At 36.6% G+C, this 72,089-nt stretch overlaps 1 protein-coding gene across 16 annotated transcripts; it reads left to right on the top strand.

The window, feature by feature from the left end:
• Positions 1-29,550: 29,550 nt before the first annotated feature.
• Positions 29,551-59,495, top strand: PWWP3B (PWWP domain containing 3B). 16 transcript variants are annotated; one of them, XM_082717376.1, is made up of 7 exons: positions 29,551-29,666; positions 32,348-32,528; positions 36,498-36,673; positions 37,421-37,519; positions 38,886-39,066; positions 53,068-53,202; positions 55,722-59,495. In XM_082717376.1, the coding sequence occupies exon 7, from the start codon at positions 55,938-55,940 to the stop codon at positions 58,026-58,028; it is 2,091 nt and encodes a 696-aa protein (XP_082573502.1). In that variant the 5' UTR covers positions 29,551-29,666; positions 32,348-32,528; positions 36,498-36,673; positions 37,421-37,519; positions 38,886-39,066; positions 53,068-53,202; positions 55,722-55,937; the 3' UTR covers positions 58,029-59,495. The 16 variants fall into 16 exon arrangements, with proteins under 16 accessions (XP_082573502.1, XP_082573499.1, XP_082573498.1 ...); XM_082717373.1 differs by having other exon boundaries at positions 38,881-39,066; XM_082717372.1 differs by having other exon boundaries at positions 32,343-32,528; positions 36,569-36,673; positions 38,881-39,066.
• The last annotated feature ends 12,594 nt before the right edge of the window (positions 59,496-72,089 follow it).

Genomic DNA, 72,089 nt, shown 5'->3' with positions numbered 1-72,089 from the left:
AATATTTATAGCAACAATGTCCACAATAGCCAAACTATGGATATCATCTGTTGATATCCATCAACAGATGAATGGATAAAGAAGATGTGAGATACATATATAGATATATATATTCTGTTATATAATGCATATTTTATATATATATACATATATATGTATATATATATACACGAAATACTATGCAGCCATCAAAAAAATTAAATCCTGTCATTGCAATGACATGCCTGGAACTATAGGGTATTAGGCTAAGCAAAATAAGTCAATCAGAGAAAGAAAATTATCATATTATCTCCCTGATGTGAGGAATTTGAGAGGCAGAGCAGGTGTTGATTGTAGGGATCATGGGGGAAGAGAGGGAATAATGAAACAAGATGAAACCAGAGAAAGACAAAGACAAACCATAAGAGATTCTTAATCTCAGAAAACAAACTGAGGGTTGCTGGAGGGGAGTGGGGTAAGAGGAATGGGGTGGCTGGGTGATGGACATTAGGGAAGGTATGTGCCATGGTGTGTGGCATGGTGAGTGCTATGAATTGTGTATGACTGATTAATCACAGACTTGTACCCCTAAAACAAATAATACATTATGTGTTAATTTAAAAAATCAATTGATTTTTTAATGTATGCATTTAATTCTGGACTCTTAATTTTATTTCATCGATCTATGTATCTATCTTTATGCTAGTACAACACAATCTTTATTACTGTAGATGTCACCTTTGTGAGGGGGGGATCCTGGTGATCGGAGCAGAAGTAATGGGACTACTGACTGATGATCAGTAGATGTCTTTATTTCTTACAATCACTTCTTTTATACCTTCCACAAGATCCGATTACAAACAGAATATAGATTTATGTGCAAGGCGTAGGCTACGTGTGAGATGTGATTTATGCAGGCAATCAAGTGAGACAAGTGAACAACAACAATTATCTCTTAGCTTTAAATGACAATATCTCTTAGCTTTAAATGACAAGAGCAAGTTAAGGACTCTCCACACTTATCAGATCTATCTAAAGGAGGGCATGAAAACACTGTAGGGATCTTCCTATGTTTATTCCAGACATGGGGCCAGAAACACTCTTGCCCTCCATCTCCTGGAGTTTTCTCACAGGATTCTACACGACCCCAGTCACATTGGTGAGGAACTGGGTTGTGTTCCAACAGTGGCTTTGTAGTAAGTTCTGAAGTTGGAAAGCTGAGTTTCCCAACTTTGTCCCTTTCAAGATTTATTTGGCTAGGCAGGGCCTCTTGAAATTCCCCTTTAACATTAAGATCAGCTTGTATATTTCTGAAAAATAAAAAAAAAAGATAGTTGAAAATTTTATAAGGATTGCATTGACTTTGTGCATCAATTTGAGGAGTAATGTCATCTTAGCAATATCAAATTTTCTAATCTGTGGACTCAGAATATATTTCTATTTATTTAGGTCTTCTTTAATTTGTTTCAGCAATGTTTTATATTTTCAGTGTACAAGTCTCACACCCCTTGATAATATTTATTCCTAAGTGCTTATTTTTCTGCTAATTTAAGTGGAATTTTTTCCTTAATTTCTTTTTTTTTTGGAATGTTATTGCTAGTATAAAAAAATACAGCTAATACTTGAGTATTCATCATGTATCCTGCAGTTCTGCTGAATTTGTTTATTAGCTCTACTAATGGTTTTTGTGAACTTTTAAGTTTTTATACCATATCATCTGTAAATAGAGATAGTTTTAATTCTTTTCCAACTTGAATGTCATTATTCTTTTTTTTTTCTTTTCTAACTATTTCAGTCAGAGCTTCCAGGAAAATGTTGGATAAAGTGGTGAAAGTGGGTATCTTTGTCTTGTTCCTAATCATAAGAACCGTTTTGTGATGTTAGCTGTGAATTTTTCCACATTAAGAAAGATCCCTTTTATTCCTCATTTGTTAAATGTTTTTTTATCATGAAGGGTGATAGATTTTGTCAAACACTTTTCCTGCACCAATTACAGTGATCATTGGGATTTCTCTTCATTCTATCACTGAAGGTCATCCTATTGTTGATTTTTATGTGATGAACTACCCTTGCATTCCTGGGATAAATCCCAGGATTTGGTCATGGTTTATAATCCATAACGTGCAGCTGGATTCAGTTTACTAATATTTTGTTTAGAATTTTTGCATCCATATTCATAAGACATATTGGCCTATAGTTTCCTTTTTCCCTTTTTTTGTAATGTTCTCATATGACTTTGTTATCAAGTTTAAGCTCACAGAATAAATTAGGAACTATCCTTCTGTTCAAATTTGTGGAAGAATTTGTAAAGAATTTGTGTTATTTTTTCTTAAAATGTTTGGTAGAACTCCCCCATTGAAGCCATCTATTACTGGGAGTTTCTTCTTCCTTGGAGATATTTGACTAATATTTAATCTCTTAACTTGTTACAGACCTTGTAAGATTTTCACTTCTTGAATCATTTGTGCTAGTCTGTGTGATTCTAAAAATTTTTCCATTCCATTTAAGTTATATAATTAAATAGTATATGATTATTCATAACCTCATATCCTTATTTTCTGTAGTTTAGTAATAATGTCATGAATTTCACTTCTGATTTTATTAAGTTGAATATTTTCTTTTTTTTCCTAGTCAGTCTAGCTAAAGATTTCTTAATTTTGTTGATTTTATTGAAAAACACAGTTTTGGTTTTATTTTTCTCTCTATTGTTTTCTATTCTTTATTTCAATTATACCCAGTATAAATTTTATTACTTCTGTCCTTCTACTATTTTGAGAGTATGGTTTGTTCTTATTTTTCTGTTTCCTTAAGGCATAAGGTTGGGTAAGTATCAAAAATCTATAAAGAACTTATAAAACTCAACACCCCCCAAAATGAATAATCTAATCAAAGATTGGCAGAAGACACGATTAAACATTTTTTTCAAAGATATCCAGATGGCCAACAGACACATGAAAAGGTGCTCAACATCACTCATCATCAGGGAAATGCAAGTCAAAACTACAATGAGATACCACCTCACACCTTTCAGAATAGTTAAAATAAACAATATAAGAAATAATAGGTGTTGGTGAGGATGTAGAGAAAGGGAGAAACTTCTGCACTGTTGGTGCAGTGGCAAACTGGCGCAGCCACTGTGGAAAACAGTATGGAGTTCCCTCAAAAAGTTAAAAATTGAACTACCCTACAATCCAGCAACTGCAATACTACAGGTTTACCCAAAGAGCACAAAAATACTAATTCAAAGGGACACATACACCCCGATTTTTATTGCAGCATTATCTACAATAGCCAAATTGTGGAGGAATCCCAAGTGTCCACTGACTGAGGAATGGATAAAAAAAGATGTGATAAAATGGAATCTTATTCAGCACCCCCCCAAAAAAAGAATGAACTCTTGCCATTTGCAATGACATGGATGGAGCTAGAGAGTATTATGCTAAATGAAGTAAGTTGGTCAGAGAAAGACTAATACCATATGATTTCACTCATATGTGGAATTTAAGAAACAAAACAAACAAGCATAGGGGGAGAAAGAGAGAGGCAAACTACGAAACAGACTCTTAGCTATAGAAAACAAGCTGATGGTTACCAAAAGGGAGGTGGGTGAGGGCAAAGATTAAATATGTTATGGGGATTAATGAATGCACCTGTTGTGATAAGCACTGGGTGCTGTATGTAAATGTTGAATCACTATATTGTACACCTGAAACTAATGTTACACTGTATGTTAAAAAACTAGAACTTAAATAAAAACTTGAGGAAAAAACAATTTAGGTTATTTAATCAATTTTTTAAAGTTAAACAGCTATGATTTCCTATAATTTGGCTATTAACCATCATTTTTGCTGCATCATATAAGTATTGGTACATTGAATTTTCATTTTCATTAATCTCAAAATCTTTTTCTAATATATCTTGATATTTCTTCTTGATTCATTGGTTAAGTGTTTATTCTATAATTTCCACGCATTTAAAAATTTTGTACTTTCCCTATTGTTAATGACTTTTTTTGTAATTTGTTTTTTATTTATTTTTGGCATAACAGTATTCATTATTTTTTCATCACACCCAGTGCTCCATGCAATCCGTGCCCTCTATTATACCCACCACCTGGTACCCCAACCTCCCACCCACCCATCAATTCAAACCCCTCAGATTGTTTTTTAGAGTCCATAGTCTCTCATGGTTCACCTCCCCTTCCAACTTCCCCCAACTCCCTTTCCTCTCTAACTCCCCATGTCCTCCATGCTATTTGTTATTCTCCACAAATAAGTGAAACCATATGATAATTGACTCTCTCTGCTTGACTTATTTCACTCAGCATAATCTCTTCCAGTCCCGTCCATGTTGCTACAAAAGTTGGGTATTCATCCTTTCTGATGGAGGCACAATACTCCATAGTGTATATGGACCACATCTTCCTTATCCATGCGTCCGTTGAAGGGCATCTTGGTTCTTTCCATAGTTTGGCGACCGTGGCCATTGCTGCTATAAACATTGGGATATAGATGGCCCTTCTTTTCACGACATCTGTATCTTTGGGGTAAATACCCAGGAGTGCAATTGCAGGGTCATAGAGAAGTTCTATTTTTAATTTCGTGAAAAATCTCCACACTGTTCTCCAAAGAGGCTGCACCAACTTGCATTCCCACCAACAGTGGAAGAGGGTTCCCCTTTCTCCACATCCCCTCCAACACATGTTGTTTCCTGTCTTGTTAATTTTGGCCATTCAAACTGGTGTAAGGTGTTATCTCAATGTGGTTTTAATTTGAATCTCCCTGATGGCTAGTGACGATGAACATTTTTTCATGTGTCTGATAGCCATTTGTATGTCTTCATTGGAGAAGACTCTGTTCATATCTTCTGCTCATTTTTTTTATATACTTGTCTGTTTTGTGTGTGTTGAGTGTTAATGACTTTTAAAAATATTTTACTTGTTTGTTTTAGAGAGAGAGGGAGAATGAGGAACAAGCAGACTCTTCACTGAGCATGGAGCCCCACATGGGGCTCAATCCCATGACCCTGAGATCATGACCTGAGCTGAAACCAAGATGCAGCTGAACCATGATGCAGAGGCTCTGCCACTGAGCCACCCAGGCACCCCTACTGTTAATAATTTTTAATTTTATTCAGATAATGAAATTGAGAGAAGATACTTTGTACGATCAGAGAAGATAATTTGTATGATTTAAATCTTTTTAAATTAATTGTTTTTATTATAGACATCCTAGTAGATGTGAAATGGTACATCATGGTCATTCTAATTTGCTTTCCCTTAATGTCTAATGGTTTTCAAATTCTTTTCACATACTTGTTGGATAGTTGCATATTTTCTTTGAGTAATGTCTTTTCAAGATTTTTGTTGATTTTAAATTAAGTTCTCTTCATTGTTGAGTTGTAAGTATTTGCTTTTAAATGTTTAGGTAAACCCCCTAGATAGATATTTCTCTTGATATAACTCTGAGCAAACAAAATAAAGGCATATTTTAACCTGGTTGCCCAGGGAACCATAAGACAATTCTTTGAAAATATGCAATTCTTTGAAAATATGGCTCATTCTACCCTTTCCAGTATTAGGAATCTATAACGGGAATATGGCCTGTTATCTTCAATGCTACCACTGATCTGGAAATATAAGACTAGAGCCAGGGTAAGTTAAAATGCCCCATAGCTCTATTACCAAGATACAGGGATTTTTGTCAATGTTGTGGTTCTTGATTAACCATTCATCTGGTTGCTGTAAACATTAGATTAGTTTCCAAAGTTCCAATAAAGATCATTCTGACACTTCTTACCAATTTCTGTATTGCTTTTGTGGAGAAACAGAATTTTGGAGTTCCCTAAATTTTCATTTTTATTGACATCACTCTTACTTGGAAATTTTATTTATTGTTGATTCTAATTGGAGTGTGAAATACTGTGTGAAAAGTTTCCAGTTATAATATTTCTCAAGGTTAACCATATTATCTATTTTAGCATTTAGGATAATCTTTTAAATATTCAAATTAGTGATAAATTTAGGTATTATATATATATATATATATATATATATATGCATACACACACACACACACACACAAAATGGCCTTCAAGAGTACAGTATTACCCTTTTACAATGCTGGTGGGATTGCAAACTGGTACAGACACTGTGGAAAACAGTATGGAGGTTCCTAAAACAGTTAAAAATAAAGATGCCTTATGACCAAGTGATTACAATACTAGGTATCTACCCAAAGGATACAAACATAGTGATCTGAAGGGGCACCTGCACCACAATGTTTATAGCAGCAATATCTACAATAGCCCATCGACAGGCAAATGTATAAAGAAGTCACTAAAAATAATAAAATCTTGGAGAGGAGTCAAGATGGCGGAGAAGTAGCAGGCTGAGACTACTTCAGCTAGCCGGAGATCAGCTAGATAGCTTATCTAAAGATTGCAAACACCTGAAAATCCATTGGCAGATCGAAGAGAAGAAGAACAGCAATTCTGGAAACAGAAAAACAACCACTATCTGAAAGGTAGGACCAGCGGAGAAGTGAATCCAAAGCGACGGGAAAATAGGCCGGGGCTGGCTCCCGACAAGCGGCGGAGCAACGGCGCACAAAATCAGGACTTTTAAAAGTCTGTTCCGCTGAGGGACATCGCTCCAGAGGCTAAACCAGGGCGAAGCCCACGCGGGGTCAGCATGGCCTCAGGTCCCGCAGGGTCACAGAAGGATCGAGGGTGTCTGAGTGTCGCAGAGCTTGCGAGTATTGGAACGGGAAAGCCGGCTACAGAGACAGAGCTGACAGTAAGCTCACAGCTCGGGGTTACCTTGAACCGGTCGCAGGCTCGGTGAGCTCGGAGCATGGCCGGAGGTCAGGCAGACGGGAGTAACTGGCGCTGTTCTCTGAGGGTGCACTGAGGAGTGGGGCCCTGGGCTCTCGGCCCCTCCGGGCCGGAGACTAGGAGGCCACCATTTGTATTCCCGTCCTCCGGAACTCTACGGAAAGCGCTCAGGGAACAAAAGCTCCTGAAAGCAAACGCGAGCTGATTACTCAGTCCGGCCCCTGGTAAGGGCGGTGCAATTCCGCCTGGGGCAAAGACACTTGAGAATCACTACAACAGGCCCCTCCCCCAGATGATCAACAAGAAATCCAGCCGAGACCAAGTTCACTTACCAAGGAGTGCGGTTTCAATACCAAGGAGAGCAGCAGAATTCCAGAGGAGGAGAAAGCAAAGCGCGGAACTCATGGCTTTTTCCCTGTGATTTTTTTTAGTCTTGCAGTTAATTTAATTTTTTTCTTTTTCATTTTTTTTTTCTCGCCTTCTGGTAAATTTTTTTTTAACTTTTACCTTTTTCTTTTTTAACGTTTTTTAACCAGTTTATCTAATATATATATTTTTTCTTTTTTATTTTTTTTGTTTTCTTTTTTTCTTTAATTCTTTTCTTTTTTTTCCCGTTATTCTTTTTTTTTTCTTTCTTCCTTTTTGAACCTCTTTTTATCCCCTTTCTCCCCACTCAGGATTTGGGATCTCTTCTAATTTGGTTAAAGCATATTTTCCTGGGGTTGTTGCCACCCTTTTAGTATTTTACTTGCTCCTTCATATACTCTTATCTGGACAAAATGACAAGACGGAAAAATTCAACCCAAAAAAAAGAACAAGAGGCTAGGGACCTAATCAATACAGACATTGGTAATATGTCAGATCTAGAGTTCAGAAGGACAATTCTCAAGATTCTAGCTGCGCTCGAAAAAGCATGGAAGATATTAGAGAAACCCTCTCGAGAGATATAAAAGCCCTTTCTGGAGAAATAAAAGAACTAAAATCTAACCAAGTTGAAATCAAAAAAGCTATTAATGAGGTGCAATCAAAAATGGAGGCTCTCACGGCTAGGATAAATGAGGCAGAAGAAAGAATTAGTGATATAGAAGACCAAATGACAGAGAATAAAGAAGCTGAGCAAAAGAGGGACAAACAGCTACTGGACCACGAGGGGAGAATTCGAGAGATAAGTGACACCATAAGATGAAACAACATTAGAATAATTGGGATTCCAGAAGAAGAAGAAAGAGAGAGGGGAGCAGAAGGTATACTGGAGAGAATTATTGGGGAGAATTTCCCCAATATGGCAAAGGGAAGGAGCATCAAAATTCAGGTGGTTCAGAAAACACCCCTCAAAATCAATAAGAATAGGCCCACACCCCATCACCTAATAGTAAAATTTACAAGTCTCAGTGACAAAGAGAAAATCCTGAAAGCAGCCCGGGAAAAGAAGTCTGTAACATACAATGGTAAAAATATTAGATTGGCAGCTGACTTATCCACAGAGACCTGGCAGGCCAGAAAGAGCTGGCATGATATTTTCAGAGCACTAAACGAGAAAAACATGCAGCCAAGAATACTATATCCAGCTAGGCTATCATTGAAAATAGAAGGAGAGATTAAAAGCTTCCAGAACAAACAAAAACGGAAAGAATTTGCAAACACCAAACCAGCTCTACAGGAAATATTGAAAGGGGTCCTCTAAGCAAAGAAAGAGCCTACAAGTGGTAGATCAGAAAGGAACAGAGACCATATACAATAACAGTCACCTTACAGGCAATACAATGGCACTAAATTCATATCTCTCAATAGTTACCCTGAATGTTAATGGGCTAAATGCCCCTGTCAAAAGACACAGGGTATCAGAATGGATAAAAAAAAAAACCCATCTATATGTTGCCTCCAAGAAACTCATTTTAAGCCCGAAGACACCTCCATATTTAAAGTGAGGGGGTGGAAAAGAATTTACCATGCTAATGGACATCAGAAGAAAGCAGGAGTGGCAATCCTTATATCAGATCAATTAGATTTTAACCCAAAGACTAAAATAAGAGATGAGGAAGGACACTATATCATACTCAAAGGGTCTGTCCAACAAGAAGATCTAACAATTTTAAATATCTATGCCCCCAACGTGGGAGCAGCCAACTATATAAACCAATTAATAACAAAATCAAAGAAACACATAAACAGTAATACAATAATAGTAGGAAACTTTAACACTCCCCTCACTGAAATGGACAAATCATCCAAGCCGAAGATCAGCAAGGAAATAAAGGCCTTAAACGACACACTGGATGAGATGGACATCATAGATATATTCAGAACATTTCATCCCAAAGCAACAGAATACACATTCTTCTCTAGTGCACATGGAACATTCTCCAGAATAGATCACATCCTTGGTCCTAAATCAGGACTCAACCGGTAGCAAAAGATTGGGATCATTCCCTGCATATTTTCAGACCACAATGCTCTAAAGCTAGAACTCAACCACAAAAGGAAGTTTGAAAAGAACCAAAATGCATGGAGACTAAACAGCATCCTTCTAAAGAATGAATGGGTCAACCAGGAAATTAAAGAAGAATTGAAAATAATCATGGAAACAAATGATAATGAAAATACAACGGTTCAAAATCTGTGGGACACAACAAAGGCAGTCCCGAGAGGAAAATATATAGCGGTTGAAGTCTTTCTCAAGAAACAAGAAAGGTCTCAGGTACACAAACTAACCCTACACCTAAAGGAGCTGGAGAAAGAACAAGAAAGAAACCCTAAGCCAAGCAGGAGAAGAGAAATCATAAAGATCAGAGCAGAAATCAATGAAATAGAAACCAAAAAGACAATAGAGCAAATCAACGAAACTAGGAGCTGGTTCTTTGAAAGAATTAATAAAATTGATAAACCCCTGCCCAGACTTATCAAAAAGAAAAGAGAAAGGACCAAAATAAATAAAATCATGTATGAAAGAGGAGAGATCACAACTAACACCAAAGAAATACAAACTATTATAAGAACATACTATGAGCAACTCTACACCAACAAATTTGACAATCTGAAAGAAATGGATGCATTCCTAGAAACATATAAACTACCACAACTGAACCAGGAAGAAGTAGAAAACCTGAACAACCCATAACCAGTAAGGAGATTGAAACAGTCATTAAAAATCTCCAAACAAACAAACGCCCAGGGCCAGACGGCTTCCCGGGGGAATTCTACCAAACATTTAAAGAAGAACTAATTCCTATTCTCCTGAAACTGTTCCAAAAAATACAAATGGAAGGAAAACTTCCAAAATCATTTTATAAGGCCATCATCACCTTGATCCCAAAACCAGACAAGGATCCCATCAAAAAAGAGAGCTATACACCAATATCCTTGATGAACACAGATGCGAAAATACTCAACAAAATACTAGCCAATAGGATTCAACAGTACATTAAAAGGATTATTCACCATGACCAAGTGGGATTTATTCCAGGGCTGCAAGGTTGGCTCAACATCCGCAAATCAGTCAATGTGATACAACACATCAATAAAAGAAAGAACAAGAACCATATGACACTCTCAATAGATGCTGAGAAAGCATTTGACAAAGTACAGCATCCCTTCCTGATCAAAACTCTTCAAAGTGTAGGGATAGAGGGCACATACCTCAATATCATCAAAGCCATCTATGAAAAACCCACCGCAAATATCATTCTCAATGGAGAAAAACTGAAAGGTTTTCCGCTAAGGTCAGGAACACGGCAGGGATGTCCATTATCACCACTGCTATTCAACATAGTACTAGAGGTCGTAGCCTCAGCAATCAGACAACAAAAGGAAATTAAAGGCATCCAAATCGGCAAAGAAGAAGTCAAATTATCACTCTTTGCAGATGATATGATACTATATGTGGAAAACCCAAAAGACTCCACTCCAAAACTGCTAGAACTTATACAGGAATTCAGTAAAGTGTCAGGATATAAAATCAATGCACAGAAATCAGTTGCATTTCTCTACACCAACAGCAAGACAGAAGAAAGAGAAATTAAGGAGTCAATCCCATTTACAATTGCATCCAAAACCATAAGATACCTAGGAAAAAACCTAACCAAAGAGGCACAGAATCTATACTCAGAAAACTATAACGTACTCATGAAAGAAATTGAGGAAGACACAAAGAAATGGAAAAATGTTCCATGCTCCTGGATTGGAAGAATAAATATTGTGAAAATGTCTATACTACCTAACGCAATCTACAAATTTAATGAAATTCCTATCAAAGTACCATCCATCTTTTTCAAAGAAATGGAACAAATAATTCTAAAATTTATATGGAACCAGAAAAGACCTTGAATAGCCAAAGGGATATTGAAAAAGAAAGCCAACGTTGGTGGCATCACAATTCCGGACTTCAAGCTCTATTACAAAGTTGTCATCATCAAGACAGCATGGTACTGGCACAAAAACAGACACATAGATCAATGGAACAGAATAGAGAGCCCAGAAATAGACCCTCAACTCTATGGTCAACTAATCTTCGACAAAGCAGGAAAGAATGTCCAATGGAATAAAGACAGCCTCTTCAATAAATGATGCTGGGAAAATTGGACAGCCACATGCAGAAAAATGAAATTGGACCATTTCCTTACACCACACACAAAAATAGACTCAAAATGGATGCAGGACCTCAATGTGCGAAAGTAATCCATCAAAATCCTTGAGGAGAACACAGGCAGCAACCTCTTCGACCTCAGCCGCAGCAACATCTTCCTAGGAACAACGCCAAAGGCAAGGGAAGCAAGGGCAAAAATGAACTATTGGGATTTCCTCAAGATCAAAAGCTTTTGCACAGCAACGGAAACAGTTAACAAAATCAAAAGACAACTGACAGAATGGGAGAAGATATTTGCAAACGAACTATCAGATAAAGGACTAGTGTCCAGAATCTATAAAGAACTTAGCAAACGCAACACCCAAAGAACAAATAATCCAATCAAGAAATGGGCAGAGGACATGAACAGACATTTCTGCAAAGAAGACATCCGGATGGCCAACAGACACATGAAAAAGTGCTCCATATCACTCGGCATCAGGGAAATACAAATCAAAACCACAATGAGATATCATCTCACACCAGTCAGAATGGCTAAAATCAACAAGTCAGGAAATGACAGATGCTGGCGAGGATGCGGAGAAAGGGGAACCCTCCTACACTGTTGGTGAGAATGCAAGCTGGTGTAGCCACTCTGGAAAACAGCATGGAGGTTCCTCAAAATGTTGAAAATAGAACTGCCCTATGACCCAGCAATTGCACTATTGGGTATTTACCCTAAAGATACAAACGTAGTGATCCAAATGGCACGTGCACCCGAATGTTTATAGCAGCAATGTCCACAATAGCCAAACTATGGAAAGAACCTAGATGTCCATCAACAGATGAATGGATAAAGAAGTGGTATATATACACAATGGAATACTATGCAGCCATCAAAAGAAATGAAATCTTGCCATTTGCGACAACATGGATGGAACTAGAGCGTATCATGTTTAGCGAAATAAGTCATGCGGAGAAAGACAACTATCATATGATCTCCCTGATATGAGGAAGTGGTGATGCAACATGGGGGCTTAAGTGGGTAGGAGAAGAATCAATGAAACAAGATGGGATTGGGAGGGAGACAAACCATAAGTGACTCTTAATCTCACAAAACAAACTGAGGGTTGCTGGGGGGAGGGGGTTTGGGAGAAGGGGGTGGGATTATGGAAATTGGGGAGGCTATGTGCTTTGGTGAGTGCTGTGAAGTGTGTAAACCTTGTGATTCACAGACCTGTACCCCTGGGGATAAAAATATATGTTTATAAAAAATAAAAAATTTAAAAAAAAATGAAATCTTAACCATTTGCAATGACATGGATGGAACTAGAGGGTATTATGCTAACTGAAGTAAGTTAATCATAGAAAGACAATTATCATATGATTTCACTCACATGTAGAGTTTAAGAAACAAAACAGAGGATCATAGAGGAAGAGGCAGAAAAATATAATAAGATGAAATCAGACAAGAAGACTATCCATAAGAGATTCCTAATTATAGGAAACAAACTGAGGTTTGCTGGATGGTGGGGGGGGGGGATGGGGTAACTGCGTGATGGGCCTTAAAGAAGGCACTAGATGTAATAAGCACCAGGTGTTATATGTAACTGATGAATCACTTAACTCTACCTCTGAAACTAATACACTGTATTTTAATTAATTGAATATAAAATTTTTAAGGATTTTATTTATTTGACAGAAATCACAAGTAGGCAGAGAGGCAGGCAGAGAGAGAGGGGGAAGCAGGCTCTCCACTGAGCAGAGAGCCTGACACGGGGCTCGATCCCAGGACCCCGGATCACAACCTGAGCCGAAGGCAGAGGCTTTAACCCACTGAGGTACCCAGGCACCCCTGAATATAAATTTTTTTTAAAAAATTTGAAGGGGCACCTGGGTGGCTTAGTCAGTTAAACGTCAACCTTTGGCTTAGGTCATGATTTTGGGGTCCTGGGATTGAGCCCTGCACCAGACTTCCTACTCAGTGGGGTGTCTGCTTCTCCCTCTCCTTTAACCCCTCTCCCCTGTTTATGCTTGTGTGCTCTATTTCTCTCTCTCTCTCTCTCTCTCTCAAATAAATAAATAAAATCTTTAAAAACATTTTTTTAAAGAGTACAGAGTTAGTTTAATTGGAGCTCCTAGTTCCACCAAAATGGAGTAACTCTTTTATTCCCAGATCCTATTGGTTACAACTAAAAGCCCTAGACCTACATAACATAACAAAGAAGTATAGAAAGGCTCTGAAATGTCTAAAATTTATAGGTTGTTTGGAACCTCAGAACTTGAGGAAGACAATGAGGTAAGTTCCCTAAGTGTCTTTTTTGCCTCCCATATTTACATTAAAAAAAAAAAACACTACAGAAGGACCCAACACAGAAGCACCCAAAAAAACACAGATAAATAAGCTTCAAGAAAATTCCATTCCCTCTAAGGAAAGGGCCAGGAAAGAGTGATCACCAACAGAAAGATTTTATCAATACCTATCTTACTACAACCAAACACCAGTGGAAAAATCTATTCCTCACAGTTTACTAGGGATGGAGAAAGTGTTCCTTCAGCACATTCCTCTACCCCATAGAAGCAAGTGTTGGTGTTAGTGAGACTGAACATGGTGCTACTATTTCAGATACTGCCAGGAAGAAGCAGATGACACTCATTCCTTTGCCAGCTGCTGTTGGACAGAGTGAGGAGCTAATCTTCCATGTGTCTCCTAGAAGAAGCAAATGCTGTGTAGATTCTCTTGCCTGGGTAGTGTCAGCGGGGTTTAGTGGTGAACCAAATTCTCTTGCTTGGATAGTGTCAGCAGGGTTTAATGGTGAACCAAGCTTCCAAGTCTCCCTGTGAGCAACAAGGTTTAATGAAGTGATGAGAGGCTGGAGCAAATCACCAGTCTGCCTCAATCACCCTGTTAAATAACCCAGTGTTCATGGAGTACAATGGAGAGATGAACCTCTATATCTGCATGGCAACAATGAGACTGAAGGAGGTGAAGAGAAACAGAGATGTTAGATAATGTACTTGTTTTGTGCCCAGTTGTCAGTGGGGCCTCGTGGGATACTGATACTCCAAACCTACCTGGAACCAATGGTACTGAAAGGGGCAATCTGAGGTAAAGTTACTCAACTGTTTCCCCCACTCCCGCTGTCAACAGTCCTCTGTAAAAGCTGAATTTCCTCCCTAATTCTGAAGATATTTTTAGTTTTTTTAAATTTTGGTAAAAGTCACTAGTGAAACCATCTGGCCCTGGTTTTCAGTGTGCTGGGACATTTTTGATTGCTGATTCAGCCTCCTTACTTGTTATTGGTCTGCATATTTTCTATTTCTTCATGATTGAATCTTGGGAAGTTGTATGTTTCTGGAAATGTATAGACTTTTCTAGGCTATCCAATTTGTTGGCAGAATTATTCATAATAGCTTTTGTAATTTTGTGTATTTCCATGGTATCTGTTGTAATTTCTTCTCTTTTGTTTATGATTTTATTTGAGTCTTCTCTCTCTTTTCCCTTTTTTCCTAGCTAAAAGCTTGTCAATTTTATCTTTTTCAAAGAGCCAATTCTTAGTTTTGTTAATCTTTATTATTTTCCTAGTGTCAATTTCATTTAATTCTATTCTAATATTTATTATTTCCTTCTCTCGTCTAACTTCGGTTTAGTTTGCCCTTTTTCTAGTACCTTGAGTTGTGTTAAGTTATTTTTTTATATCTTTCCTTTCTACTGCTGTGTGTGTTTATAAACTAAACTTATAATCTAAACTTTTCTCTGAGAACTGCTTTTGCTGTATCCCATAAGTTTTGGTATGTTGTGCCTCCACTTTTGTTTGTCTTGACATATTTTTTAATTCCCTTTTTCATTTCTCCTTTTATCCATTGTTCAGGAGTGTTGCTCAGATTCCACATAGTTGTAAATATTCCAGCATTCCTCTTATTATTAATTTCTAGTTTCATACAATCCTGGTGAGGAAACACATTTGATATTTCTATCTTCTTGAATTTGTTGAGACTTGCTTTGTGCTTGGGAGGAATGTATATTCTGCTGATGTTGGATGGAATGTTCTGTATCTGTCTTTTCAGTCTATGTGTTCTACACTGTTATTCAAATTCATTGTTTCCTTATTGATTCTCTAGATGATCTATCTATTGTCAAGAGTGGAGTATTGAAGTCTCCAATTATTATTGTATTGCTGTTTATTTCTCCTTTTACTTCTGTTAATATCTGCATTATATATTTAAGTGCCCTGAAGTTGGGTGCATAATTATTTACAATCATTTCATGTTCTTGATTAATTGACCCTTTTATCATTCTTTAATGATTTTCTTTGTATCTTGTGACCATTTTTAGCTTAAATACTATTTTGTTTGATATAAGTACAGCTGTCTTTACTTTCTTTTGTTTACTATTTGCTCGGAATAGCTTGTCCTATTTTTTCACTCTCAGACCAAGCTTGTCTTAACACTAAAGTGAGCATTTTGTAGGCAGCCTATCATTGGATATTTTTTAATACAGTTAGTCATTCTATGTCTTTAGATTGTATAATTTAATCCATTTACTTTTCATGTAATTGATAGACAATGACTTACTATTGTCATTTTGTTGATTTTCTGTTTCCTACGTCCTTTGTTTTTGTTCCCTTGCTTTCTATGTGTTCTTGTAGTTTGCTGAACATTTTAAAGAGGATTATTTTGAATTATTTGTCAGTTCATAGATCTCCATTTCTTTAGGGTCAATTTATGGAGCTTTATTAGCATCATTTAAATGTGTCATTTTTATCTTATTCTTCACAATCCTTTTATCTTTCTTTGGTATCTGCACATTTGAATAAGCAGTCTTCTCTTCCAGACTTTATTGGTTTGCTTTGGAATGAAAGGGGCTTCACAAGTCAGTTTAGCTCAAGGTACTATTTGGGTCAGCTGGTAGCATTCAAGGGTAGACAGAACTTGTCATTGGTATCTTTGTTTGGGTGATATTACTGCCTGTGCTCTTGGGGAGTGGAGGGCTACTCCTGCCTGGGCTCCATGGTTGGGTGTACCTATTGGCTGGGTTCAAGCAGGGTTTCATGTTGAGCTCTCTGGTTGGAAGAGGATGTTGGCTGTATTCCAAAGTCAGCTGGGTCCATTAGTTAGTCTATACAACCACATCTGATTTGGTGGAGCTTCCATCTGTGCTCCCCAAACAAGCAGATGGTGCCATTGGCTGGACTCTACATTCAAGTGGGGCCACAGGCCAGTCTTCACAGTTGGAAGGGCTTCAGACTATGCTTTGAGATCAAATGGAGGAATGCAGGCTGTACCCGTAGTTAAACAGAGCAACAAACTGGGCTTTACAATCAGGTAGACTGTTGGCTGTGCTTGGCTGTTGTTCAACGTCACTAGCAAAGGTCGCTGGACACAGATGGGTGGAGCTAGAGACTGTGTCCCACATAGGGGCTAGGTTGCTTTCTTGGTTGTCTGGTCAGCTGGGGCCACAGGCTGTGCTTTCCTATTGCCCAGACTCACTGGCTGAGGTTTCTGCCTGTGTGAGGTCACAAGGTGTGTTCAGTAATAAAGCAAGGCTTTAGGCTTTGCTCTGCCATTGAGTGGGGTTACAAGCTGGGCTTAGTGGTACTATAGGATGGGCTCCAAGGCTTCTCAGGGTCACTTTTCAGTGACCTGGTGATGCAGAACCAGATGCTATCTTCAACATTTGGGCAGGGCTACTGGTTTGGCTCTTTGCCCTAGTAGGTCATTGGTTGGGCTCTGCACTTTCCACATGCCTTTGGCTGCACTTCCTGGAGGGTTAGGACTTGGAGACTATGCTTAGCAACTGGGCAAAACTGTAAATTTCCTCCCTTGCCAGGTTGGCCACAGGATGTGTTCCACAGCTTCTGGACATCAGTGGCCATGATTCTCAGAGGGTCAGGACTGGTAGTTGCTTTCAGTAGTTGAGCTAAGGCAAAAGAGTTCCCCTGCCTGGACAAAGACTTACAATGGGCTCCACTGGTATGGCTTTTTGGTTAGGGATCCAAATCAGGAAGAACTACCAACCAAGCTACTTGGCTAGAGGGAGCTATAGCTTCAATTCTGAAATGGGCAGATCCACTGCCTGAGCTCTCTGCTCAGGAACCACTGTAAGCAGAAACATAGCCAGCCCAGCAAGATCTGAATGCTGGTTGCTTTAAGTCCCTGCCCGCTTCTCCATCTCTATCTAATACCCAATGATCAAACTCAACAGAGCCCACCATGGGTCCCCATGAGATGAAACCCACCTCACAGGAAGTGTCCCACAATCCTGGGAGGCTGGATGTCCATCTTGGATTCTGATTTTCTTACTGGAAAAACCGTAAGTTCAGTGGGGCCCTGTCAATGTGCTGGCCTCAGATAGAGGCAATGTGGTTAAGGTGAAACCACTCTTCTTCTTTTTTTTTTTTTTTCCTGGCAGAAGTTTTTTATTTGTTTGTTACAAATTCAATTTCTTTAACAGATACAGAGTTATTCAGATATTCTGTTTCATCTTCTTTTTTAATTTTTTATTTCTTTTCAGCATAACAGTATTCATTGTTTTTGCACCACACCCAGTGCTCCATGCAACCCATGCCCTCTCTAATACCCACCACCTGGTTCCCCCAACCTCCCACCTCCCGCCCCTTCAAAACCCTCAGATTGTTTTTTAGAGTCCATAGCCTCTCATGGTTAACCTCCCTTTCCAATTTCCCTCAACTCCCTTCTCCTCTCCATCTCCCCTTGTCCTCCATGCTATTTGGTATGCTCCACAAATAAGTGAAACCATATGATAATTGTCTCTCTCTGCTTGACTTATTTGACTCAGTATAATCTCTTCAAGTCCCGTCCATGTTGCTACAAAAGTTGGGTATTCATCCTTTCTGATGGAGGCACAATACTCCATAGTGTATATGGACCACATCTTCCTTATCCATTCGTCCATTGAAGGGCATCTTGGTTCTTTCCATAGTTTGGCGACCGTGGCCATTGCTGCTATAAACATTGGGGTACAGATGGCCCTTCTTTACGACATCTGTATCTTTGGGGTAAATACCCAGTAGTGCAATTGCAGGGTCATAGGGGAGCTCTATTTTTAATTTCTTGAGGAATCTCCACACTTTTATCCAAAGTGGCTGCACCAACTTGCATTCCCACCAACAGTGGAAGAGGGTTCCCCTTTCTCCACATCCTCTCCAACACATGTTGTTTCCTGTCTTGCTAATTTTGGACATTCTAACTGGTGTAAGGTGGTATCTCAATGTGGTTTTAATTTGAATCTCCCTGAGGGCTAGTGATGATGAACATTTTTTCATGTGTCTGATGGCCATTTGTATGTCTTAATAGAAGTGTCTGTTTATATTTTCTGCCCATTTTTTTTTTTTACATGATCATCTGTTTTGTGTGTGTTGAGTTTCAGGAGTTCTTTATAGATCCTGGATATCAGCCTTTTGTCTGTACTGTCATTTGCAAATATCTTCTCCCATTCCGTGGGTTGCCTCTTTGTTTTGTTGACTGTTTCCTTTGCTGTGCAGAAGCTTTTGATCTTGATGAAGTCCCAAAAGTTTATTTTCGCTTTTGTTTCCTTTGCCTTTGGAGACATATCTTGAAAGAAGTTACTGTGGCTGATATCAAATAGATTACTGCCTATGTTCTCCTCTAGGATTCTGATGGATTCCTGTCTCACATTGAGGTCTTTTATCCATTTTGAGTTTATCTTTGTGTACGGTGTAAGAGAATGGTCGAGTTTCACTCTTCTACATATAGCTGCCCAGTTTTCCCAGCACCATTTATTGAAGAGACTGTCTTTTTTCCACTGTATATTTTTTCCTGTTTTGTCGAAGATTATTTGACCATAGAGTTGAGGGTCCATATCTGGGCTCTCTACTCTGTTCCACTGGTCTATGTGTCTGTTTTTATGCCAGTACCATGCTGTCTTGGTGATCACAGCTTTGTAGTAAAGCTTGAAATCAGGTAACGTGATGCCCCCAGTTTTATTTTTGTTTTTCAACATTTCCTTAGCGATTTGGAGTCTCTTCTGATTCCATACAAATTTTAGGATTATTTGCTCCAGCTCTTTGAGAAATACTGGTGAAAATTTGATTGGAATGGCATTAAAGTATAGATTGCTCTAAGCAGTATAATCATTTTAACAATGTTTATTCTTCCGATCCAAGAGCATGGAATGGTTGTCCATCATTTTGTGTCTTCTTCAATTTCTTTCATGAGTGTTCTGTAGTTCCTCAAGTACAGTTCCTTTACCTCTTTGGTTAGGTTTATTCCCAGGTATCTTATTGTTCTTGGTGCTATAGTAAATGGAATTGATTCTCTAATTTCCCTTTCTGTATTTTCATTGTTAGTGTATAAGAAAGCCTCGGATTTCTGTACATTGACTTTGTATCCTGCCACGTTGCTGAATTGCTCTATGAGTTCTAGTAATTTGGGGATGGAGTCTTTTGGATTTTCCGTATAAAGAATCATGTCATCTGCGAAGAGAGAGAGTTTGACTTCTTCATTGCCAATTTGGATACCTTTTATTTCTCTTTGTTGTCTGATTGCTGTTGCTAGGACTTCTAATACTATGTTGAAGGGTGGTGAGAGTGGGCATCCTTGTCGTGTTCCTGATCTCAACGGGAAGGCTGCAAGCTTTTTCCTTTTGAGGATGATATTTGCTGTGGGTCTTTCATAGATAGATTTGATGAAGTTCAGGAATTTTCCCTCTATCCCTATACTTTGAAGCATTTTAATCAGGAATGGATGCTGGATTTTGTCAAATGATTTTTCTGCATCAATTGAGAGGACCATGTGGTTCTTCTATCACATTGATTGATTTGTGAATGTTGAACCATCCTTGTAGCCCAGGGATGAATCCCACCTGGTCATGGTGGACAATCTTTTTAATGTGCTGTTGGATCCTGTTTGCTAGGATCTTGTTGAGAATCTTAGCATCCATATTCATCAGTGATATTGGTCTGAAATTCTCCTTTTGGAGAATTTTGGAAGCCAGGAGTCCTTAAAATTTGGAGTTTTGAAACTCTATCTCATGCCTGATTAAAAAAAAAAGTACTTCAGACATTAGCAAGGAGCAAGGTGAATGCCAGATTCAGATGGAAACCAGGGACACAAGAGGGGTGACTGGTTGCTCTTCTCTGAGGACTCACTGAAGAGGGGGGAGGAGGGACTTCCACCTCCAGGTCTAGAGAGTGCAGTGCCACAGTATTCATCCATCAGCACTGAAAGCCTTCAAAGAGTAAAAGAGCACCATTTAGTGGAAGCCAGAGTGGCTTACATCAAGCCCTATCCCCCCTGTAGCCTGGAGGAGCATTTCCACTGAAATAAGTCAGCCAGAAAATCAGCACAGAGGGCCCCTCTCCCAGAAGACCAGCACAAACCACTCATTTGCACCCAGACTACTGATCAGAGTACTGCAAAGCTGCAGCTCTAGGAGAAATAAAATCTGGCTTCCTTTTTAATTTTATTCTTTCTTTCTTTATTAGTTTTTCATTTATTTTCTTATTTTTTCAATTCCTTTTTAATTTTTTAATTATTTTTAAATTTTATTTTATATATGCTCTTCATATTTTTAATTTTGTTTTGTTTTGTTTTTTTTGTTTTTGTTTTTATGTATTTTATTTTATTTTATTTTGGGATCCAGATTCTTTTATCAAGCAGACCAAACACACTCAGGATCTGGGGGAGGGGTTGTGTGTGTGTGTTTTTTTGTTTGTATTTTTTAAAATTTGTGTGTATGTATTTCTTTTCCTTTCTGAAGAAAATGACAAGACAGAGATATTCACCCCAAAAGAAGGAAAAGGAAGTAGAACTCATGGCCAAGGATTTAATCAATACAAATATAAGATGCCTAAACTAGAATTTAAAACAATGATTATAAGAATACTAGCTGGGTTTGAAAAAAGCATGGAAGACACTAGAGAATCCCTTAATGCAGAGATGAAAGAATTAAAATCTAGTCAGTCAGAAATTAAAAATACTGAAACTGAGATAATATATACCTAGGTAGGTTAGTACTAAACACTTAATCATTGTCTCTTTGTTTATATGGCTTCATATATGATGGCATTAGTCTTCTCCACTTATACTTCTTTTTCAAAAGTTTCCTGGAAATTCTCCGAGGTTTTCATTTCAAGTGAACCATAAAATTGTTTTGATTACTTGTATCAACCTTAGAGGTAGATATTAAGATTACTCACATTTTATATTTGTGAACTCAGGAAACGAAGGTAACATACACGTTAAGGAACTAACTTACAATCACATGACTAATAAGTGGCAGAGCTCAGAAATAAATTCTTATTTATCAGATTGCCTATTATACTGAGAATATCAAATATGTAAACATCCTGGAATAAACCTCCCTGACAATTTATAAAAGCCATACAGTGGGCCTTGTGAATATTCTCACACATATATTTTTATGAAAAAATGATGATAACCTCTATTCAATGCACATATAAGAATAATTCTGATACAGCCTTGTCCTTCTTTTGTGGGTGCCCTAGAGAGTCAGATGGCTCCTTCTCGCTTTAGAGTCCTCAAGAAAGACCACAGAGGGTCCTGCTCTTGGCTTGTTCATCCCAAGAAGAGCTGTGTCTATACTGCAACTCTAACCTGCTATCTCAGAGTGGGACAAGAGTTGGTTGGTTGGTTGTTGTTGTTAATTCCTGTGCACTGTGATAATGCAGTTGTCAGGTCTTCAGCAATTTTACTTTAAAAAAAAATCTTACTATTAGGGACGCCTGGGTGGCTCAGTTGGTTAAGCAGCTGCCTTCGGCTCAGGTCATGATCCCAGTGTCCTGGGATCGAGTCCCACATCTCCCTCTAACTCTGCCTGCCACTCTGTCTGCCTGTGCTCGCTCTCACTCTCTCTCTCTGACAAATAAATAAAATCTTAAAAAAAAAATCTTACTATTAAATCACTCTAAGAGATCTACCTTACAGTTTCACTAGCCATTTACTGTATGTAGGATTTTAGTAACAACTCAGGAACACAAAATCCCCAAAATGAAGCAAACTCAAAATTGTATGCCTGTGAGCAGTGTGTCAGAGGAAGTTCATTTCTCTCCACTGGAAGCACTTTGTCCTTCACCACCATATTCCCACACATTTGACAAGCAATTTCTCAGCCCCCTTGACTCACTGACTATTTTGTCTTTTTCTGTATCTGAGCGCTCAACTTCAGGAAGTTCTTTTCTCCTGTTCTTGCAATGAAGGTGGGCAGCCAGCATACATTCTTATGGCCATACTATTTGCTTATTATAGGCAGTGTTGGTTATTGGTCCAGGCCTATGACTTAATAATTGTTACATGCTTTGTATATTATCTAATGAAAATTTGCTTTAAATACATTTACCTTTAAGGTATCAAATTTTATTAACTCACCAACAAGGGAACCAAGAAGATGACAAAGTCATTTGAGAGAGAGTGTGCCAGGTCAGAGAGGATTTTGAAATAGAATGATTACAAGTGTGGGAACTAGGGATGCTTACGTAAACAAGTGGGTTTTTATACTAATTAACATTTCCTTTCACAATGTTTTAAAGAAATAATGCCCTTAAACACATAATGTTCCAATTATTATCAAGGAAGCTTGTAACTGGATGGTACATGCTATCAGTTAGAAGATAACAAGAAGGTGCATTTAAGTAGCAAATGTTCAGAATATATCTGCCTGAGATTGGGGGTTGGTTTTATCTTCTGGCAATATTGTGTAAATAGGAACATCTATGAGGAAAGCATAAAACATAGTCAACAGAGATTGGAACAGATCACTAAGTAATGTTAGTGCCAGTAATTTTTTTAAAGCTGAAACAAAGACACAGAATATATAGTTGGTCATTTCTTAGCTTGGGGATGATTTCTTTTCTTTGATTGTCATTCCTCTGGTTTCCTCCTCCAAAAAGCAATAATAATTCTCACTTTAACTTACTGTTTGAATAATCATTTTGCACAAATTTTGAATATAACAAAAAGTAGACATATGCTTATTTATATACTGTTATTATCATCATGATCATCAGAAAGCTTTTATTTGTATTATTCCTTTAAATCAGTTTCCAACATCTAGGAAAATTTTCCAAATAAAATTCCAAAGTACATCAATATTAATGGTAACAAATTAATTTTGTTTATGAACTTCGGCTTTCAGAGTGTGTTCTTTCTACACATAACCTCAGATAGTCATTAAAGTGCATCAATAACATTACTAAATGTACACATTCCTTCTTATTGAATAATTAACAACTTTCAGGATGAGAAACTACCAAGACGTGATAACTTTTGCTGGAAGATTATGAAAGGAATACAAAGCTCTGTTTTATTTGTTTTAAGGATTTATTTATTTATTTATTTGAGAGAAAGAGAGAGAGAGAGAGAGAGAGCACACGCACATAGGTGGAGGGGCAGAGGGAGAAAATCTTCAAGCGGACTCACAAGTGAGCATGGAGCCCTGCGCAGGGCTTGATCTCATGACCCTGAGATTGTGACCTACCCAAAACCAAGAGTCAGGCATTTAACCGACTGAGCCACCTATGTGCCTCCAAAGGTCTTAAATGGTCTTTATTACATCAGAAATGCCCTTTACCATTTTTATCTTATTCTTGCCTCATCCAAAGTTATAGAATGAGGACCAAGAAATTCCATCTGTTTGCAATACCTGTTACTCTGCAGCAGTCCACAGAGTTCACCCCAAATTTCCAAGGTTCCTAACCTGCTGGAAAAGATATTTCCTACCTGAGGCTGAGACCCTTTGGAAAACAACAAGCACCAGTTCCCTGAAAGGTCTATTTAGGCATTGTTCTCAAGTGTAATATTTGTTTCTTGATGGTAGGCTTATTAATTCTAATTCAGTGACTTTACCTTCAAATGTGGCATTTCTTATATGGTTGCAGTTACAAATTTGATTTGATATCTGATAAACTACAGTATTGTTTCAAATACTTTTGTCAAGCCGTCCTCGTTAGTATAGTGGTGAGTATCCCTGCCTGTCAAATACTTTGTCAAATTCAGATATAGACATTAAGATTACACACACTTTATAGCTGAAGACAATGAGGCACCCCAAAGTTGAGGAACATATTTAAGATTATACAACTAATCTAAGTAGCATAACTGAGAAATAATTCATATCTAACAGTCTTCTTGTCATAATGGAAATATCAAATATGTAATCATCTTGCCATATACCTCCTTGGCAATATATAAAGAGTGGGCCTTTTGAACAGTCTCCCATATATCTAGAGTCACCATCTTTAAGTCTTTTTATTCCACTGAAAATTCACATTTATGGCCAGTTTTTTACATTAAAATGTCATAATACAGACATATAGGAAATTTTATGTTTCTGGATTTTAATGTACTCCATACTTTACTACTCCATATTGCAATATTCTGAGGAATTTAACCTGTTGAGTCCCAAAGTTTGATGACATGAGCTAAAACATAGCATTCTTAGCATGGGGCTTTTGGATAATCACTTGAATTTCATACCACTTAAGGAGTGAACTACTGCTGTTACCCTATGATTTCGACAGTTAGAATTTTTAAAAGAGGAGGACAAAGAAGAGAAGAGAAAAGGAAAAGAAGAAAGAGTTTTTTTAAAACTCTGCAGTAATAGACTGTCCAAATAGAGAATATCAAGCCCAATACCTTAAACATCCCAATGCAAAAAATCACAATTAGATTTTTCTTCTTAATTTCCTTTGGTCCTCCCATAGTCTCTAATTCTTGTTCCACTCCTCTTGAATCAACAGTCTACTTCTTGAAGTTTGTTTCTGGGTTGATATAGTCTTGGAAAACTTGAATTTCCTGTCTTTTATACAATCCATTCCACTGCAGCTCTAAGGCCAACGTTCTTGGGAGTTTCTTCCAGTATATCCAACCATCAATTGATAGCTTATGACAAGAATCCTTAGGTTCATGTGTGCAGGGGAGGAAGATACAAGAATGACAGGTTTGGGTTAATTTATTAGAATGATAGAATATATCAGGATAGGAGCCTGGATTTCCCTATTGGATAAAATATGTAAAAATATGGACCTAACCATGACCTTTTCTTAGAGACTTAGGCAATACCGGTTGAAAGTTAGTGTAAAACAATGGAGGACATTAAGATAAGGAAAGGAAAAGTGAATTGGGGTAAATCAGAGGGAGAGACTAAGCATGAGAGACTGTGGACTATGAGAAACAAACTGAGGGTTTGGGGGGGGATAGGTGAGCCTGGTGGTGGGTATTAAGGAGGACACTTATTGCAGGAAGCACTGGGTGTATTGCATAAAAAGTGAATCTTGGAACACTGAAAAAATTTTTAAAAATGTTTTTTTTTATTAAAATTGTACTTAATGTGTATATTGCTTTGGAGGTAATAAACTTCTGTAATATGAACTGTCTCCAAAAAAATTAGTGTAAACCATTTTATGAATTATGATTGACAAATCTCCAGGGCTTTAAAAAACTTCCTGTAAGGTGTGGACCACAATCATCACTGATACGCAAGGAATAATGACCTAGTAATAAAATCTTGTACATAAATTTGCAAAAGGTTTTTGTGTCTGCCCATGCACATAAGAACATGCTTCTGCAAATCCTGAAGAAGCAGTTGATGAAATATATTTACAACAATAGTATGTTAGCTATACAAAATTAACGTAGGAGTTGATTTTCTCTCTTTGATCTGACAATTGTTCTATAATGTATATCTGAAAAAAAATAGTTGCTCTTCTAACACTGTGGATCCAATTACAAAATAAAGGGCACACCAAATATACTTTAGTCTGTTTTTCATTTCTTCTTTTATAAGGTGAGGGAATAAGCCTTTTGTATTATCTTCTAGCCATCTAGAATCTGCCAAAAATGATTTGTGTGTAAGAGACATCTTGACAGTTTTATTACTCTCAATATAGGGTTAGATTTTAGAGAAGAAAATAACAAAAGGGATTGTCTATTAGGAGAAACTGGCAGCTCAATTAAAATTAGAACATAGTTACCTAAGAACAAGGAACAGTTTTATTATAGGGTAAGTTGTTAACGAAGTGAAAATGCAACATTTAAAATAAACATAGCACCTGAAGTTAATAGAATATTGTATGTCAACTATACTTCAATAAAAAGAACTATAAAATAATAAAATAAAATAAAATAAACATAGCAAAAAGAAGCAGAGGAATAAGTAAAAATTTTAGTTTTCCCTTAAATGCAGAATCTATGAATATGATAAGAGGCAGCATAAAAGGATAGAGGTTAACTATTTTGAGTTGAAAATAAACATACACATGAGGCATACTAAATCTTCTAGCAATCTGTGTAGAATATATGAAAAATTATGTCTATATGATCTCATTGTGAATGTAAATTGTATATTGTAAGATCATTTTTCATTTTAACTGTTTAGTCCTCTGCTTTCTATTATCCCTAGGTTGCTCTTCTTTATATTAATGTATTGTTATATGTATATATGTAAGCATACAGACCCAGATACAAACAAATGTATTCAAATTATAGAAAGGTTTAACCTTAAGCTTTAAAATATTGTTAACTTCTCAAAATATTATAAGGTGATGCATATACCATATTGATTTTACTATCTTAATTTGAATTAAAGTGAATACTTTTATATGTAAAACTCTAATAAAAATTATTGCATTGCAACTTGGTATGTTTGATGCTTTGTGTCTGTGGATTTTGCTTTTCTTTGGAATTTTCCAGGTATCAAAAATATTCACTTATTATTTTTGAAGTCTCAAAGTCAACTAGAGAACTTGGAAATTAAGTCGACATTAAAAAAACCACAATCATTGCCATTAAAATTTTGGCTTTGTAGTATTTCATTGAAAACCTATATTATAATACAATCCAAATGGAAAAACTGTAGGTCCACATATTTTGTAGCATTGTCTGAAGTTGGCAAGAACCAATACTTTTGTAAAAACTTGACTTAATATAATTCAGTTTCTCATTATTATCTTAAACATTTAATGAGTAATGGCAACTTCCATAAGCAGCAAAGTCAGTTACATAGGCAATCTAGTAAGTTCAGATTAGTCTTCTATAATATTATAATCCCAAACAATGCAAATCAAGGAGAAAACACGTGGGAGAACTTAGGCGGGTTATGTGTTCCATAAAGCAGACTATTCTACGTATTTTTTTATTGTCACCACTGTATAAAATTTGATGATACTCCCCAGTTTGTATTTTTATAAAGTATATAATATATTAGAGTACAAATGATTTTTATAACCATTTTAAAGTATTTATAAATAAATGCTTATAAATAAGATGAAAAGAAATGAATTTTGGATATTTACTTCCTAGGTCAGACTAGGTGGTCTTATTTGTGCTCTGGAGTATACGTATCTCTCTCTGTAGAGATTATTTCTCCACTACCTGTTTAGTCATGCCACTCTGCTACCAAAAGCCCTAAATGTTCTCTGTTCAACTTTAGGGGATCATGTCGAACATTTCCCAAAATATTAGTCCCAATTTATACTCCAGGAGTGTACAAACCTTTAGTTTCTCCTAATCGTCACCTATACTTGGTATATTCAATATTTTAAATTTTGGTATGTTTATTTTTTAATGTTCCACTGGCTTCTTTTTAAAGCATTTTTTAATACTGAAAAAAATTACAAAATAATACCAAAAACAATAAAAGAGCAACCCTCAGAGTAGAATCTTTTCATTCTTAATAACAGTTTCTCAAGGTCTTCCCATTTTAAATAACAAAGTTTATCAGTTCTCTGTTGTCAATTGTTGCCATGTTTCAAAAAACAATGTTTCTTAGTATTATGTCCTTGATAAACAGCAGAACTGATTCTGCAATTTTGCAAAACTTCTCACGAACAGAAACTGTTTTTAGAGAATTGCAGTATTGAGAAGCATTGGTTTCTGACATTATATTAGAGCTCTTGAGAGAATGTGCTGTTAGAAATCATATCAGATATTATACGAGCAAAATAAATGGACTTTAATCTGGGAGAGATCAAAATGCTTTGTATGCTAAAAGAGCCTCAGGAAAAGCTGACCAGCATTTTCTCCCACTTCTGTTAAGGCTAAACAAATTTTTCTTGCTTGCCCAGTAATGTATTCCCATTCTTTTTGGCATTATTATAATTTTGAGGTTAAAGATACGTAAGTCTCTACTTACAATTGTCACATCTTAGAAATAATGAACAAATCGCAACAACAACAAAATAAATAAAATAGCAGATGAAACCAAAATTCAGAAACCAAAATTCAGCTTTATTCAGAGGGGAAAGTGAATTGCAGAGTACTGCTCATTATGAGAGTGAAATGAAACTACCAGAACCCAAGATTGGAGCAAACTATCCATCAGCCTTTCTAGTCTAGAAGTAGAACCTTCAAGGTGCACCATTTATGCTTTCTTCACAGGAAAATGAATATTGGGGATAAGGAAGAACATTGCTAATTTCTTATGGCTTTTACCAGTTTCTCCACCCTGGTGTTCATTTCTTTCTTATTGAAATATAAGAACCAGCTTAGGGATATTTTTGTTTATCCAGTCATATGCATTGAAAAACATTTCTATGTTTGTGGTTGATTTTTTTTTTTTTTTACTTTGGCTTATTGTGATTTTACTATTGATACACATATTTTTTTCAATTTTGGTATAACCAGATTTTGTTTCAGGATTTTGTTTAGAAATGGCTTAAGGAAAGAAGTATTAGACCTAAATCAAAGAAGAAATAGATACATTATGTCCCAGATTCAAGTACAAAATTGTAAATAATTAATTCTACCTAAAATAAAGTATTCATTCATAACAATCCTAATCAAGACGCAGCATTCTTTCATAATGGAGCTTGACTAGCAGGTTTCAAATTTACCAGAGACAAAGTATAAGAGAAGGTCTGAAAAAAAATATGCAAGGAGAATTTTAATGCATCTTTACTTATGAAAAAAAAATTGCCACTTCTATTTCTTTTCTTTTTTGTTGTCAGGAAGTCACCCACCTTAGGGATTTGAATGGAAACTGAACAGACATATGTTGCCATTATGCTTCAAAATTCTTTAAAAGGACCCAATTCTTTCTGTTAACTGTATTGCTGTTTAACTTGTGATTCTCCTCCCTCTAAATGAGGGAAGGACCTCCTGCTTTCTCCATCACAGAGAAGGGGCGGAGCATTCTCTAGAAGCTTGGATGTAAGCTGTGCCTGGGCAGTCTTGGAGGAGGAGCCGCATTACATACAGACTTGGAGGCTTCCGCCCTGAAGAGAAGAAGCTTGGAGGTAATGGCTGTCGTAAAAGCCAGTTATTTTCGGTGATTTCTGGAAACTTTCGAGTAAAGGTGAGAAAAGAAGGGACTGCTGCTTTGGAGTGGAGAGAAAGGAGTGTCGTTTCGTGGGGGTCGTTGTTTCTATGAGGGAATTAATGCCTGAATTTTGTATTCCTTCAGATATTTTAAAAGTCCACATTTTGAAAGTGGGGGATGTGGTGATCAGATTACACCTGCGGGAAAAATACTTCATGAGGTGCCCAAAACTAACTTCTGAATAGTGCATTTTAGGTTTCAGATGAAAAGCAGTGGTAACAAGGGATAAATGATGAAACAAATGTTGAGAAATAAATCTTTCTTATTTAGAAAAAAAAAAAAAAAGATTGTGATAGTCCCAAATGAAAAATGAAGTTAGTTGGGGTGTTGGCTTTTCATATTACTTTGATTGTATTGTGTTTCTAACAAATCTTACTGTTGTGAAGGAGTTTATATAGTAATGTATAACTGTGGGGATTTAAATAGTTCTGAAAATTAGGAGTTTGGTTGTCATTGGATTCTCAATGCCTTAGAAGAATTGCTTTTTTGTGGAAGTTCAGAGGACTGTCTTTGTCTACATCCCTACCTAGCTATCAGAAGAATATGTGTTCCTATTTTTACTAAAATCTGAAAAATATTAAGCTAAGGAAAAATGGGCTTATGTTAATATAACAACAAACAGTATGTCTAGTAGTTAAAGATGTCTAGGAGAAAAAAGAGAGGAAATTTTCCACTTCTTTCTTCCACATTTCACTTAGCATGTAGTACCTGTCTCAGCATAAATAAGAGAATTTTTTTTAAAGATTTTATTTATTTATTTGACAGAGCGAGATCACAAGCAGGCAGAGAGGCAGGCAGAGAGAGAGGGGGAAGCAGGCTCCTTGCAGAGCAGAGAGCCCGATGTGGGGCTCGATCCCAGGACCCTGGGAATCATGACCTGAGCCGAAGGCAGCGGCTTTAACCCACTGAGCCACCCAGGCGCCCCGAGAATTTTAAAACATGGTGGAGAAACCTACCTTTCCCAAAATGTATAAATATACATAAACATGGAAAAATCTTCAAATATATGGGTGAATAAATGTAATCTCAGATGGTACATCCTAGTGTATCTATGATGAGGGGAACAACCAAAGGGATTAGACTCAAATGCAAGCAGTAAACAACTCAGTGGTTGAAGTAATGATGGTCTATATTTTCTTCTTTGGACTTTACTTATCTTTAGAGTTTTTTGGAAACACATAATGGAGCTCAGAGGGAGCAGTCTGTTTTGTTACAGATATTTAAATAGACACCACACACACTCCATTGTCTTTACCTGGAGGTGGATCTGAGAAGGCTGGTTATCTGGTTGCTTGGGCTTTTCTTACAATTCCAGATATTTAGACTCTTGTCCAGACTTTGGTTCAAGTAGAAGGTATGTATTTGTATTTTTATGTACTCTTGAGAAATAATTCAAAAAATTAATGTTTAAAACATATTATAGAATAGTCACATAGGATAGTGCATCCATAATGTTGAATACTATGCAACTGTAAAAAGAATAAGCTAATACAATGAGCTAAATAATAATAAAAAAAGATGTCCATGGTATATTCCAAAAATAAATTGCAAAATGACCTTTATTATATTAATACATTATATGCTAGAAAAATCTGGAAATATGCATGCTACCTTATTAATTGGGGATATAGGTATTGTTGGAGAGAGAGAACATTTCAGTCTTCTGTATATCATATTTCTCCATTTAAAAAATCTTACTTTGAAAATAGTAAGCTTGAATAATTCTAATTATGAGAAAAATGAGATCAAATTTTAGAAATATAGACAACTCTTGTAACAGTAATTCACAAAAAAGTGATGTGGGAAAATATCGATGTGGAGAGACGATCAAGCATGTTCTTGTTTAAAAACCATGCATATGTATAAATATCTGTAGGAAAAATCTAGAAATATGGAGAGAAAACCCTAATATTTTGACCATTATTGTGGAGGTTTGTTTTCTTTGAAAAATTAAAAGATGAAGAGATACAATATGTATGGGAGATATTATAATAAAGACATTAAAATGAGGAATTCTTATTCCATTTTTGCCTAACACAATTCTTAAATCGAGGATGAAAAAGTATGGAAGCCTAGGAAGGCCACTGTCTGGATAACTAGTTCCCACCCTTCCCCACTAAGGATCCAGGTATCTGCAGTTCTCTTTCTAGTCATTAGATGGCTCTTGCCCGGTGTCTTAAATTTTCTCCATGCAACCATTTTTATGAAGTGGACAAACAAAGCAATGAAACATATTTTTCATTAGCAGGTGATGAGACAGTATGTACAGTGTGATTGCAGTTCTGCTGAAATTTTTCATAGGTGCAGAAAAAGCACCCACACTAAGACTGATGTAAGAATTCAAACAGAATGCATTTTTTTTTAAAAGATAGCTACAGAGATTTAGATATAGAAGATGGACAGCAACTATTATTTCCCTTCTTGCCTGTACCCAGATCATACTTTTCATGAGAGAGCTCATTTCATCACGAAGCAAATAACAACTGTATCATAGAGAGCATTTCAAATGATAAACATGGCATCTGCATAGTAGATGAAATTTCACCTCATTTCCTATGTTTCAGAATGACCCTCATGCTGCAGTTTTGGTAGGGAAGTTTCTTTCCACCTTTTCCATTGAATTGGTTTGATTCCCTGTCTCCTTTGGGACAGTCTAGGTTAATATCAAAGATACACGTGACCTAGGGAATCTGCATGTGATGCCCATTGAGCCCCAGAAAGGCAGTGTGACCTCGGAAGTACTGAGCAGGGAGAAGGCTCTGCTGGACAAGCAGCTGGAGTGACAATCAAGACAGCCAGATCACAGGACCAGATCCTCTACGATCCACGTGACATTGGGTAAGGCTCCTCCCATTCCATGAACTATTTCATGAAAATGTGTTGAGAACCTAGGGTATGTGATGCGTTTGCTTCCTGCTGTATCCATAGCATTTTGAATTAAAAGCTGCATTTCATACTAAAATTATGTTAGGTTGTGAATTAGCAGTACAATTTATTTTGTTTGCTATTCTGTAATTAAGAGTCATAGCTTCTCATTTGGGGGAAAAAAAATCTCTTGTGTTAAACCACTGTGAAGAAAATTGTGCAAGAATCTATTCAGGCATCTACCTGAGGTTTTAGCCAATGGTCTGACTCTCCATTCCTTGACAGCTAGGTTGTCATCACCACATACTACATAACATAGTTACAAATATAATTTTAAAACCTGCTTAAGGTCTTCTGACCCTCCTTACATAGACATCTGTATACTCTCTTGAATAGTAGCTTATAATGGTTTAGTACATTTAATTCTTTCCCAACAGCCATCAGGAATCTCTCTCTCTTGAAGTCATACTCTTAATGAGGTTGGTGCTGAATCTTACCCCCTGTGTCCATGAGATCTTTGTTTGCTTTGGACAGATGGAACAGCACTAGCAGTATAGAAAACGCAAAGCCGCACATTCTCTCATGATAATCCAGTGGAGTCCAAAAGGTCCAAATTGTCCAGGAACACAAATAATGTCCCTGACACTGGCTAAGCCTCTCCTGCACTCATTCCCTTCTTATACTACAATAGAAATAATAAAGACAGGATATTAGGTTTGTTATTGTAATCTTTCTTCTCTGTTTTTGTTCCTCTCTCCCAAAACATGTTCCATGTCTCTCACCTCTGCTGATATTATTTATTCTTCTGATTTTTATCTTATCTTCATTCTCATTGTCCACATTCTTTCTTGTTAGCAAAGTAAACTTTGTGTCTGATCCCTTTTCTTCTCTGCCATGTTTTGATCTAATTCAGTTTTCACTCATTGAACATATTTTATTCAGGCTCTTTTGTGAAGTTTCAGGATAAAAGGCTATAGCAGGTGAGAACCATTTACGAGCCCTAATAAGAAGAGTTAAGGATTCTTTAAAAACACTGCTTTTCTAGAAAACCAGGCAACTAAAACCGTATCAGTGGCATAAGGTTTTTCCTAGCATATTGTGTATCTATTGATTGATTTCTTGTCTCTATCTGGCTGCACTGATGGAGCATGAGAAAATTCAGTTTCTCAGTGGTTAAATTGGACTTCTTTTGCCCCGTTTCCGGTACTTCCTATCTCATCTGTCTCTTACTGCACACTTAGGTAATAAACTCTTTTTTATTGTACCATTAAATATGATTTAATATTTAGACAACCTAGGTTAGTATCAGAGATAGATGTGACTCATGTGTCTTTCTTAACTATGCTATCTAGTATAGGGAGATGACAACTTAGCATAGTTGTCAAGGATTTGATATATTTCTCTCTGCTGAACTAATAAAGGTCTCAAACCCACAACTGTCTGCCTGCATGCCTTGCCTGTTCAAACCCTTCAAAAACATGACTCTGTCATGCCTCCATGACAGATTCTTAAAAGAAAGACATTGGATTCTGCCAATAGAAATCCGTATCTCCTCACTGAAGACCACTTGACATTCTTTATTCAGAGTGGCTAGCTGAATAATTTTGACCCATTCTGACCCAGCTGTTATGTGTCTCTGGAAGAATGATGGCTTCTTCTTTCTTTAGAGTACCCAGTGCAAATAGTTTTCTTTCTCTTGTTTGCTAATTACAGGAAGAGCTGTGTCATACTGCAGCTCTGTTATTCCAGCCTGAATAATCAGAGGTAGCAGGAGGTAGCAGTTGTGTTTACTTGTTCACTGTGATAATGGATGAGGTTGTAGGGGGTCTCACCAAATTTACTTACATTTTATATGTTACTTGTGTTTTTTAACCTAGCAAAACATTATGTTAAGAGAACTAACCCCCTGAAAGATCCATTGGCACTGTGTAGGTTTTAGCACTTCCTGGGAAATAGCACTCTAAGTTAAAAAATCTAAATTTAAGTCTTACTTTATGGAATGTATTGTGCACACAAAAGCTCAGTGAAAGAGGATAGAGAAACAATTTTCTCATATTGAATTAGAAGTAGCAAACAAAAAAAGCACAAGACCAAGGAGTTGCCAAATGTAAATAAGGATGGAATGAACTGGGGCGTTTCTCTACATAAATGACTGATTTTTCAGCCCCTGCCCTGGAATAGCTGTATCTTCAGGGGAAGATACTGCCAAGCCCTTCAACACAAAAGAGATATGTCATCTACCGCATAACCAAGTGAATGCTATCATGCAGATATGGTCATTGCAAAAACATAGTGCAGAAAAATATTTTTTAAAATTTGTGTTGATGTGTGAATATACGTCAAAGATGGAGAGTTCATAGATAAGTCTGATAGTTATGAAAGTGGTTGTATTTCACCAGTGTGTTCCCCAGAACTGACAGGAAATTAAGCAACGCTCACTCTGGGGTTACATTTATCAATTTCCTCACAATCTGAAGGTAAATGACATCATTTCTGGTTCAGGCAAAGACTCGGGATTCCAAGCCCAGGAGGCAGTGAATACTGGTGGAGAAAGAACACATCCTTTTGTTTGGGAGTCAAACAGACTTTGGCTTTAATTGTTTTGCCCTCTTCCCAGCTTCATGACCTTGCCCAAGAGCCAAAGTGCCCATTTCCTCATTTTCTGGTCAACTGTCCATTGTATCATTTCTTCGTGTCTTTGTAAGTGAAATTAGGTAGAAAAATCTCATTGCTGTTTACATTTGCGTTTCTTTGATTATTAGGGAAGGTGAATATCCTTCATGTATCATTTACTTTTAATTTTTATTTTGACTGGGTTTTGAGAAGCCCCACTGAATAGCACTTTCCTTTCTCCACAGAACAAATTGATATAAAACCAATAAAGTTTCAGGTGGGAGCCCAAATATCAGCTCTTGTACAATGGCAAGATAAGTTGCAGGGCATTGATTATTGTGAGAATCAAGTGAGCCTTATAACACCACATTTAAACAAATCTACCCAACAGCCTAGAGGCTTGCAGCTGCACAAAAAGGAGAGAGAAACATGTAGTTAAATTACTTGAGCTTGCTCACAGGAAGTAAATAGGAGCAGGGTAGAACTACCCCCACAGAATATTGTAGATTGCTGAGCTCCTGGGTGACTCAGTTGGTTAAGCGACCAGCCTTGGCTCAGATCATAATCCTGGAATCTCAGAAACAAGTTCCACATCGGGGTCCCTGCTGAGCAGGGAGCCTGCTTCTCCCTTTTACCTTTCTGCTCTCATAACATCTCTCTCCCTCTCAGAAATAAATAAAATATTCAAAAAAAAAGAATATTGTGAATTGCCTATTTATACCTTTGCTTATTTTTTTCCATTCTGCTGTCTGTTCTTACTAATTTGGAAGCTTTACTTTAGATGAGAGGTTTTTTTTAAATTGAAAATGGTTTTGTGAAGTTTGTCATCCTGTTTTCAACTTTGTTTTTTTTGTGTGTTTTTTCCATGTTTTTTTTTTTTTATTTCAGTATATTCGGATACAGATCTCTTTTCTTTAAAGATTTTGATGTTTTATGTCTAAGGAATGACTGTACTTGAAAAAACTAGAAAACATTCTGAACGATAAATGAGACATGCCATGTCCCAGGGCCAGAGAAATAAAATTACAGAGATATAATTCTTCACAAATTAATGTATTCATTCACGGCGATCAGAAACAAGAATCTAACAGGTCTTTTTAATGGACAATGACCAGCTGGGTCTTAAAATCTGGTAGAAATAAGGTGCCAGAAAAGGCAAGAAAAATATGCAAGAGCTATTTTTAACTGGATCTTTATTTTATGATAAAGGTATTTGCTAAGTCTTTTCAGGAAATCACCTTACCCCTGTGGTTTGAATGGAAATTAAAGAGACACATGTTGCCATTTCACTTTCAAGTCTTTTAAAAATGAACGTTTTTCCCCTTTAAGTGAATTTCAGTTAACTTGGCGATTCTCCTCCCTCTAATTGAGGGAAAGGCCCCCTACTTTCCCCATCACAGGGAGGGGGCGGAGCATTCTCTGAGAAGCTTGAAGTGAGCTGTGCCGGGCCAGTCTTGGGGGAGGGGCTGTGTTTCACGAGGCTGCAGCTGACAAGAAGCTTCAAGGTAATGGCTGTCTTAAAGCTAGTTATTTTCTGGGAATTTCTTCGGGCTTTTGTGTTATGGTGGAAAAAAAAAAAAAACGACAACAGACGTTATTGCCTGGGAAAGGTGGGAATGGAATAAATATGGTTTGGGGAGAATTGCTGTTACTGTGACAGAATCAATCTCATGAAAATTTAGTTTCTCTCAATATTTTATGAAGTCCACAGTGTGAGAATGGGTGATCAGATTACAGCTTCTAAATTAAGACCAGTGAGGCAAGCTGTTCATGTTAATTTTTACATGGCATTCCATGTTTCTATTTTTGTTACAGATTGTATTATGTTTTGATGTAAACATTTATTATTCTACATAAAAAGTAACTAATAGAAAAATGTAAGCATAAAAAGTGATTGAAAAAAAAAGTGATTGACAAGTACAAACACAAATATAAATGTATGTGAACGAATGTGGGAGGGATTCAGATATGCTGTTGAGTGACAACATTTGTGTAAAATATATGCATTTTCCTTAAAGAGAACTAGACCCCCATGTTAACAGTCAGCATCTCTGAAGTGTTCAGATTACTGAGGATTTCAAAATACATTTTTATTTGGATTAGCATTTTTAGAATTGCTTTATTTCATGATTATTTTTATAATGAGAAGAGCACAGTGACGCTGCAACAGTATACCTGTTTGGTTTCAGACACATAAACATTCACAGACACGACAGACATGCAAACATACCCCTCTTGTCTTCTGCCAATAGTGGAAATTTTCCTGGACCTGATCGAGCTCATAGCCTGGTTGCTCTGTTGGCTACCGCCCTGCATGTGTCTTCCTTGCAACTCATTCTTTCAGACCACAGGTATGGCTGTGGTCAGCAAGAACTATTTTTCTATATCTTTTAAGTCTATTCAGGGGGTTTGGTTTATTTCTGTTAGCAGTTTTAAAAATATCATGTGACAAGGTGCATCCCAGAATTGAATGCTATATAGCTGACAGATGAAGTATGAACATGTAGTGATTTGAAAAAAAAAATGTCTGAGAAGTAGTATTAGGTGAAAATGGAAATTGTAGAATGGCAAGCACTATATTATGTCATTTAAAGATAAAAGACTGCCTTAATGCTCTATGTCTAACAAAATCACCAAAAAATATAAGGCTGCCTGTTAATGGGATTGTGTGGTTGGAGGCATAAGAAAGTCTTTACTATATTTATGTAAAAATAATTCTGAATATATATTTAGTCATTTTTTAACAGTAGCAGAAAAAAGTTTGAGATAAAATGTTACAAATTAGGGGGGAAATTACATTTAAAATCATTCATAATCAATGAAAATACTTATTGATATGGAAAAACTTTCAAACCATGTGCTTGAGCATGGTGAAAAGCTGGTCTGAAATTATATACATTCATGCGTATTTGTAAATAAAGATTATGGAAAAATATTCAGGAAAAAATAATACTAATTTTTCTAGAATTACACTTTCTTTTTATAAATCATCTTTTCAGTTTTCAGTAACTATGCAATTTTTATCAGCTCATTAGAAGTAAAGACATAGCATTCAATGTTTTGCATAATGCATAACAAAACTCTAAATTTGAGCATGGTATATTCTAGAAGCCTGAGAAAATTGCTGGCTTGGCAGCATGTAGTTCCCACCCTTCCGTAAGAAGGTTCTGGTAGTAATAGAGTGCAGTTCTGGCACTGGTCACAAGATGGCGCTTGCCAGACTCTCCAAATTTTCTCCAAGCAACTATTTTTATGGAGTGTGCAAACAAAGACATGAAATGTATTTTGTATTACCAGACTATGAAACGGCACGTAGAGTATGATTATAGCTTCATTGAAGAAAACTGCGTGTCCAGAAGAAAAGGCCCCACATGAGAACTGATAGGAGAACTCAAAATGAAAGCAATTTTTTAAAGTAAATACATAGAATTCGGCCTATAGAAAACAGAAGGCAATTGTTATTTCTCTTCTCTTTTGTCCTCACCTCACCTTTTCCTAATAAAGATGATATCAACATGAAGCAAATAACAACTGTATCACAGATAACATTTCAATAATAACCAAAAAGGTAATAAACATGGCATCTTCATTGTAGATGAAATTTCCTCATTTCCTGTGTTTCAGAATGACCCTCATGCTGAAGTTTTGGTAGGGAAGTTTCTTTCCACCTTTTCCATTGAATTGGTTTGATTCCCTGTCTCCTTTGGGACAGTCTAGGTTAATATCAAAGATACACGTGACCTGGGGAATCTGCATGTGATGCCCATTGAGCCCCAGAAAGGCAGTGTGACCTCGGAAGTACTGAGCAGGGAGAAGGCTCTGCTGGACAAGCAGCTGGAGTGACAATCAAGACAGCCAGATCACAGGACCAGATCCTCTACGATCCACGTGACATTGGGTAAGACTCTTCCCATTTCATGTTAAAACATGGTTCCAAGTTGAGAATATGCAGTACAATTTTTTTTTTTTCCTAGCTCGGGAGCCATAGCATTTTAAATTTTAAATCATATATTCTAGTGTTAGGAAAGAATTATCTTAAACTTCTAGAAAGGAATTATATAAATGGAAATCTACTTATGGAAGACTTGCAGGTTTCTGCCAACTGCTTGACTCTCAAGAAATCTTTGAAAACTATCCTAGTCACTAGGTAGCTATGGTAGCCATTCCAAATATCTAACTTCTAAGCTCATCTTCTTGATGAGGTCATTGTGCTATTGTCTGAATCCAGGAGACACAAACCCCAGTATCTACGTCTGATTGCCTTGGGTAGATAGGGCAGCACTGGCAGCTTTAAAAAGTTAAGATTACCCTAGGGGCACCTGGGTGGCTCAGTTGGTTAAGCATCCAACTCTTGATTTCAGCTCAGGTCGTTGACTTAGGGTGTTGATCTCTGGGTCATGAAACCAAGCCCTGCATCAGGCTCCGCTCAGCGGGCATCTGCTTCTCTCCCTCTCCCTCTGCGACTCCACCCTGGCTGTGTGCTCTGTCTATATATATATAAGGTAAATAAATAAATCATTTTTAAAAAGCTAAGATTACCCTAGAATAAACCTCAAGAGGCCCCAACGTACCAAAACATCCAATAATAGAAATGGTCTCCCTGACACATTCCCCAACACCCCCATCTCCTACCATACACACCCTCATTCATTTCTTTTATGTAATAGCTATAATAAGTATTACATAGTAGGACATTATAGAATTACTTCTCATTCATTGAATTTTCACATATTTTCCCCCAACCACATTTCTTTGGTGCCAGGCATATATTCATCTTTTTGTATGTCTTCTCCATTTTCATTGTCCACCTTCCTTCTCCTTTGACAGAAGAGATCCTTTTGCTTATTCTCTTCTCTTCACCTTGTCTTTAGTGACTATTTTCTTACTCCCTCATTTATGTGAATATTTCTTATCTCCCATTCAAAATCAATTACTAACCTTCCTCACAAGTTTTCAGGAGGTTTAAGCACTGAATGCAAAAAAATTATTTGTAGCCCTGAGGCAGTAGAGGCCTCTAAAATCACAGTTTTTGTGGTTAGCTGGGAAGTCAGACACAGCTCAATGACCTAAGGATTTTTCTAAATGATTCAGAGTTCACTGATTGATTTCTAGTCTATATCCAGATATACCAATCAATCACACACATGTTCAGATCTTCAGTGATTCATTTTGAACTTCTTTTATTTTGCCTTTCTGGTGTTCTTACCTACTCCTTGCTTCACACTTCAACTGTTACTGAACATTTACAAATTATTTTAACCAGTCCCTTTTTTTATTAATTCCAAGAAGATTGTAGTAAAGCTCTGTTTACTACATGCTCTAATGATAAAGTTGTGACATTCTCATCAACCTTTATTTTATTTCTTTTAATATATTTTCCATTCCATCATTCTGAATCTTAATTTCCTAGCAGCTTCAGCCATTGGCACCATGTAGGTATTAGCATTACCCGGGGAATACAAAATCTCCAGACATGGCAGCTTTATCTTCTTGTGATCTCTAGGTCACTGATGGTACTTTTTTCTTTTTTCCCCTCTCTGTCTGTTCACATACATTTGGCCAGAGATTATGAAATCTTTTTGTCTCTGGCCTTGATTCACTCTCTGGCTAGCCTTTTTCTTACCTGGCATATTCATTCTTAGCAAACTTTCTTCTGATGTTCTTCCTATTCAGGTGGGCTGACGTTCAGCCAAAGAACATTAATAATAAGATTTTAACTTTGTTTATCACCAGTTTCTGTTATTTGTTTGTGCCTATGCCTTAGGGGTCATTCGATATTTTGTATATCCATGAATTATCTATAATTCCTTGCTTTACAGTGCTCATGGCTCCCTCATGGTTTTTACAAGTGTTCTAACTGAACAATTTCTACTCTTTTATATAAACCTTATACACTAAAGATATTGATATTTGTTTATTCTCAAGCCACACTATCTCTCCCTTGGCTTCTACTTTCTCACTGGGGACGTAATTCTTAACCATATCTCTATATCCAGATTATGACACTTAGGCTTCTACTCCTTCCTTTCCTTCCATTCACCTAGTTGAGTGGCATGTGAAAACTTCAGTGTAGTTAAAGACTCTGCTAATGAGGATAAGTTTCACAAACTGTAAGGTGCTGATGTCATCTGGATTCTTGACATTTATCCTGTGTTAACTAACTTCTAATGAAGGGATATTTAGTGAGTATATAAATTTATAGAAAGAGATACATAACTGTATTAAAAGTCATGTGTCTTAGGTAACTGCCCAGTATTTTAAAGTGAGTTCAGAAATATAAGTTAGCAAAAATTAAAGATATTTAAAAAATTAAATTTCTAACATATTCTTTGTACCCTCCAGAAAAAATTTTTATACATATCTCGTGGTACCCACAATCTATGCTGGTATTCGTGACCCAAAGTACAAATCAAACTCTTATATGTATTCCCATCATTCTCACAGTGAAATACAAACTTCTTATATTGGTTATATTCTGATTTTGAATGCCTTGTTAAGGCTCAGGTTTATTGAGATATGATTTACATGGAGTTAAATTCACTGTTTTAGATGTATAGTTTGATGGGTTTTGTCAAAGGTCTGTAGTCATGTAATAACCAATAGAATCAGGCTATAGATATAATTCCAAAATGTTCCCTCTTGCAGCATTGTAGTCAGTACTTTTTACCCTCATTCCTGATGACCACTGATCTAATTTTTGTCCCTACAGGTTTTTATTTTCCAAAATATCTTATACATGGAGTCATATAATATATAGTTTTTTTACATCTTGTTTCTTTCACTAAGCATGATGTTTCTGGTGTTTACCCATATTGAAGTATGTATCAGTACTTTGTTATTCTGTTTTTCTACAATTTGTGTATCTACTTATAAGTAGATTTATAATTTTAGTAATTATGATTAAAGTTGTTATAAACATTCCAGAACAGATCTATGTCTGTTCATAAATTTTTATTTCTCTTGGATAAATACCCAGGAGTGGAATTCCTGGATTACCTGGTAAGCCTATGTCCAACTATATTAGAAACTGCCATACTGTTTTATAAATTAGCTCTGAGATCTTGTATGTTCATCAGCGGTGTATGCATTCTAGTAGCTCTGCGTCATTGCCAGCAGTTGATACTGTCAGGTTTTCTCTCTCTCTCTCTTTTTTTTTTAAAGATTTTATTTATTTATTTGACAGACAGAGATCACAAGTAGGCAGAGAGGCAGGCAGAGAGAGATGGAGAAGCAGGCTTCCCACTGAGCAGAGACCCCAATGTGGGGCTCAATCCCAGGACCCTGAGATCACAACCTGAGCCAAAGGCAGAGGCTTAACCCACTGAGCCACCCAGGCACCCTGGTTTTTTCTCTTTTTAATATAAGCCATTCTTATAAAAGTGTTAGGGATGTCTTACTGTGGTTTTGCTTACATATCCTTAATTATTAATAGTGTTGAGCATCTTTCAATGTGTTTATTTGATATTCATATACCTTCTTTGATTTTGATTTAAATTGGGGGTCCATTTTTTACTGGGATGTTAATCTTATTACTGGATATATATTCTGGATAAAGGTTCTTTATTAGATATGTGTTTTGCAAATATAACCTCCTGTGGATTTTCATTTTGTATTTTTAAGAGTTTTCAAGTCCAATTCATCAATTTTTTATATGGTCTTAGGTAAGGGGCCAAGATGAATATTTTTACCTATAATGTCCAATTTTTCCAACACTATTTTTTGAAAAGACCATTTCTCCTTTTAATTACCATTGTCAAAAATCTATTGACCACATTTGCTGGTCTATGTGTGTTCTATTTATCTGTACATCTATTTTATAGTATACAATCTATTTTATAATATAATACACTATAATGATTAATAATTGATAACTAATAATGTACTTGAATGCTATAGTCAACTTTTTAGGGGAGGGGAAGAGCAGAGGGAGAGAGAATCTTAAGCAGGCTCCACACCCAGGGGAGAGCCTGATGCAGGGCTCAATCTCATGACCCTGAGGTCACAGCCTGAGCCAAAATTAAGAGTCAGATACTTAACTGACTGAATCACCCAGGCCCCCTTGATAGCTGTAGTCTTAAAATCAGATAGCATGAATTTTCCACTTTGGTATTTCTATCCCAAAAGTGGTCTGCCTATTCTAGTTCCATTATTTTTCCATGTACACTGTACAGATATCTTTTCAATTTCTTCAAAAAGTCTTCTGAGATTTCGGTTGAGATTGCAATGATTCAACAGATATGTTTGGAGGGAAGTTACATCCTAAAAATAGTTAATCTGTCAGTCAGTGAACATGATATATTTCTTCATTTATTTAGGTCTTCTTTGATATCTTTCATCAATTTTTTGAGGTCTTCAGCATACAAATGTACACATATTTGTTAGATTTGTCTTACCTTAGTATTTCCTAGTGTTTTTTTTATGATATTATAAATGGTACTTCATAAAACTTCCAAACTTTAGGGGCACCTGGGTGGCTCAGTCATTAAGCATCTGCCTTTGGCTCAGGTCATGATCCAGCCCTGCATCATTCTCCCTACTGTGCGGCAAGCCTCCTTCTCCCTCTCCCACTCCCCTTGCTTGTGTTCCCTCTCTCGCTGTGTCTTTCTCTGTCAAATAAATAAATAAAATCTTAAAAAAAAAAACTTCCAAACGTCACTATATAGAAATAAATTGGGGCACCTGGGCGGCTCAGTAGGTTAAAGCCTCTGCCTTTGGCTCAGGTCATGATCCCAGGGTCCTGGGATCGAGCCCTGCATCGGGCTCTCTGCTCAATGGGAAGCCTGCTCCCTCCTCTCTCTCTCTCTGCTTGCTTGTGATCTCTGTCTGTCAAATAAATAAATAAATAAAATCTTTTTTTAAAAGAAATAAATTGTTTTATATTGACCTTACATCTGCTGATACTGATAAACTACCTTATTAGGTCTAATAGCTTTTGGGGGGAGTTGTCTACATGGATCATCATGTTTGCAAATAAAGACAGTTTTATGTCCTCCTTTCCAATATGTATGCCCTTAAATTACTTTTCAGGCATTACTGTATTGGCTAGTATCTCCAATATAGTGTTGAATAGTATTGGTGAGAGTATACATCCTTTCCTTGTTCCTGATGTTAGGGGAAGAACTTTCCATATATCATCATTAAGTATGATGTTAACTTCAGGCTTTTTAATAGATATCCTTGATCATATTGAGAAAGATCCTTTTAATTCCCAGTTTTTTTAGTTTTTTTTATCATGAGTGCCTATAGCATTACATAAGATGCTTTTTCTGCATCAGTTGAGATGATCTTCTTTTCCCCCTTTGGTCTGTAATACGGATATGGTAAATTACATTGATTTGCAAATGTATAACTATCTTTACATTCCCAGGATAAACTCCATTTGGGCATGATATATTATCCTTTTTCCATATAATTGGCCTTTTTCTAGATAATATTCTACATCATTTCTATACCTAATTAATATCATTGGATCCATTTGTTTGTTTATGAGAGATATGGATCTGCAGTTTACTTGTTATGGTTCTTTTTCCAGTTTTGGTATCAGGTTAATGCTGATATCAAAATATATTGTAGATTGTATCCTTCTTTTTTTACTTTACCTTTTTTCACTATTGTCATCTCTCTTGCATAGGGTACATTATTTTAGCTTATTAGCTAAATTTTTTATTATTAGCTAACCTCTGATTTGTACCTGGAGTTGGTCTTTGGCAAGAGATATATCTTGCCCCTTCCTCATCAGTAGCTGACCCCTGCTTTTATTCATGTAGGACCCTAAACCTAACTAAGGGTTTCGTACCCCACCTCAGGGGCAGAGGTTTTGTTTTGTTTTGTTTTTAATTTATGTTATTATGTTTTGTTAGTCACCATACAGTATGTTATTAGTTTTGGATGTAGTGTTCCACGCTTCATTGTTTCCGTATAATACCTGGTGCTCCATGCAATATGTGCCCTCCTTAATACCCATCACTGGGCTCAACCATCCCCCTACCCCCTACCCTCTAAAACCCTCAGTTTGTTTCTTGGAGTCCATAGTCTCTCATGGTTCATTCCCACTCTGATTTCTCCCCCTTCATTTTTCCCTTCCTTCTCCTAATGTCCTCTGTGCTATTCCTTTATGTTCCACAAGTAAGTGAAACTATATGATAATTGACTTTCTGTACTTGACTTATTTCACTTAGCATAATCTCCTCTAGTCCCATCCATGTTGATGCAAAGGTTGGGTATTCATCCTTTCTGATGGCCGAATAATATTCCATGTGTGTATGGACCACATCTTCTTTATCCATTTGTCTGTTGATAGACATCTCAGATCTTCCCATAGTTGGGCTATTGTGGACATTGCTGCTATGGACATTGGGGTACATGTGGCCCTTCTTTTCACTACATCTTTATCTTTGGGGTAAATACCCAGTAGTGCAATTGCTGTGTCATAGGGTAGCTCTATTTTTAACATTTTGAGGATCCTCCACAATGTTTTCAGAAGTGGCTGTACCAACTTGCATTCCTACCAACAGTGTAAGAGGGTCCCCATTTCTCCACAACCTCTCCAACCCTTATTGTTTCTTGCTTTGTCAATTTTTTTACCATTCTGACATGTATAAGGTGGTATCTCAATGTGGTTTTGATTTAAATTTCCCTGGTGGCTAATGATGTTGAACATTTTTTCATGTGTCTGTTGGCCATTTGTATGTTTTCACTGAAGTGTCTGTTCATGTCTTCTGCCCATTTCTTGACTTGATTATTTGTTTTTTGGGTGTTGAGTTTGAGAAGTTCTTTATAGATCTTGGCTATCAGCACTTTATCTACAGTATCATTCACAAATATCTTCTCCCATTCCATGGGTTGCCTCTGTTTTGTTGACTATTTCCTTTGCTGTGCAGAAGCTTTTTATCTTGATGAAGTCCCCAAAGTTTCATTTTTGTTTTTGTTTCCCTTGCCTTTGGAGACGTGTCTTGAAGGAAATTGCTGTGGCTGAGCTACTGCCTATGTTCTCTTCTAGAGTTTTGATGGATTCCTGTCTCACATTGAGGTCTTTCATCCATTTTGAGTTTATCTTTGTGTGTGGTGTGAGGGAATGATCAAGTTTCACTCCTCTGTATATAGCTGTTCAATTTTCCCAGCACCATTTACTGAAGAGACTTTCTTTTTTTTCCATTGGATATTTTTTCCTGCTTTGTTGAAGATTATTTGACAGTAGAGTTGGGGGACCATGTCTGGGCTTTCTATTCTGTTCCATTGGTCTATGTGTCTGTTTTTGTGCCAGTACCATGCTGTCTTGATGATCACAGCTTTGTAATAGAGCTTGAAATTAAGCAACAGATACCCCCAGCGTTGTTGTTCTTGTTGTTGTTATTGTCATTGTTGTTTTTAACATTTCCTTGATGGTTCAAGGTCTTTTCTGGTTCCATAAAAATTTTAGGATTGTTTGTTTCAGCATTTTGAGAAATGTCATTGGTATTTTCATCAGGATGGCATTGAAAGTATAGATTACTCTGGGCAACATAGACATTTTAACAGCGTTTATTCTTCCAATCTATGAGCATGAAATGTTTCCCCACCTTTTTGTGTCTTCTTCAATTTCTTTCATGAGTGTTCTGTAGTTCCTAGAATATAGATCCTTTGGCTAGGTTTATTCCAAGGTATCTTATGGTTTTTGGTGCTATTGTAAATGGGATTGATTCTCTAATCTCTCTTTGTACAGTTACATTGTTGATATATAAGAAAACAGCTTATTTCTGTGCACTGATTTTGTATCCTGTCACATTTCTGAATTGCTGTATGAGTTCTAACCATTTGGGGTTAGAGTCTTCTGGGTTTTACATATAAAGTATTGTGTCATTTGCAAAGAGAGAGAGTTTGACCTCTTCCTTGACAATTCGAATACCTTTTATTTCTTTTGTTCTCTGATTGCTGTTGCTAGACCTTCTAGTACTATGTTGAACAATAGTGTCAAGAGTGGGCATCCTTGTCATGTTCCTGATCTTAAGGAAAAGGCTCTCAGCTTTTCCCCACTCAGAATTATATTTGCTCAGGGTCTTTCTTAGATGGATTTTATGAAATTGAGGAATGTTCCCTCTATCTACATATTGTGAAGAGTTTTAATTAGGAAAAGAGGCTTTATTTTGTCAAATGCTTTTTCTGCATCAATTGAGGGGACCATGTGATTCTTGTCTCCTCCTACTTATGTGTTCTATCACATTGATTGATTTGCAAATGTTGAACCAACCTTGCATCCCAGGGATAAATCCCACCTGGTTGTGGTTGTGGTGGATAATCCTTTTAATGTACTGTTGAATCCTATTAGCTAGGATCTTGTTGAGAATCTTGGCATCCATATTCATCAGGGATATTGGTCTGAAATTCTCCTTGTTGGTGGTGTCTTTATCTGGTTTTGGGATCAAGATAATGCTGTCCTCATAAAAAGAGTCTGGAGGTTTTCCTTCTGATTCTATTTTTTGAAACAGCTTCAGGAGAATAGGTATTATTTCTTCTTCGAATGTTTGGTAGAATTCCCCAGGGAATCCATCAGGTCCTGGGCTGTTGTGTTTTGGGAGATTTTTGATCAGTGCTTCAATCTCATTACTGGTTATTGGTCTATTCACATCATCAGTTTCTTCTTGTTTCAGTCTTGGTAGTTTATAGGTTTTCAGGAATGTATCCATTTCTTCCAGGTTGCTTAATTTATTGGCATGTAGCTGTCAATAATAATTTCTGAAAATTGTTTTTATTTTCTTGGTGTTGGTAGTGATCTCTCCCCTTTCATCCATAATTTCATCAATATGGGTCCTTTCTCTTTTCTTTTGGGTAAGTCTGGCCAGTGGTTTATAATCTTATTACTTCTTTCAAAGAACCAGCTTCTAGTTTAGTTGATGGTTTCTACTGTATTTCTGGTTTCTAATTCATTGATCTCTGCTCTAATCTTAATTATTTCCCTTCTCATCCATAGATTAGGTTTAATTTGTTGATTTTCCAGATCTTTAAGGTGTAAAGAGAGTTTGTGTATTCAAAATTTTTCTTTCTTTTTTTTTTGAGTGAGGCTTGGATGGCTATGTATTTTCCTCTTAGGATCACCTTTGCTGTATCCCATAGGTTTTGAACTGATGTGTCTTCATTCTCATTGGTTTCTACAAATTATTTAAGTTCTTCTTTGATTTCCTGGTTGACCCAAACATTCTTGAGCAGGATGGTCTTCAGCTTCCAAGTGTTTGAATTTCTTCCAAACTTTTTCTTGTGATTGAGTTCCAGTTTCAAAACATTGTAGTCTGAGAATATGCAGGGAATAATTTCAATCTTTTGGTATCAGTTGAGAACTGATTTGTGACCCAGTATGTGGTCTGTTCTGGAGAAAGTTTCATTTGCTCACGAGAAGAATGAGTGTTCTGTTGTTTGAGGGTGGAATGTTCTATATATTTCTATTAGGTCCATCTGGTGCAGTGTGTCATTCAAAACTCTTGTTTCTTTGTTGATTTTCTGCTTAGTTGATCTATTGCTGAGAGTGGCATGATGAAGTCTCCTACTATTAATGTATTCTTATCAATATGTCTCTTTATTTTTGTTAACTGTTGGCTTATGTAGTTGACTGCTCCCATGTTGGGGGCATAGACATTTACAAGTGTGAGATCTTCTTGTTGGATAGACCCTTTAAGAAGGATATAGTGTCTTTCTGTATTTCTAATTACAGTCTTTAGCTTAAAATCTAATTTGTCTGATATGAGAATTGCTACCCCAAATTTCTTTTGAGGTCTTTTAGCATGGGGCATGGGGCAGAAGTTTTTTACTTCTACTTCACTCCCTACCCATCCAGCAGCAAAGGATCTTTGCTTTTGTCCTGGGGATAGGAAGGTTTCCTGTCTCTCCCTTCCTGGATACATGGGTTTTGCTTCTACTCTTCCCCCAGAAGCAGTGGCTTTTTACCTGTACCCAGGAGGGAAAGGTTTCTTGCTTCTCTTCTGGTGACTTAAGGCTTTTGCTTTTCATAATTGAAGGGTTTGGATAAGTGTATGGTGCTGTGTGTCTGTCTGCCAGCAATAGCTTTTTGCCCTCTACCTACCTCAACCACTGATATGGGCTCTTTTTGATCTCCTGCTTTGGCCCTAGTTATGTGTTTCTGGTTAAGGACTGAAAAAGAACTTGGCAGTGAGTGAGTGTATAAGTATCTGGGATGCCAGGTATTCCAAACTATACTAGCCCATTAAGAATTTAAGAATTCATTAAAATTTCAGCTGATTTCTTTTTACCTGCTTGCATGACAGCCATCTCTGCCCCATGCTTTGCCAAAAGTAAAGCAGTACATGTGTCCTTTAATGGGGCTTGTCACCCTCTGTAAGTCAGTTTACCAGAGTTCTCCGATGGGCTCAAGGAATGTTACAGTTTTGTAGATTATCTAGATTTTTATCATTGTTTATTTATGGGTGACATTCTCTTGTGCTTTTTCATATCTTAAGTGGAAGTGGAAGTGGTACTTTCTAATAATGTTATGTATGGGTTATTTTTGTTTTCTTTGTTATTAAATATGCTTTAGAAAGAAGCAGATAGTTTCTAAAGCATATTCATAAATGGATTTTATTATGTTTATGAAATGTTTCTACTTAAATTTATTTTTTTTAATTATTATTAGTTAAAATCATTTTATAGTATCATATGTAATACATGACTTCTTTGTATACACTTCTTTGGATTTTACACATGTATAGATTCATTCATATAATGAGTACCACCGTCAGAATACAGAAGAGTTTCATCACCCCACAACTTTCTGTGCTGTTCTTGTATATTGCCACACCCTCCCCCATCTGTAATTCCTGACAGTCAATGATCATATGGTCATCATTATACTTTTCTCTTTTTGAAAATGTCTATAAATGGAATCATACAGTATTGTGGCAGACACAACCAAGGTGGCTCACCTCCTTCTGTAATTCCCCCTCTTGAGAATTGTGGATAGATCCTGTGACTTGTTTCTAATCAATAGACTTCAGCAAACATGATGGTAATCATTCTTATGATTATATTAGGTTGTATAAGATAATTTTATGTTAAATTAGATGCACAACCAGGTACGGAATTTTAAGTTCCATGACTCCCATTACATAAGCATTTCAAATTCATTAATTAACTCACCTATTCATCCAGGCACATTTACATACAGTTTTTATTTGCAGTGAGGTAGGTACAGTGTATCTTAGTGATTAAGAGCATGGATTCTGAAGTCAAAGTACCTGGATTAACGTTCTGTGCACCACATGCTCTCTAGATATGCTGGTAAATGTCATTAACCTCTAAAGCCTTACCTCTGAAATGGGAATATTCATCATACCCACTTAATAAGAGTTCATGGATCAACGGAGATGGTGTATACAGAGATCCCGACAGAGCATATGGCACATGATTAGAAACATTTTTGGCTTCTACAATCTTTGTCATTATTATGAATAATACTACTGTTCTTAGGCAAAAATGAATTGGTTACGGGGCTCTCTTCCATGAAATAACTATCTAATTATTAAATGAGATAATGTGTCAAGTGTTAAGAACAGGTTTAGATACTATTAGATCTATAATTAGTATTTATCTTCATTATAATAGTAGTAATAACAGGCTTTATTATTATTGGTTATCATCCTTCTCCTCTTATTTCTACAGAACAGTGAAATACAAAATATAATCCAAAAAAATTTTTTCCCCTTTGCATTTTGTTTGGAAAATAGTAAATTAGCATTTCCTGATATATGTGCAATATAGAAAATAGACAAATGAAAGAAATTAGGGTTTTGATGTAATGTCTGTACTTTATTTGCATTTGTTTCTTTTTCCAAACATGTGAAATGAGAAGACAGAATAAGAAATATTTCATTATAAAACATATAACTGAATATATATCTTTATTTAAATAAAGACATATTTACATTGACCTGATAATCATCTTTAAATTATATAGTAATACTTTGAAAGCTTTGAAAAGATTAGTTCTGTAATACAAATGATACTACTTTTGTTAATGATTGCAAGATCCACTATTTTGTTCTACTACTAGAAAGAGAGACTGGAAAACAGTGACTTAGGTAAGATGGAGTTTATTTTGTCACTGAGTTAAAAAGTGTTTGCAAGGAGCTGGCCCCATTATTCAGGGGTTCAGGATCTTCCATCCCTAGTGAGTTGCATTCTTTTTCTAAGTAATTTGGTCCAGAATGACTATTTGAATTCTATCATGGTCAGCTCCTAAGGGGGAAGCAAGAGAAAGAGGGAACGTGAAAAAAGCCTTAGTTGACTCTTTACTGCATTTGGAGGTACCTTCTCTAGAACCTTTACAAATATTTCTCCATACATTCTTTGGCAAGAAATTTTGTCATTTGAAAGTAGCTTATATAGTAAGGGAATCTTGGAAAAGTAATGTTTTAAGAGTTTACACTGCATCCTGAATGCAACTGGGGTTCTGCAAATGAGGATGAATGCAAACAGTAGACTTAGCGTGAGAAACTAAAAGTTTCTGTACCAGTCATTATAACTATGATACATGGTTGTAAAAAAAATTTTTTTTTTTTTACAAATAAAGGAAATCTATAAAAGATTGAAAGGGAAAACTTGTGGCAGAGAGAATGCTATGGGATTCACCAAACTCTGTTTCATTTTCGTCCTGGGTCACAGTGAGACTCCTTTCCCTGGCCTCTATGGCTGGGTTATCTAGTTGACTGTGACCAGCAGTGATGTTTGCTAGCCCTACCCCTAAAACCTGCCACAAGATTCTCCAGCCTCCCTCTTCATAAGATTGTTAGCCAGCTGCAAAAAATGCAGTGGAGGACTTCAAGGCTAAAGAAGATGGTACAGTCATGGAAGAAGTTTGAATCTCTTAATGACTGCTAGGAAGAGTGATCCCTCCCATTCTAGACACTCAATGACCTACATTGTACGTTGACATCAGGAAAACAAACTTCTGTGACAAGCCTCTGAGATTTAGGGGTTGTTTAGAGTACAGAACATTACATACTTTAATTATTAGAGCCCTCAATAATACGCCAGTCTAGAGATGATCTTCATTAATTTATTGGTACTTATTGTTCCACTATTAAAGCTTATATAAAAGTGGATTTTTATAATACATATATTCTATGTTATATGATACAGAAGCCAAATAAAACACTTCATCCTTAAATGTCTTCATTCCCAAAATTATCACTAATTATATAGAAAATGGCTTTCTAAGTTAAACCAGAAATCTAAATTTAAATTCAACACAGGAGAATTTTAATGAACAAAATTTACAAAATACATTTCAGACATATAAATAAAGACATGTAAATTTTGAAAATTTAGTTATCCCCACATTGAATAGCCTGAGTGAAAAATACCAACAAAATATAAGAAGGAATTTCCAATTATTGATGAAGGTATATAAAATGGGTACTTTCCTGCCAAACCAGGCATTTTTCTGACTTTAGTCAAAAGTAGCCATGTTTGTGAAGAATTCTATGAAACTTTCCTAAAGCACTTAGCAGAAGAACTGAATAAAAGGAAAGACTTGCCATGTTCTAGAAACTGAAAAAAAAAATTGTAAAGAAACCATTCTCTCTAAAATATGTACTATTTTAGTGCATTCCCAGTCACAATCTAAATGAGCTATCTTAACGGAGGTTTATCAGCTGGGTTGTAAAATTTACCTGTAAAGGTAAGGTGCCAGCAAAAGCAAGGTAAAAAATATGTTAGGAATATTTTAAACTAGTCTTTTGTTTTTTAACAAAGTGGTTGCTAACCTCTTTTTATCAAAATATCACACACCCTCAGACTTGAATGGAAATTAAATGGACACTTGCCATTTCACTTTAAACTTTTTGGGAAAATAAACAATTTCTACCCTTTCATACTTCAGCAGTTTAATTTGGCAATTCTCCCTTCTCTGATTCAGGGAAGTGCCTTCTGTCATTCCTATCACAGGGAGGGGGCGGAGCATTCTTTGAGAAGCTTGGAAGTAAGCTGTGCCGGGCCAGTCTTGGGGGAGGAGCTGTATTTCACCAGTCTGCAGCTGACAAGAAGCTTCAAGGTAATGGCTGTCTGAAAGCTAGTTATTTTCTAGGGACTTCTCAGGACCCTGGAGTAAAGATGAGGAAAATAGGGAGGGTGGTCTTAGAGTGGTGGGGAGGGTATATGCTTTTGAGAGAACTGCTGGTGTTTTGAAGGAATTGATCCTTTGGAAATTTTTTATCTCCCAATGCTTTAGAAGTCCACAGTAAGAGAAGGGGTGATCAGATTACAGTCTCTATATTAAGGCTTCTGTGCTGCATAGCCGTTCATGCTAATTTACTGACTTGATATTCCATGTTTATATTGTTAATTTATTGACTTGATAGTCCATGTTTATATTGTTAGACATTCTGTTATTCTTTGACTTTTTAGGTATTTATTAATCTACACACAAAACATGATAGATAAAAATATTTGACAGCTTGGGGGAAAATACTTTAAATAGATTGCCATATAGAAAGATTATGTATTTGTCATCTGCACATGAGTATGGAAAGGGGAACATGTATGTAGATGAGTGAAGCCATTTGCACATACCCATGCGTGTATATATGTGTGAGTAGAAGAAAATTTGGGAGAAAATAAAAGATGTTAGCATTTCTGGGTGGCCAGGTTACTATTTTAATGTTATTTTTCAGTCTGTTTCAGCATTTTTAAAGTAGATTTCCCATGATAATTTTTATAATCATGAAAGAAAAATAAAGCTGAAACAACATATCCATTTTGTTTCAAACACATAAGAATTCATAGACACATGCAGACATGCAAACATACCTTGTTTTTTGCTGATAGGGGAAATTTTTCTAGACCTAATCAGAAGCCATGTAACCTGGCTGCTGTGTCTGCTACAGTCCTGCATGTGTCCTCCTTGCAACTCATTCTTCCAGACCACAGATATGGCTATGGTCAACAGGGCTGTGGTCTGACAGAGAGGAAGAGTGGTTTGTTTCTATAAGCACTTCTTAAAATGATTATCCAGCTTGATTTAATCATACAACAGAATACTGTTTATCTGGGGAATAGAAACATGAACTTCTACATCTAGTGATTTGAAATGTCTGAGAAATAGGATGACGTGAACAAAGCAAATTATAACATAGTATTTATCATATGAGCTCTCTTAAAATTAAATATGTAGGTTAATGACAGGTATGTATGCTACTACTGGACTTGGAACAAGGCTGAGAAAAACATGTCTGTCACAGTATTAATGGATTTACCTGTGTGGTTGGAGAGACAAGCTCTCTATTTAAAATACTGTTAGGATGTTATTATTATATTTATTCATTTACTTGGTTTACATCATCAGGGAAATATATTGACATAAAATGTTGCAAAGCTGGGAAAAAGCCTCATTTAAAGTAATTCATACAAAATCAAGTGGAAAATACTTTTTTGTGTGGAATGATGTTCAAACTCTTCTCTTAATTGAGATCTAATGATGGTTTGAAGTGATATGCATTCATTTATACACATAAAAAATTCTGTAAAGATAGAAAATATTCCTAGTGAATATTTGTATAGAGCTGTACTTTATTTTTCATATATCTTTTTGTATCATTTCAGTTTTTAATAAGCTTCTGTATGTTTTATAGCCAGAAATATTGTAATTGAAGACATTATAATCTTGTTATAATCCTACAGAACAAAACCCTTGGGCCTAGAACAAAAAATTATAGAAGCCTAACACAGTTCCTTGCTGGCTAAATGTCGTTCCCACCCTCTCTAGAGAAGGATATGATAGTGATTGCGGCACTGTCTGTACTTCTTGAGGAGTCTGCAGTTCTGGCTTTGGTCACAAGATGGCACTTGCCAGGTTTCCCGAAATTCTCCAAACAACCATTTTTATGAAGTAGGGAAAGCAATGAAACATATTTTGTATTTCTGAACTATGAGACAGTATATCTAGTGTAATTAAAATTCTGTTGAAAAAGTTATATATTTAAAGAAGGAAAAATCCACATAATGGTCAATGTGAGGATTCAAACAAAGCTCTGTGGTCTGACTCATAGTAGACACAGGGTAATTGTTACTTCCTTTCCCTCTTCTCCCCACCTCACAGTATTCCTGAGACCAATTATTTCAACATGAACCAAACATATTAACAGTATCACACAGAGAGAATTTAAAATAATAAGAACAAGAAGAAAAAGAAACATATCTAAATTACAGATGAGATTTTATCGTAGTGTAGAGTCCCCTTGCCCTAGGTATAATATAAGGGGCACCAAAGTCCCATGGTATGTAATAACATAGAGTCCCTGACACACCACTTCAGCCTCATTAACCTCTGAAATATGTACACAAATTTACTCCTTAATATTCATGTGCAATAACAAGGGCATGTTCTTGAATTTGAGATATTATAAAACCATTTCTCCACTTCTCATTCCCCCAGCTTACATTATGTTGCATTTTTCTCCTCACCAAACTTTGTTCTTTCTTTTACCTCATCTTTGTTTGCAGCTGCTCACTTCTACTTTGGCAAAATAATTTTATTTGCTGATATTTTTCTTCTTTTCCTTTTCCATATTCTAGTATCCTCCATATTGTCCCATTCAAGCAACGCGTTCACGCATCCTTGGGAAATTCAGCTGGAGAAGAACAGGCCACACAAGCTGTGTACCCTTTGTAGTTCTAGGACAAAAGAGGCTTTGGTCAGAGTATAGCTTTTGGTAGAAATTGCCTATAGTGTCAAGAATAGCCAAACACCTCAAGTTCTGCTAGTAACATTTTGGCACACACTAAATCATAATGGATGCCGAGTATGTCCTGTGCAATTGGAAAGACCAGTTATGGCCAGCAAAAGTTTTATCTAGATCTGAGATGTCATCAAACAGCAAGAGAAAAAAGACATTTTCCCTAGAAGTTCAAATACTCTCACTGGATGAAAAAATTAAAGTGGAAAGCACAGAAACAAAGATTCTAAATAAATCTCAAATTGAAGCCCTTGTCTCCTCACTAGAAGCACAGTCAGAAGTCAGTTCTCCACCTAGAGAGGAAACAGCCTATGAAAGGTCACTAAAAGTGGCACTGGATATTCTGAATGAAAAAACAGATTTGAGTCAAGCAAGCAGTTCAGATGAAGAAGCAACCTCTACTCTGTCTCAAAATGATTTACAAAATCTTTCTGATTCACCCTCTCGTAAGAAGTATCGGAAGCATGAAGGAGATGGAGACTTATCAAAGTGTCTTGAGGGAAGTGAAAATGCAACATCCCTGTCAGTAGCTAATTTAGAGAATAATGATTCCCTGTGTGATGATAAATCGCGGGTGCATGCAACCATTGATACTCTTGCAAGTGAAATGGAAACAAAGTCATCAGAAAACTCCAGCTGGTATGAAACTTTTCCTTCACTTTCAGAAGATGAGGATGAAAAAGAAAGCAAGAAAAAGATTGATATCTTGGCAGTTATGCCTCTGTATTCCACAATCAAAGAAGAAGATGTATGTGTTAAAGATGAAAAGTTCACTCCGACTTGGTCATCAGACACCTTCATTGTTCCCAAAGCTGTGAAAGAGGAGGCACAGGATATTTGCCCAGAGACCCTGGCTGTTTCCTCTGAATGCTCTACCTTCTCAGAGAATACTGAAGATCCAGGAGAGGGTCCCTCAAATCCGTGCTCAAGTACCAGCCAGAATCAACCTGTTGAATCAGAAGCAGGTGCTGCGGCATCCCCCAGGCATTGTTCATGGGAATGTCAGGTTTCACTTAGTGCCTCTAACCGTGTCCTGGATTACTCACTCCTTCTTAGGAATAATGAAGGAAATCTTCAGAGACTGGATTTTGAAGAACTTGGGGAAGAACTTCAAGCTTCTGATAAGTCAGCACAGCTAAATCCTATTGATGCTTCCATATTAGATGACAATGAGGAAGATGAAGAACTTCCACGCTTTGTTTTTAATTATGAACCTCGTTCATTTGAAACAGGAATGATAGTCTGGTTTAAATATCAAAAATACCCATTTTGGCCAGCAGTGGTGAAAAGCATCCGGAGAAAAGAGAGAAAAGCAAGTGTGCTTTTTGTTGAGGCAAGCATGAATCCTGAAAAGAGAGGCATTAGGGTGCCTTTTAGAAGATTAAAGAAATTTGATTGTAAAGAGAAACAAGCACTAGTGGATAAAGCCAGGGAGGAATACAGTGAAAGTATTGACTGGTGCATCTCGCTGATTTGTGACTACAGAGTTAGACTAGGTTGTGGTTCTTTTGCCGGTTCTTTTCTTGAATATTATGCTGCTGATATTAGTTATCCACTTAGAAAAGTAATCAAACAGGACACCTTTAGGAACTTATTTCCAAAGTTGCATAATGAGAATTCTGCAGAACAGATGGTTGTCACTTCCCAGACCAAGAAAATGTCCTTCCAGAAAATTCTTCCTGACCGAATGAAGGCTGCTCGGGACCGAGCCAACAAGAACCTAGTGGATTTCATTGTGAATGCAAAGGGAACAGAGAACCATCTTCTAGCCATTTTAAAAGGCACAAAAGGGTCCAGGTGGTTGAAGTCATTTTTGAATGCAAATAGATTCACTCCCTGTATTGAAACATACTTTGAAGATGAAGATCAGTTGGATGAGGTTGTGAAATACTTACAAGAAATCTACAAACAAATAGATGAAAAAATGCTGACTCTGATAAGAGATGATAAAATTAAATTTATCCTGGAAGTTCTTCTGCCAGAAGCAATCATTTGTTCAATTTCTGCTGTTGATGGATTAGATTATAAGGCAGCTGAAGCAAAGTATCTAAAGGGACCATCTCTAGGATGTAGGGAAAGAGAATTATTTGATGCAAAAATCTTATTTGAAAAGAGACGGAAACCATTAACAAATGAAGCTCATTAAATCTCTTGAGAGTCCAGACCATAACAGGAAACTTTCATAGATACTAGCTTTAAAAAGTCGCTGAACAGTTCTAACATATATTTTCCAAAAACGGGAGAGTTTGGATACTGTGTTCACTTTTTTTTTTTTTTTTGCCATCTTTAAGATTTGCGAGTATTACTACATCTTTGTTTCTTTTTCTTATGCTTCTTCAAAGTCAGTTTTATTAACATATATCAGCAGTTCTACTTTCCCATACATTTTTAGAATGCATAATTCCTAAATTATTTTTACGGGAAAGTACTGTTTTGTTTTTTGACATTTTTTGTGTCTCTGCTGTATGGTTAAATACAGTGTGCACAATCAGTTTAATATTAAAATTGCACTGGTGTTAGATATTAAGGGAGATAATTAGAAAATAGTCTAAAGGACATCACTTATATATTTTTTGCTTAATTTTTATAAAATATTAGGTTTTCTCTTAAGATAGTTGAATTATTTTTCCTGCCATGCCTATTTATTTTTGGAAAAAAAATAACTCTAAGACATGGAACCAAAGATAGAGAGATGCTTTGCTATATATTATAACTAACTGCAATTGCCTTTGCAAAAAAAAAAAAAACAGTCTAATTCAAAAATAAAGTAAATAGATTAACTGCATGCAGTCTATATGTGTGTGAATAACATCTCAGCATGCAGAAAATAATTTTGGCAGCCTTTAACAGGATTGCTCATTTTATGTTTCCCTGAAATTCCATTTATGAGAGTGTCTGTTATTCAGTAGCTGAATGGTTTCTTAAAACAGGCTTTTGGCTGTCTTCATTAGTAACAGTGACAGTATCTTAATATAGCCTTCTGACCATATGTGGAAGGCAGCTAGAGTCATTGTATTCATGGTTGACTACTCTAGATGAATGAGTCCAGGCCTATTGCTTAAGAGCCATCTAGTTTGATATAAACTATAGAAAATGCAAGCACTTTGTTCTGAGTCTTGTATCTCTGAATACATAGTCATTTGTTTCAAACCAAGCAATCTTTATCATCTGGTTTATTTGTAAAATAGTTCACATTGGTTCCAACAATATAAATGCCAACTGGTGAGTCATTCCAGGCTACTAGAAAGAGTAGATGGACCAGAATCTGTGAATTTGGAAATGGGTCACAGATAAGGCCTCCATTTGGCCAAAGTTGACAATTATCTGAATCTGTTTTAAAATAAACAATTAAAAGTTAATGTTTGAAGCCAATGAAGTGTTTATTCTAACTTGAAACAAGACTTCAGTGAGAATAAATGTTAGGGGAGCTACTTTATTTTAAAACCTTGACATAAATATAAATGCTAAAGACTTAACATGAAACTGTCTGCATTGTTACTTAGTGAGACAAGTGTCACTCTTGGGTTTTTGTTTTGTGTACACATGGCTGCAAGTTTATGTAAAATTTGCAAATTTGATGTTTTGATTTGCAATAAAGCTATTATATCTTTCACCTTGGATGGTCACTTTGTCATATTTCAGATTGTACAGCTTCATAAGTGGTGTTTCTGTGAAAAGAAACATACAGACACACACATATATATTATAATTTGTTTGAAATTTTTGCCTGTTGTAGTCATAATTTTAACACTTGTTATATGTTATCATTCTAAATAAATATTCTTTATCATGATTGATTTTGTATTATTTTAAAGGAAAGCCATCTAAATTGTGTAAGCTTCAGATTCCACAGAACCTTATTTGGACCCTGCCTGACAAAGACGTAGTCTCCTTGGGCATACAGCCTATACCAATTCACATAGCTTCCTCATGATCCTGAGACATATTTGACAACAGAAATCACTACATTATATGCAGATCTTATACCCTGGGAAAACACTGTATTTACTCTATAAAATTGTGTTCCTTTCATTCCAATCTGTTACCCACCTTCAGTTTTCTCAATAGAGCCAACCCTATCACTTGGTTCTAATATTTTCTTTACTACCCCATTCATTCATTCATACAAATCTAAGTCAGAAGAGCAGAAATGTGTGGTTCAAAGCCCAGCTCTGAACATTTAATGTGACCCAAATGAGAGGGTCAGATTTAGGGTGAGTCAGATGACAATCTAATTTCTAAAATGGGTAGGAAGCATTACATCACAATAGAAATATTTATTAATCTTATTGATCACTTAAATTTGAAAACCAGAACCTTACACTTCCCCATATTTGGGAGTTCCTGGATATGTAATTTGGAGTAAAGGAAGAGTACACAATTCCTCCTGGGATTTCATATTATGACATTTATTGAAGTGAGGAAGATGTTCCTCAGACATACATCTATATTCTCTTTGGGGTTTTTGAAGATTTTATTTGAGAGAGAGCACAATTGATGGGGGGAAGGAGAAAAGCAGGCTCTCCACTGAGCAGGGACCCCCCCCACAAGGAACTTGATCCCAGGACCCTGAGATCATGACCAGAGCTGAAGGCAGCCACTTAACTGACTGAGCCACCCAGGTGCCCTATCTCTAATCTATTTTCCCTGGAAGGGCAGAGAAGAGACTACTATGACTCTGTGGGTGAAGCGATGCACATTTATTTCATTTTATATTTTAGATTTCTCATTTATTTAGATGGAGAGCATGAGCAGTGGGTAGGGCAGACTCAAGCAGACTCCACGTTCAGCATGGAGACCAACATGGGGCTCTATCTCACAACCCTGAGACCATGACCTGAGCTGAAATCAAGATGCTTAACTGACTGAGCCACCCAGGCACCCTGGAGAAATACATTTTTTAGAAGGTCAGTGTTGGCTCTCCTCTGCCAACCAAGATTAAAAGTAAACTATGTTGCAAAAAAAAAAAAAAAAGTAAACTATGTTGCAATAAGGATGATAAGATTCTGGAATGACAGTACCCAGGTGGTGGCACAAAGCTTTAGGGACAAGTTGGGCATCATTACCGTAATGGAAAACAAGGTCAGAGAGGAGTGAGGCTATTTTGACAGACAGAAATCTGTGTCAATGCCTTGCAGATAGTATTCCAAAGCTAAATGTATGGACAGCTGTCTGCGGTATTATGTCCTTTGTGCAAAAAGAAAAACACGAGACTTGGCAAGCCAAAGTCTGATGTTAGCAGCTGTGGTGGAATATCATGATCCCCCACCAAGTTATCAGATATACAGTGCAAGTAGTCCCACTACTGAGGACATATGACTTAGCATATCTGCTAGTGCTAACAGTATGTGGATAAGAATGTACTCTCTAGTCTTCTAAGCCATAATATGGGAGCTCCAACACAGAATTCTGAGGTTCTGAACAAAATTCATACATCCTATATCAGTAAATTACTTGTTATAGATTTAAAAAATCTCATTGTATGCTATTAAAGGCTTAGTAACTATAGGGCACCTAGCTAAGAAACAACAAAGGACATATACAGGAGCTTCCCACCATAAACTGTATCAAACAGTTTGATAGAGTTTGGCAGGTTTAAGAGCAGTCCACGCTATGATGGAAATACTACATTCAGGATCCAACCTGAGAAGGCATAAATAAATCAGAAGATTTAATAAACCAAGATGTTATTGACTACAGTTGCAATGATGTCCCTCATGAGTTATAAGGTGATCTATGGCCAGCCAATGGAAGAGGAAATTATCAAGCATAGTGTACAGATATGTCGGCACATTAAATATTGATGATAGTTGTAAATGAATTACCACCATATTTCAGCTTCAGTTGGAATAGCCCCAAAGAATAATGTTGAAGGGAAAAGTGTTCCAGTTGGCAGAGCTGTGAGCATTACACAAGATCTTCCACTTTTAATGGAAGGAGTAGTATCTTGAGGTCATGTCCTGAACTGTGAAGAATGATTTGCTATGTGAAGGTCTTGGAAGGAGAAGAGTTGGAAATTGAAGATAAGAAAGTTTAAATAAAAGGCGTGTAGATGGACTGTGGGAATGGAAACAAAGCTTATGCATCTCTATGCCTTGTATTAATGGTCATCCAAGCAACTGACTGTACAGAAGACACTGACCCAAGTGGTTCTGATGGCTCATGCTGTGGATGTGAAACAGCTTGTGTCCTCAATCATCTTAGTTTTGGCACAGGGTATGATGAATTTTCATGATGGCAGGGATGGAGACTGAGTGTAAGCTCAGTAACACTGGATCTGACTCCAAGGGTAATTAAGTTACTGTCACTGCTGAATGTATAATTCCCCAAGAGAAACCTCTGATTCTGGGCCCTCAATTCTGCACCTTCCTTCAAAGATATCATTTAGTGAGCTACCTCATTCCATGTTAAATACACTGCACTCATTCTATCTTAGAATAGGTCGTGGCAGTTAACTGTCCTCATAAAAATGCATACCAACTTTGGACCCATAGGATCACCTCCACTTGCCTGTAGTGTGTGAAATTTCATAACACATTTTTGTTTGACTTTTCCACCTTCTTTGTTTCACCACTTATTTTCCTCACTCTGACTCACTAGAACCATTTGCCAAATGAACTATTCATGCAGAAACTTATATCACACTCTCTTTTAAGGGAACTCAGACTAAGAAAACCAGCAGTAATTACGTATATTTTATAAAATATAAGTAGGTGCTATGTCAAAAGGTGTTAAAGATTTTAAGCTTATTCATAAATGAAAGCTATTAAAAGTAAGTGTTCCAGGGGAGCCTGGGAAAATGGCAGAGTAAGAGGACCCTAAGCCCACCTTATCCCATGGATACAACTAGTTAACACTCACATCAGTATAAACAACTTAGAAAATTACCTGAAGACTGACAGAACAAACTCCACAACTAAAAGTAGAGAAGAGGCCACATCAAAGAGTGTAAGAACCATAGAGACTCATGGGGAGCTAAATAGACAATAGCCCTCTGTGATGGGAGAGGGTCAGGCACAGAGAAGGGGATAAACAGACTGTCACACCAGGGGGCACACACAGGGAAGAAAAGTCTCCATAAAATTTGGCTTTGAAAGGGAAAGGGACCAAATTTTCATAACTTCTTAAAACCAACAGAATTTAAAACCAGGAATTTTAAAAATCAGCAGACTTGTCTCTGCCATAGTCTAGAGGACAAGAGGAAGCTGAGAGCTTCTTAAAGAGACAGCAGGACAAATAAACCACAGAGATACAGCCTAGAAACAACAGTTTGAAAAGCACCTGGGACACACAGGAGGAAGAGTAGTTTATCCATTCCAGAGTGTATCTGAGAGGGGTAGAGATCACAGGAAGGCCTCTCCAGAAAAAAAAAAAGTAGCTGGAAGGTACCATTTCCCACCCCTGCCTCCCAGCATAAACACATGACTACTGCTGGGAACCCACACAGTATTGGAATTCACTATCAAACTTGCTAAAAATATGCCCCACCCACCCTCAGCTTCCACTGATCTGCCCTTCCTAGTCCTGCTTACCTCAGTTCCACCTCTGTGAGTCCCCTCCTCCAAAAGACCAGTACAAACATTGCCAACACTATGTCTCCTGACCCATGCATTTTGCAGGGCCGTGGTTCCACTGGCAGCAGCGGAGGCAACAGAAGCTAATCCCGCAAAAGACCAATAGGCAACTTGTTGAAATTGTTTGCACGAAGCACATGGTCTATGCAGAACTGCCCAGGCCAACCCTAGTCCTGAGAGCCACAGTAGCAGATATTTCATAAGTAGACCAGCAGGCACCATGCTAAAACCATGTGCCCCATTCTGGCCCAGTCCCAGCAGCAGCAGCACGAACCCTTCAATACACTCTCAGTTGCAGCCCATCCAAAGCTATACCATAAGACTGACGATGTGTAAGCAGCTCCAACAGGGACCAGCACTACTCCAAAGCGACTCATGCCCAGGGAAGAAGAAAAGATAACTACACACATCAGTCCCACCGTAGCGCCAGTAGTGGGAAGGAGTTAGAAAACTGGTCTGAATGCAGGTCCCACGCACCAATGAAAACTTCTCAGGAAATGACACAGGGAAAGTGCTCTGCAGTTTGGTACTACTGAATCTTTGGCAAAAGCCTAGCCTGACTCAACTCAAACTCAAGATGATCCCAGACTGGTCCACTTACATGACAGGAACCAAATACTGCTCACATAAGCAAAGAAAGTCACTACAACTGACTAGACTGAAAAAAAAAAAATAACCAAGGCACAACCGTAAGGTACACAAAACACACATAGAAGACACTGGTGTACTGTCAAGTTCTAGTGAATAGGAGACACTGCACTACAGGCCACTACAAGACCTCATCTTCATAAGGCAATTACTTTCAAGAGCAAAAGACATAGCTGACTTTCCTAATACAGAGAAACAGACAAATAGATTTAGACAAAAGAGACAGAGGAATATGTCCCAAATGAAAGAACAGGACAAAAACACAGAAAGAGACATACATGAAATGGAGATAAGTATTATTCCTGACAGTGAATTTAAAGTACTGATCATAAAGTTACTCACTGAACTTGAGAAAAGAGTGGAAGACATTAGTGAGACCCTTACCAAAGTAACAGAACGTATAAACAAGAAGCAGTCAGAGATGAACACAATAAAAGAAGTAAAAAATATAATAGATGGAATAAATAACAGGCTATAGAAAGCAGAGAAATAAATTAGCAACCTGGAGGACAGAGTAATAGAAAGTAATCACGCTGAGATAGTGAGAAAAAAATGATGCAAAATGAGACTAGATTTAAGGAACTCAACAAATCCATCAATTTCAATAACATTTGCACTGTAGGTTTTCCAGAAGAATAAGGGGGGGGCAGAAAATTTACTTGAAGAAGTAATAACTGAAAACTTCCATAATCTGGGGTAAGAAACAGATACCCAGATCCAGGAGACAGAGCTCTCCCAACAAAATCAACCCAAGGAAGGCCACAGCAAGACACATAGTAATTAAAATGGCAAAAAGTAATGATAAAGAATTTTAAAAGCAGCAAGAAAAGAGAAGTTATATACAAAGGAAGCCCAGTAGACTACTGGTGGATTGTTCAGCAGAAATTTTGCAGGCCAGAAGAAAGTGGCATGACGTATTCAAGGTGCTGAAAGAAAAAAATCTGCAGCAAAGAATACGCTATTCAGCAAGACTACCATTCAGAATAGAAGGAGAGATAAAAGAATTCCCAGGCAAACAACAGTTAAAGGAAATCACAACCACAAACCAGCCCTAAAGAAATGTTAAAGGGGATTCCTGGAGGGGAAAGGGAAAACCATAAGAAAGCCTAAGAAAAGTAGGAAGGAGAAAAGCACTAAAAATGAGTATATTTGTAAATATTAGTCATGTCTCCCAAAATAAAAGGATGTAAAGTATGGCAACATATACCGAAAGCATGGAGGAAAAGGAATAAAGAATGTTCAGGGGATCCTGAGTGGCTCCATCAGTTAAGCGTCTGACTCTTGATTTTGTCTCAGGTCACAGTCTCAGGGTTGTGAGACTGAAACCCATATCAGGCTCCACACTGAGCATGGAGCCTGATTAAGAGTCTTTCTCTCCATTTCCCTTTGCCTCTCCCCTCCCCCATTTCCTCTCTTCTCTTAAAAAAATAAAAAGAATGGGTTCAAACTTATGCGACCATCAACTTAATTTAGACTGGTATATTTAGAAGATTTATATACAAACCTAATGGTAACCACAAATCAAAAACCAGTAATAGATATACAAAACAAGGAGAAAGGAAACTAAGTATATCACTAAAGCAAGCCAGCAAACTGTGAGAGAAAAGAGCAAGAGAAGAAAGGATCAAAGAACTACAAAAACAACCACAAAAAATTAACAAAATGGCAAAAAACATATGTAACTATAATTATTGGAATGTAAATAGACTAAGCACACCAATCAAAAAACATAGGGTGATGGAATGGATTTAAAAAAAGATCATGTACATACAGCCTACAAGAGACACAATCTGGGGGTGCCTGGGTGGCTCAGTGGGTTGGGTCCTCTACCTTCAGCTTGGGTCCTGGTCTCAGGGTCCTGGGATCGAGCACTGCATTTGGTTCTCTGCTCAGTGGGGAGCCTGCTCCCCCACTCCCCGCCTGCCTCTCTGCCTACTTGTGAGCTCTGTCAAATAAATAAATAACTTTTTTAAAAAGAGACACAATCTTCAGGTGCAGATTGAAATGAAGGATAGAGAAACATTTCTCGTCCAAATGGTTGTCAAAAGAAAACTGGGGTAACAATACTTAAATGAACTACTTTAAAACAAAGACTGTAACAAGTGACAAAGAAGGTCACTGCATAATAATAAAGGGAACAATCCGACAAGAAGATATAACAACTGTAAATACTTATGCACCCTATGTGGGAGCACCCAAATATATAAAACATTTAATATTGAATATTAAGGAGCTAATCTGGAGGAGATTATGCTGACTGAAATAAGTCAAGCAGAGAAAGAAAGTCAACTATCATATGGTTTCACTCACCTTCCACAAGGAGCTTAAGGAATAACATGGAGGACATAAGAAGAAGGAAAGGAAAAGTGAATTGGAGTAAATCAGAGTGGGAGACAAAGCATGAGAGACTGGACTCTTGAGAAAAAAACTGAGGGTTTTAGAAGGGAGTGGGGTGAGGGGATGGGTGATCCTGGTGGTGGGTATTAAGGAGGGCACATATTGCATGGAGCGCTGGGTGTGGTGCATAAAGAATGAATCTTGGAACACTGAAAAAATGAAATTAAATTTAAAATATAAAGAATAAACCCTTTTAAAAAAGGAACTAATCAATAGTAACACAATTACTATAGGGGACTTTAATACCACACTTACATTGATGGACAGATCATCCAAACAGAAAATCAACAAGGAAACAATGAATTTGAATGACACACTAGACCAGATGGATTTAAGAGATATATTCAGACTACTCCATCTTAAATAGCAGAATATGCATTCTATTGAAGTGAACATGGAGCATTCTCCAGAACACATATATTGGGCCCCCAAAAAAAAACTCTCAACAAATTAAAAAAGATTGAAGCTATACCATGTGTTTTTTTTTTTTACTTCAACACCATAAAACTAGAAATCAATCACCAAAAAAAAATCTGAAAATATACAATTACATAGAGTTTAAATAACATACTACTCAACAATGAATAGATCAGCCAAGAAATCAAAGAAGAAATGAAATATTACATGGAGAGAAACAAAATGAAGCACAATGACCCAAAATGGTTCTATGTAAAAATGGTTCTAAGAGGGAAGTTTATAGCAATACACACATACATCAAGAAGCAAGAAAAATCTCAAACAACCTAACCTTACACCTAAAGTAGTAGCTAGAAAAAGAACGAAGTCCAAAATCAGCAGAAGGAAGGAAATAATAAAGATTAGAGCAGAAATAAATTATATAGAAACTGAAAAAAAAAACAATAAAACTGATCAATGAAACCAGGAGCTGATGTTTAAAAAGATCAACAAAACTGATAAACTTCTAACAGCAATCATTAAAGAAAAGAGAGAGGACTCAAATACACAAAATCAGAAAAGAAAAAGGAAAAATAACAACTGGCACCACAGAGATACAAAAGATTGTAAGAGAATACTATGAAAAATTATATCCCAACAAATTTAACAACCTAGAAGAAATGAATAAATTCCTAAAAATATATAACCAACCAAAACGAAAGGAGGAAGAAATAGAAAATTTGAGCAGACCAATTACCAGCAAAGAAGTTGAATCAGTAATCAACAAACTCTAAACAAGCAAAAGTTCAGGACCACATAGTTTCATGGGTAAGTTGTACCAAACATTTAAAGAAGAGTTAATACCTAGTCTCCTCAAATTATTCCAAAAAATAGGACACAAAGAAAAACTTCCAAATACATTCTTTGAGGTCAGCATTATCCTGATACCAAAAACAGATAAAGAAGCTACAAAGAATGAGAACTACAGGCCAATATCTTTGATGAACATAGATGTAAAAATCCTCAACAAAATATTGGCAAACTGAATCTAATAATATATTTAAAAAATAATTCACCATGATCAAATAGGATTTATTCCAAGATGCAAGGGCAGTTCAATATTCACAAATCAAGCAACATGATACATCATATAAATAAAAGGATAAAAACCCTATGGGCACTCCAACTGATGCAAAAAAAAAAAAAAATTGACAAAGTGCACCATCCATCCATGATAAAACCCTCAACAAAGTAGGTCTAGAGGCAACATACCTCAACATAATAAAGGCTTTATATGAAAAACCTATAGGTAACATCATACTCAATGGTGAAAACTGAGAGGTTTGTTCTTAAGTTCAGGAACAAGACTACTCTCACCACTTTTATTCAACATAGTGCTGTAATTCCTAGCCACAGGAATCAGACCAAAAAAAGAAATAAAAGACATTCAGATTGGTAAGGAAGAAGTATAAAGTTCACATTTGCAGATGACATACTATATATAGCAAACCCTAAAGACGCCACCAAAATCTACTGGATTTAATCAATGAATTCGGTAAATAAATATACAGAAATCTATTACATTACCGTATGTTACTAATGAAGCATCAAAAAGAGAAATTAAGAAAACAATCCCCTTTACAATAACAGCAAAAATAGTAATGTATCTAAGAAGGGCACCTGGTGGCTCAGTCATTAAGTGTCTGCCTTAGGCTCAGGTCATGATCCCAGTGTTCTAGAATTGAGCCCCATATCAGGCTCCCTGCTTGTTGGGAGGCCTGCTTCTCCCTTTCCAACTCCCTTGTGCTTGTGTTCTCTCTCTCTCTCTCTCTCTCTATCATAAATAAATAAAATCTAAATATATATATATATATATATATATATATGAATAAACTTAACTAAAGAGGTGAAAGACCTGTACTCTGAAAACTATAATACATTGAATACATTGATAAAAGAAATTGAAGATGACACGTGGAGCACTGGGTGTTATATGAAAACTATGAATTGTGGAATGCTACATCAAAAACTAATGATGGGGGCACCTGGGTGGCTCAGTAGGTTAAGCCTCTGTCTTCCACCCAGGTTATGATCTCAAGGTCCTGGGATTGAGCCCTGCATCGGGCTCTCTTCTCAGCAGGGAGCCTGCTTCGTCCTCTCTCTGCTTACTTGTGATCTCTCTCTCTGTCAAATAAATAAATAAAATCTTAAAAAAAAAGAATGATGTACTGTATGGTGACTAACACAACACAATTTAAAAAAAACCTGCAAATTCACACACACACACACACACACACACACACACACCAAACATTAAAAAAAAGAACAGAGAAACCAACTTGAAGGGAAGGCATTGCAAAATTCAGGCCAAATTGAACATTGAAATTAATAATGGTAATAATGGATTGCAACCCATTGAATAAAATAAGAAGTTGTGGGTTCAAATGGATTTAAATAAATCAATGGACAAATTTTAAAAAATGAAGATGACATAAAATAATGGAAAGACATTCCATGCTCACAGATTGAAAGAATGAATATTGTTAAAATACCTATACTACCAAAAGCAATCTATACATTTAATACAATCACTACCAAAATACCACCAGCATTTTCCACTGAACTAGAACAATCTTCAAATTTGTATAGAACCACAAAACACCCAGAATAGCCAAAGCAGTCTTGAAAAAGAAAAATAAAACTAGAGTCATCATAACTTCAGGCCTCAAGTTATATTACAAATCTGTAGTAATCAGAGCAGTATGATACTGGCACAAAATAGGCACATAGATCAATATAACAGAATAGAAAATACAGAAATAAGCCTACAATTATATGGTCAGTTAATCTTTGACAAAGGAAGCAAGAATATACAATGGGAAGAAGACAGTCTCTTCAACAAATGGGGTTGAGAAAACTGTACAGCTACATGCAAAAGAATGAAACTGGATCATTTTCTTACACCACACACAAAAAATAATTCAAAATTGTGTAGAGACCTAAATGTGAGACCTGAAACCATAAAAATCTTAGAAGAGAGATGAGGCAGTAATTTCTCTGACATCAGCCACAGCAACTTTTTCTAGATATGTCGCCTGAGGTAAGGGAAATAAAGCAAAAATAAACTATTGGGACTACATCCAAATAAAAAGTTTCTGTTCAGCAAAAGAAACAATCAACAAAACTAAAAGTCAACCTACTGAATGGGAGAAGATATTTAGAAATGACATATCTCATAAAGAGTTAGCATCCAAAATATATAAAGAACTTCTACAACTCAATACACACACACAAAAAAAAACCCCACAAATAATCCAATTTAAAAATGGGCAGAACATGTGAATATTTTTTTCAAAGAAGATATCCAGATGGACAATAGACATATGAAAGATGTTCATCATCACTTATCATCGGGAAAATGAAAATCAAAACTACAATGCATTATCAGCTCACAGCTGTCAGGATGACTAAAATAAAAAATTCAACAAACAACAAGTTTTGGCAAGGATATGGAGAAAAAGGAACGCACTTGCACTGTCAGTGGGAATGTAAACTGGTGCAGCCACTATGGAAAACAGTAAGAAATTTTCTCAAAAATTAAAAATGAACAAACAAACAACAACAGCAACAAAATCTACTCTGTGATCCAGCAACTGCACTACTGGATATTTACCCCCAAAATACAAAAACACTACTTCAAATGGATACATGTATTCCTGTATTTATAGCAGCATTATTTACAATAGCTAGAATACAGAAGCAGTCCAAATGTCCATCAATAGATAAACGGATAAAAAAGAAGTGGTGTGTACACACAATGGAATATTATTCAGCCATAAAAAGAACGAAATCTTGCCATTTACAATGACATGGATGGAACTAAATCAGTGAAAACAAATACCATATGATTTAACTCATGCTGAATTTAAGAACCAAAACAAGCAAACTAAGGAAAAAATACACAGAGAGAGACAAACCAAGAACCAGAGTCTTAACTATGGAGAACAAAATGATGGCTACAAGAGGGGGGATAGGATGGGTGATTGGGTGAAATAGGTGACAGAGTTTAAGGAGTGTGCTTGCTATGAAGAGTGGTTTTTGTATGGAATTGCTGAATCACTATATTGAACATCTGAAACTAATATAACACCATATATTAACTATACTGGAATTAAAATGAAAACTTATTTTATTTTATATATAATAAAATAAATGGGTGAAGGGGAACAAGTGTTCCCTTACCATGATTATCACTAAGTAATGTATAAAATTGTTGAATCAGGGGTGCTTGGGTGGCTCAGTCCATTCATTAAACATCTGACTTGATTTCTGCTTAGGACATGATCTCAGGTTTGTGAGATCGAGCCCCACATTGAGCTCATGCACTGGGCATGGAGCCTGCTTAAGATTCTCTCTATCCCCTGCCCTCTGTCCCTCCCCCTTCCCTCTCTTAAAAAAAAAGAAATGTTGAATCATTATATTGTATATATGAAATTAATAAAATTCTGTATAATTATGCTTGAATTAAAAATTATAAAATCATACTATTTTTAAAAATTAGAACTAGTCTACAATTCATGAATCACACTACAGGGTATAGAATATGAAAACACTAATTTGGAAGGACATAAGAACCCCTCTGTTTATTGCAGTGTTATTACAATATTACAATAGACAAAGAGTAGAAGCAGCCTGTGTCCATCAATAAATAAGTTTATATATATATATTTATATATATTTGTGTATATATATTATACATGTATATAATATATATATGGAAAGAAATATTATTCAGCCATAAAATGGAATGGAATCTTGTTATTTGTACCAGCATGGATGGAACTAGAGAGTACAATGCTGAGCAAAATAAGCCAGTCAGAGAAAGAAAAATACCATATGATTTCATTCAGACATCAAATTTAAGAAAGAAAATAAAGGAACAAAGAGACAAACCAGAATACAAACTCTTAACTATAGAGATCAGATGGTTACCAGAGGGAAGGTAGGTGGGGGGATTGGTGAAACAGGTTTCACCTTGGAGATTAAGAGTACACTTATCTGGGGGCACCTGGGTGGCTCAGTGGGTTAAGCCGCTGCCTTCGGCTCAGGTCATGATCTCAGGGTCTTGGGATCGAGTCCCGCATCGGGCTCTCTGCTCAGCAGGGAGCCTGCTTCCCTCTCTCTCTGTCTCT

The sequence above is a fragment of the Mustela nivalis genome (genome assembly GCF_964662115.1).
Source record: "Mustela nivalis genome assembly, chromosome: X".
NCBI lineage: Eukaryota > Metazoa > Chordata > Mammalia > Carnivora > Mustelidae > Mustela > Mustela nivalis.
The sequence above is the reverse complement of the archived record's forward strand: the minus strand, read 5'-3'. Positions and strand labels throughout refer to the sequence as shown.

Bases quoted from the DNA above. Each gene is read 5' to 3' on its own strand.
- PWWP3B (XM_082717369.1), top strand. From the start codon at position 55,938: ATGGATGCCGAGTATGTCCTGTGCAATTGGAAAGACCAGTTATGGCCA.